The sequence below is a fragment of the Phyllobates terribilis genome, unplaced genomic scaffold (genome assembly GCF_046119375.1).
Source record: "Phyllobates terribilis strain yellow unplaced genomic scaffold, ASM4611937v1 Scaffold_235__1_contigs__length_3068650, whole genome shotgun sequence".
In the NCBI taxonomy this organism is placed as follows: domain Eukaryota; kingdom Metazoa; phylum Chordata; class Amphibia; order Anura; family Dendrobatidae; genus Phyllobates; species Phyllobates terribilis.
Genome location: NW_027362995.1, coordinates 502976 through 575064, shown reverse-complemented (window position 1 = coordinate 575064; position 72089 = coordinate 502976). Strand labels below are relative to the sequence as shown.

At 45.5% G+C, this 72089-nt stretch overlaps 1 pseudogene; it reads left to right on the top strand.

The window, feature by feature from the left end:
- The first annotated feature begins 12125 nt into the window (after nt 1-12125).
- On the top strand, nt 12126-68867 carry LOC141215260 (uncharacterized; annotated as a pseudogene).
- Nucleotides 68868-72089: the final 3222 nt, after the last annotated feature.

Genomic DNA, 72089 nt, shown 5'->3' with positions numbered 1-72089 from the left:
GTCTGCAATCTCCATGGCTAGTACAGCCCCACAGAGCTCAAGTCTGGGTATGGTGTGCTCGGGTTTAGGAGCCAATTTAGCCTTTCCAAATAGAAATCCAACATGGGCTTCATTGTTAGAGTCTATAACCTTCAAATAGGCAACAGCTGCAATAGCTTCAGTAGAGGCATCAGAGAATATATGGATCTCTTTCCTTTGACTCATAGCAAGAGATGCTGGAGTGTAACAACGTGGTATGTGGATTTTATCCAAGGCGCAAAGAGATTCCCTCCATGACTTCCACTTTAGTTGTTTGGCAGCAGGGAGTGGTGCTTCCCAGTCCTTAATAGACTCTGAAAGTTGCTTTAACAGAAGCTTGCTTTGTATAGTCAGGGGTGCAACAAACCTGAGTGGATCGTATAGACTGTTCACCACTGACAGAACTCCACGCTTAGTAAATGGTTTTTCTGTACCACTAACCTGAAAACTGAAGGAGTCCTTTAGTAAGTTCCATCTCAAGCCCAGACTTCTCTGTACTGGTGGGTTGTCTGAACCTAGATTCAAGTCTCTGAATTCTGAAGCATGATCATTAGAGTGAAAGGCCTTCATGACAACAGCACTATTGGAGGCAATTTTATGCAATCTTAAATGAGCTTTAGAAAGCATACCTTGTGTCCATTTGAGCAGATCTATGTCTTCGTCCGCTGTGGGCAGGGATTTGAGACCGTTGTCCACGTAGAAGTCCTTTTCAACAAACTGTTGGGCGTCCTTCCCGAATTCTGCTTCACCATCAGAGGCGGTCCTACGTAGGCCGTATGTAGCAACTGCAGGAGGACTGTTTCCAAACACGTGCACCTTCATGCAGTATTCAACTATTTCCTTGCTGGTGTCATTGTCTCGGTGCCATAGAAAACAGAGATAATTTCTGTGATCTTGTCGCACGATCAAACAATGGAACATTTGTTCAATGTCAGCAGTAATGGCGACTGGCTCTTTTCTGAATCTCATGAGCACTCCCACCAGGTTATTAGTCAGGTTGAGACCAGTGAGGAGAACATCGTTCAGAGATACACCATCAAGTTTGGCGCTTGAATCGAACACCACTCTGATTTGTTTAGGCTTTCTTGGATGGTATGCTCCAAAGGAAGGTAGATACCAGCATTCTTCATTGGCTTGCAAGGGTGGAGCTGGCTCTGCGTGGTCATTGCGAAATATCTTCTCCATCAATGCTACAAAATGGTCCTTCATTTCAGCCTTATTTCGCAATGTTCTCTGCAGTGAGGTGAACCTTGATAAGGCCTGTTCTTGGTTGTTAGCAAGCATGGCCCTTGTACCCTTGAAGGGTAAGGGAGCGACCCAATGGTCAGATTTGTTCTTGAAGAATCCACTGTCCATTATTTTAATAAATTCCTTGTCTTCTATGGATAAGGCGACCTTGTTGTCATCTTGTGTTGTGCGAAACACTGTTCTCCCTAAGTCGTCACCATAGGGAGTGGGAATGATGTCAGGCTCTTGGATGAAGTCAGAGAACCTTTCTTTCACCTCGTAGTGATGAGAGCATGGTTTGAAGTGAGTTGTGCAACCATTTTGAAGTACATACGTTTTAAAGGAGTTGACTTCGGATGCCTTGTGACTCTTATCCAGACATACATTGCCCACGATTACCAAGCCTAGATCAAGTATTTGGGCGTATGGAGCATCATCTGGGCCATTGCATTGTTGGCGCACTTTGTGGACCCTTAGAATGTCTCTCCCCAGTAGGATTAGAATATCAGCATTCGTGTCCAGAGGAGGAATTTCGTTAGTTAAGTGCCTCAAGTGGGGATGATGAAGCGTGGGAATTTCTTCCATGTTATCAGGTATCTGGTCACATTCAATTAAAGTTGGCAAGGGTATGTGCATGTTCCCCTTGATTGAAGAGATAATGTACCCAGAGGCTCTCCTACCAGAAGTCTCAATATGACCAGAACAGGTGATGAGGGGTTACGGAGCCGTTTGTCCTTTTATATTGAAGATCTCAAAGGGTTTTGGCTTTGCTAGAGACCTGTTACTTTGCTCATCTATTATGGCATACATTTTGGCATACATTTTAGAGGCCTTGTCGGGTTGTCCTTCTGGATAGACCTTGACCAGACATACTTTAGCGCAGCATTTAGGACCAGTCCCTTCTCCACATACTTCCATATATGAGGAGGAAACAGCAGTTGCAGCTGGATCAGAAACTTGTGGCTCCCCGCCATGATTTTGAGCAGGATTGGGTGCTGCATTGTGAATTGTGTGGAGCTGGTGTGGGATGCATAGATGTAACGTGTTTGTCACTACTGCATTCAGTGCACTTAATGACAGCCTTACAGTCCTTAGCAAGGTGGTCTGAGGAGGTGCAACACTTGTAACATATCCCTAGCTCCTTGAGAGTATCTCTGCATTCCTGCAAAGTCTTTGCCCTGAATCCACGGCATTCCTTAAGTGGGTGATAGTTTTAGGAGCAACAGCGTTTGTTTTGTTAAAAGAGGGTGCAGTAAGGGGAACGTCAGTCTTTCTCACAGATACTGTGCTCCTTATCTCTTTACGTTTGGTGATATTGTTATCATACCTTGTAGATCATGATGATGATGAAGCTGGTGGAGTAGGTTCAGTGAAGTCAAAGCTGGGATCATTCTTCTTCCAAGCTTGATCACTGACGAACCTGGAAAAATATGAAAAGGGAGGAAAAGACACATTATGCTGTCCTTTATACCGTGAGCCATGGTCTGCCCATTTATCCTGCATGCATTTTGGCAACTTGAGGCTATGTGCCCACGATGCAGAAATGAAGCAGAAAATTTCTGCAGCATTTCTGCATCTCCCTGGCAGAAAAAAACGCATGCAGATTGTACATGTGTTTTTCCTGCCAGGGACAAGCGGAAATGAAGCGTTCTTCACATGCATTTCCGCATGCGGGTGTCGAGCGCTTTCCAAGCGATTTTAGCATCACTTGGAAAGTGCTTGACAACTTGGTCACACTATATAAATGCATGCAACCGGCATGGATTTATATAGTGTGACCTGAGAGAATGGTAAAAAATAAATATTATACTTACCTTCTGACAGTCCCCGGTGTCTTGCTTCGCTCCGTTCTGGCTGCTGGGAGATCGCCGTACACTGAAAGACCTGCCGTCACATGACTATGACGTCAGCGCAGGTCCTTCAGTCCTTCGCGATTTGCTGACAAAGGAGAACAAGCGCTGCGGGGGCCGCCAGAAGGTAAATATAATCTTTATTTTTTATTTTATTCTTTTTTTTCCAGGTACAATGGTACCCAGGTCTGGATGAGAGTCTCCTCTCCTCCAGACCTGGGTACCATCCGCACATTGAACCATGTGATATCCGCTTGTGGAGATGCTGTGATGCGGATATGACGCGGTCCAATGCAAGTCAATGGCGGCGATTATGCTGCGTGTTCACAAAATTAATGGACATGCTGCAGATTTTTGAGCGCAGCATAAACGCTGCGGAAAAATCCGCAGCATGGACATTAACAGTGCGGCTTGTCATGGGGGACCATGGGGGGCGGATTACCAAGTGTTTCCCAAGCGTTTATGCCGCGGAAATTCCGCAGCATAAATGCTTGAAAAACGCATAGTGGGCACACAGCCTGAGAATTACTGGAGTCACGCCATGAGCAGTATCAAGGTAGCTCAGTCCTGAAAGACGTGGGTCTAATTTTGCCAATTCTATTTCCTTTAGCAGGTCACTCAGGTTTTGAAGTTTTCGATTGTCCTTGTTAGTTATTTTTGCGAAGGCTTGCAGTTTCTTAAATAAGGCATACTCTATGGCTTCTGAGCTGCCGTGGGTTTGCTCCAGTCTCTCCTATGCTGCAATAAGACCTGCATCTGAATAGTCCACATGAACTACCCTTATTGTCTCGATGCGCTCCGCTGATTCAGGGCCTAACCAGTTGACAAGCAAATCAAGTTGTTCCTTGCCGGTGAGATTAAGGTCTTGGATTACTGCTTGAAAGGTTGATTTCCAGGCTCTATAATTTTCGGCACAATCATCAAACTTTGAGAGACTGATGTTTATTAACTACCTGCGAATCATATATCTGGCGAATTCAGACATGTCCGACCTCCCAGTCATAGTTGCAGGATTAACTTGTGGTATCCCTGGGGAATGTAAATTCTCTGGCTTATATGACTGAGACAGGTCAGGACGGAATGATGTGGCATGAGGGTTAAGTTGTGGTTTAGTCTCTATAGGATCTGCTGGCTGCGGCCTAAATTGTGGGATAGTGCTGGAAGTTACCTTGTCGGCAGTAGGTGGCAACATTTCTTGGCTTACGGGTGCATCCGTGTGGTGGATTGGAGGTGGCATTGGTACAGATGGTAAATGTTTTAGCACATAGTCTGTAGTGCGATCAGCTGGGTCCTCCATTTCTCCTGGAATAAAGCAGTCCATATTAGCATCTTGAACTAGTGCTTGTTCAAGGACCTTCAGTTTAGCGAGGGCTGCTGCTTCTTCCGTTTCTGCTTGGCGTATTTTTAATTGAGTTTCCATCTCAGCTTCCTGCTTTTTCAATTGGGCTTCTACTTCAGCCTCCTTCCTAGCAAAGGAGCTTCTTACTCTAGCTTCCTCTGCAGATGCACGTATTTCCAGTATCTTGTCAGACAATGTTGACTTCCTGGACTGAGATGATCTGGAAGACCGAGATGTGATTTTGGTCAAGGCTGTACGATGTGATCTAACCTCTTGGAGGTGTGCGATGCGGAGTTCTGCCTTATCCTGGGCATCTCACACTAATACGGTCTTTTCTTGGAGAAGAGTCTCCATTTCAGCTCTGCTGGGGCATCATCCATATCACAGTTACTCGGGAATGCAATGTACTTAACAGACAGTCTCTGGTAGCGATCATAGGCGGCAGATAAACTCTTCAATTTGGCGGTTAAATCTGCTGCGTCATTGTTAGCACGTGGAAGAGCTGCTAAATAGTGCTCAACTCTGCCCCGTAAATAATCTATGTTATCATGGAGCTCATCTCTGGTTGTCTCCAGGTTCTCTATGACCTTTTGTGTTGGCTTGGTTACTCGTTGTGGTCGTACATCCTGCTCTGCAGTAAGTGTGGACTCTGCTCCTGGAGCATCTGTGGTGTCAGGAACATGATGTGCTTCTCCCACAGATGGATCCACTGTGCCTTTTGTAGACATGCTTTAGCTAAGATGGTAGACTTGCTAGCAGACATGCATATGCACACAGATACTGAAGACTTAGGTGTCTTGTTACTATTTTGCCACCGATGTACGTGGGGCGAGATGTGTATGAGGGATGTGACACAGATCTCTGTATAAGCAATGGCAGATAGCGTCAACTCACTGATCTGCGGTTCTGTTCCTCATGACCTGCACGTGGTAATCCAGAATGATGATGCAGTGATGAATTCAGCAGATTTATTTACAGTTCTTGATGAGGTGAGATGAGGGAAAGTGAAGGATGAGGAAAGATTAGGAATTGTAGGTATTAGAAGCGCTAGGTAAAGTGGTAACAAGAGAATCCTTTCTCCAGTCCTGCAGCATGTGTAGTCAAGATGGATGTGAAGAAGAAGGAAGTGAGGAGCAGGAGGTAGGAGGAGTTACAGACCGAAAGGTGTTGTGGGTAAAACACAGGAATAATACATGTTATAACAATGGCCAGTAGATGGCAGCAAAGCACAACAATACAATAATCATTAGGTAATGCCCAAAATGGCTGAAAGTCTTTTTAAACAAAGAGCTGAACAGCACACCCTCAGATGACTTCCCTGATGGGTACAGTGTCCAAAATGGGGTCACTTTAGGGGGTTGTATGTTGTTCACACCTCGGGGGCTTTGCTATTGGCCCCCACAAGCGAGGACCAGGGCTGTGGAGTCGGTAAGCCAAACCTTCGACTCCGACTAATCAATTTCCATGACACCGACTCCACGACTCCCTCATACATGGCTCATGTTTAAGTGATAAATTTACGGTAGGACACATTTTTTCAGCTAAAAGTCTAGACCCTTAGATCAGGAATAGGACAGGCATTTATAAGACATTTCATAACTTTCCCAAATTCTTATATAAAAATATTCCTCACAAACTGCAATGAATTACTGTACCCAACTTATTATATACACTGCTAAAAAAAATAAAGGTAACACTCAAATAACACATCCTAGATCTGAATGAATGAAATATTCTCATTGAATACTTTGTTCTGTACAAAGTTGAATGTGCTGAAAGTCACACAAAAATCATCAATGGAAATCACATTTATTAACCAATGGAGGCCTGGATTTGGAGTCACCCCCAAAATGAATGTGGAAAAACACACTACAGGCTGATCAAACTTTGATGTAATGTCCTTAAAACAAGTCAAAATGAGGCTCAGTATTGTGTGTGGCCTCCACGTACCTGTATGACCTCCCTACAACACCTGGGCATGCTCCTGATGAGGTTGCGGATGGTCTCCTGTGGGATCTCCTCCCAGACCTGGACTAAAGCATCCGCCAACTCCTGGACAGTCTATGGTGCAACGTGACGTTGGTGGATGGGGCGAGACATGATGTCCCAGATGTGCTCAATCGGATTCAGGTCTGTGGAACGGGCGTGCCAGTCCATAGCTTCAATGACTTCATCTTGCAGGAACTGCTGACACACTCCAGCCACATGAGGTCTGGCATTGTCCTGCATTAGAAGGAACCCAGGGCCAACCACACCAGCATATGGTCTCAAAAGGGGTCTGAGGATCTCATCTCGGTACGTAATGGCAGTCAGGCTACCTCTGGTGAGCACATGGAGGGCTGTGCGGCCCTCCAAAGAAATGCCACCCCACACCATTACTGACCCACTGCCAAACCGGTCATGCTAAAGGATGTTGCAGGCAGCAGATTGCTCTTCACGGGGTCTCCAGACGCTGTCACGTCTGTCACGTGCTCAGTGTGAACCTGCTTTCATCTGTGAAGAGCTTAGGGCACCAGTGGCGACTTTGCCAATCCTAGTGTTGTGGCAAATGGCAAGCGTCCTGCACGGTGTTGGGCTGTGAGCACAACCCCCATCTGTGGACGTCGGGCCCTCATACCACCCTCATGGAGTCGGTTTCTAACCGTTTGTGCAGAAATATGCACATTTGTGGCCTGCTGGAAGTCATTTTGCAGGGCTCTGGCATTGCTCCTCCTGTTCCTCCTTGCATAATGGCGGAGGTAGCGGTCCTGCTGCTGGGTTTTTGTCCTACGGCCCCCTCCACGTCTCCTGGTAGTGTCTCCTGCCTCTGGACCCTACGCTGACAGACACAGCAAACCTTTTTACCACAGCTCGCATTGATGTGACATCCTGGATGAGCTGCACTACCTGAGCAACTTCTATGGGTTGTAGAGTCCGTCTCATGCTATCACGAGTGTGAAAGCACAACCAACATTCAAAAGTGACCAAAACATCAGCCAGAAAGCATTGGTACTGAGATGTGGTCTGTGGTCCCCACCTGCAGAACCACTCCTTTATTGAGGGTGTCTTGATAATTGCCAATAATTTCCATCTATTGTCTATTCCATTTGCACAACAGCATGAGAAATTGACTGTCAATCAGTGTTGCTTCCTAAGTGGACAGTTTGATTTCACCGAAGTCTGATTTACTTGTAGTTATATTCTGTTGTTTAAGTGTCCCCTTTATTTTTTTGAGCAGTGTATTTTAGGAGTCGGAGTCGGTCCATTTTATACCAATTTCAACTCCGACTCCACCAAAATGTGCTCCGACTCCACAGCCCTGGCGAGGACTGCCAAACACACACGGCTCTGCTCCGTACGCCTCTTATACGCGCTGCTCCGCTCCGTACGCCTCGTACACACATGGCTCTGCTTGGAACGCCTAGTACACATGCTGCTACGCTCGGTACGCCGCGTACACTCGCTGCTCCGCTCCGTACGCCTCGTACACACGCGGCTCCGCTCCATACGCCTCGTACACACGCGGCTCCGCTCCGTACGCCTCGTATACGCGCGGCTCCGCTCCGTACGCCTCGTACACGCGCGGCTCCGCTCCGTATACCTCGTACACGTGCGGCTCCGCTCCGTACACCTCGTACACACGCGGCTCCGCTCCATACACCTCGTACACACGCGGCTCCACTCCGTACACCTCGTACATTCGCGGCTCCGCTCCGTACACCTCGTACACACGCTTCTCAGCTCCATACACCTCGTACACACCCGGCTCAGCTCCGTACACCTCGTACACACACGGCTCTGCTCCGTACACCTCGTACACACGCTGCTCTGCTCCGTACACCTCGTACACACGCTGCTCTGCTCCGTACACCTCGTACACACACAGCTCTGCTCCGTACACCTCGTACACACGCGGCTCTGCTACATCCACACTGTAAACCCCTCCTGACCCCACACATAAACTTCAGTTCATCCAGCACCATGACAACCAGCACAGCAGAGTCCTGCATCCACTGGGGCCCCTGATCATGTGACCCCGACTCCTCCCCTCCTGTGACCTCATCACAGCCATATATGTGGTGGCGGCTCTGCAGGTCGAGGTATGTGGAGATTTCCCATTAGGCTCTATTATTTCTTCCTCTTCCTTCTATGTCGCCTCCATACTCCGTAGCGCTGTACACAAATTATTATCACTGTCCCCATCAGGCCTCACTCTCTCCTTAGTCTTTCTTCACACCTGTTCACATTTGCCGCCTTCGCAATCTGTGTAAATGACTCGTCCCCTGGGCCGAGGGGTACCCGGAACCGGGCTTCTGGGGGTTGTAGGGTCCATGGCGGTGACCCGGTCCCGTGGCTCAGGGTGGTCAGGCCAATGGCGGTATTTTGTGTTTTTTTTTGTGGTTTAATGTCCGACTACGCCACCCGTGGAGTGCGGTCAGTGCGGACCGCCGCTGCAAGGCAGACCGCTGGGGCTGATGGTATATGCAGCTTAGGTAGTGTGACTCCCCACGAGAAGAGTGCAGCCCCAGGGCACTGTAGTTGATGGTGAGGGTGATGGTGCACGGGAGTCCCAGTACTAGTAGTGCTGGTGCGGCGCTGAAGCAGGAACGACTCAGAGTCTTTGCAGTGCAGTTCAGGGTCTTTACTGGTGATATTAAGGCAGACCCTCCCGGGAGTACTGGCTAGCATAAGGGGCCTGGTCAGTCTGCGAGCAAACAGGAGTTCCCCTGGCCAGGTGGAGTTGTAGGCCTCCCCATCTATCTGCACTCTTTCTGGCTACCTTGCCGTAAGCGGGTTGAAGTAGCCCACGTCCCTGAGTATACCGTGTGGTGCTCACCCGTATGGCTGGTGACTTGGGGCCTTCTGTTAGCCTCCGCTCCTGGATGGCGGTGCTGGTCCCTTCCTTGTGACTGAGCCTCCGGGCTTCTATGGCCAGAGGACCTGGAATCCCCTGCCGGCTGGTTTCTGCTGCTGGGTGGATATCCGTCCCCACAGCCTCGGACTCCGGTGTCCGGTTATTAGGTTCTAATGCCAGGGCGAGCTATATCTCTGCTCAGCTCCAGCCCCTGGTCTTCAGCTACTGCTCCTACAGAGCTCCTGCTGTAACTCTCCCTGTGTCTGGAACTGTCTCCAGGCTCTGACTAACTAATCCCGCCCCAGACCCAGTTTATAAGGGCTGATTCCTCCCCTCCCAGGTCTGGGCGGGCGGTGTTGCATGTTTGAGGGCTCCTGACCAGAGAAACCTCCCACTTGCTCTCAGTAATATTTCTATTACTGTGGCAACCAGACCCCTGGGGTGCCACATAATGATGTTTTCATCCATTTTTAGGAATATTTAACCCCTTGGCATCAGGCGATTTAAAATTTTTGTGCTTTAGAACTAAATTCACTTTAAAATGCACTGAAAAAAAAGAAAAAAAAACATCATTAAATGTCCGGTGTGAATGAGCGGCGATGTCATCCTCCCGGTCGGTGCGATACCAAAATTAAGAAGAATTTATTATTTAGTGGTTAAAATAAAATTCTGAATTTGAGGAAGGAGAAGGATTTAAGTGTTTATTGTTTTTAATATATAATATATATATGATCGAGAGGAGATGAGTTTAATGACAAACATATGAAAACATTATGTCTGCATAACCTGTGATTTCTTACATCATAAGACACAATACGTATATCCACATCATTGGTTTTTCCTTTAAAAAAATTGATTGTTCCTTATAAAGCATGTAATTGACAAAGTTATATCTTTTTTTGAAGTAGAGAGACCTTATCCATACGTACACCCACATATAGACAGGCTTACAGTATATGTAACCACACAGAGGGTCAGCACTTGTGAGGGAGCCAACACAGATTCCCCCCTGCCCAGGCCAGCCCTGCGGTAATAGTAATACACCCCCCTCCCCCAATTGCCATAGACAATAATGATGCACAACTTTATTCCCCTCCACAGTTATTGTGCTCAACAATACTAAGGGCTCATTTAGATGTCTGTGCAATGTATGGACTGGCCGTGGGTCTCCTGACCTGAGCATGACGGCTTCATAGAAGTATATGCAGCTCCATGATGAAGTCCTGGTGATAAGAAACAGGGAAGGGTCGATGGAATCTTCCCACCTGGTGGAGTTGAGCCGGTCAGGCACAACTGTGCAAAGAGAAGTAGCACAATGGTATTCCTCGTATAGACTGCTTCCCCACTGTTGAAGTCAACAGAAGGAGGCAAAAAATGAGGAAAAAAGGCTTTATGATGGCCCTAGGAAGATGTCAGATCGATTTTGTAACACATTGCTATCTTTTAATATGTTTTTTGTTTTTCTACACCTTCTCATCTTTGTCTTCAGCACGACAGCGCCCACCATAAAGCTTCTTTTCTCATTTTTTACCTCACAATTATATAAATATATGAGGCTGTCATCCCACTCCGGTCAGGAGACTCGCGGCCAGCCCATGCATTGTAGTCTCACTTGGACATGTGAATGACCCGTAACGAGGTTGTTTTTATCCTCTTTGCTGTAATCTATAGCAGGGTTCCCCAACTCCAGTCCTCAAGGCCCACCAACAGGTCATGTTTTCAGGATTTCCTTAGTATTGCACAGGTGATGTAACTATTGCCTGTGCTGATGATGGAATTATCACCTGTGCAATACTAAGGAAATCCTGAAAACATGACCTGTTGGTGGGCCTTGAGGACTGGAGTTGGGGAACCCTGATCTATAGGACACAGTTCAGACCGAGCTTTCATCAGTCCTCATAGAGCAGAGACGCTCAGCACGTGATACCAGTAGAGCCCACAGTATTAGAAATATTTATTTTTTCTCCCACCACATATTCAAAAAACCTCACGGAAAAAAGGCGGCCATATTTACCAAAACCAAGATGCTGTGACCCTGAATCACTTCTCACGGACAAGCCGTGAGTCAGGATAGTCAAGGAGTTTGAGGTCAATAGCCAGGTTGGTACATTATAAAAAGAGGGAAGAGACAAAGACCTAGTCAGGTCACAGTCCAGAGTCAGAATTCCAAGGTCAGCGTGTGTCAAGGCAAAAGGGGTAATACAAACTGGTAGTCAATAGGGAAAGCCAGGGTCCGGCAAAAGAAGATCAGAATGTCTGAATTCAGAGCATAAAGCACAGCGGGAACAAACCACATAGAGCTGAAAGCTACGACCGGCAGCTATCGGGGACTTACAGCTCAGCTAAGTAGCTGGGTAATCACTAGGAACAGGGAACACCTGAAGGAAACTCAGCACCTCCCAGTCTCAGATTGGACGTGCTGAGCTGTCAATCAAAGTACCGCCAGCTCAGCACGTCCCTGCACTAGATTAGATGACTGAGCTGTCTGTCACTGCGTCTAAGACACACTGAGCGGAGGAATCGTGACAGACACAATATCAAATACACTGCAGGACACAACAGTCCCCATGATAAAGGCGGAGGCAGCACAGGTGCAAAATAGATGAAACAACCACTAATACCGATGGTTCATGGAAGGGCGGCTGCGTAGTATTATCTGTGTGACTGGCACCCTATATCGGCCTTATCCATCTGCACTTAAAAGTGTGGTACATAGTGTCTGGCCTATAACCTAATAGAGACGCTCACCACACACTAAACACTTATACAGGCTCCATCCTGCAGGGTACAGCAGAGTCCTGCATCCACTGAGGCCACTGATCATGTGACCCCTGACTCCTCCCCTCCTGTGACCTCTTCACAGGTCCTGTGCGCACAGAACAGCCATATATGTGATGGCGGCTCTGCACTTGGAGGTATGTGGAGATTCCCCATTATTCTTTATATCGCCTCCATACTCCGCAGCGCTGTACACACATTAATATCACCATCCCCATTGGGGCTCACACTCTCTATAGACTTTATTCACACATTGCAATTGCATTTTGCAGCTACAAAAATAATTAGATTTTTACATTTGTGTGACCTCCCAACTGTCAGGGAATATAAAGAGGGATAAATTGTACATCATGATGACATCTTAGGCCACGTCCATAACCATTCCTCTAACCCTTAACACCACCCATTGCCATTTAATTCTACCCTGAACACATAAAGTAAATGGACAACCCCTTTACACTTAGGCCGTATCCTCAGTGTTCCTTTCTATCCTCAGACCATCTCCTCTGCATTTCTTGTTAGTCTCCTCAGCGCTCTTCTTTATTCTCGGGCCATCTCCTCAGCGCTCCTCTTTACGCTCAGGCCATCTCCTCGGCGCTCCTCTTTACTCTCAGGCCATCTCCTCAGCGCTCCTCTTTACTCTCAGGCCATCTCCTCAGCGCTCCTCTTTACTCTCAGGCCATCTCCTCGGCTCTCCTCTTTCCTCTCAGGCCATCTCCTCAGCGCTCCTCTTTACTCAGGCCATCTCCTCAGCGCTCCTCTTTACTCTCAGGCCATCTCCTCAGCGCTCCTCTTTACTCTCAGGCCATCTCCTCAGCGCTCCTCTTTACTCTCAGGCCATCTCCTCAGCGCTCCTCTTTACTCTCAGGCCATCTCCTCAGCGCTCCTCTTTACTCTCAGGCCATCTCCTCGGCGCTCCTCTTTACTCTCAGGCCATCTCCTCAGCGCTCCTCTTTACTCAGGCCATCTCCTCAGTGCTCCTCTTTACTCTCAGGCCATCTCCTCAGCGCTCCTCTTTACTCTCAGGCCATCTCCTCAGCGCTCCTCTTTACTCTCAGGCCATCTCCTCAGCGCTCCTCTTTACTCTCAGGCCATCTCCTCAGCGCTCCTCTTTACTCTCAGGCCATCTCCTCAGCGCTCCTCTTTACTCTCAGGCCATCTCCTCAGCGCTCATCTTTACTCTCAGGCCATCTCCTCGGCGCTCCTCTTTACTATCAGGCCATCTCCTTAGCACTCCTCTTTACTCAGGCCATCTCCTCAGCGCTCTCCTTTACTCTCAGGCCATCTCCTCAGCGCTCCTCTTTACGCTCAGGCCATCTCCTCGGCGCTCCTCTTTACGCTCAGGCCATCTCCTCGGCGCTCCTCTTTACTATCAGGTCATCTCCTTAGCGTTCCTCTTTACTCAGGCCATCTCCTCAGCGCTCCTCTTTACGCTCAGGCCATCTCCTCAGCGCTCCTCTTTACTCTCAGGCCATCTCCTCAGCGCTCCTCTTTACTCAGGCCATCTCCTCAGCGCTCCTCTTTATTCTCAGGCCATCTCCTCAGCGCTCCTCTTTACTCTCAGGCCATCTTCTCAGCGCTCCTCTTTACTCTCAGGCCATCTCCTCAGCGCTCCTCTTTACTCTCAGGCCATCTCGTCAGCGCTCCTCTTTACTCAGGCCATCTCCTCAGCGCTCCTCTTTACTCTCAGGCCATCTCGTCAGCGCTCCTCTTTACTCAGGCCATCTCCTCAGTGCTCCTCTTTACTCTCAGGCCATCTCCTCAGCGCTCATCTTTACTCTCAGGCCATCTCCTCGGCGCCCCTCTTTACTATCAGGCCATCTCCTTAGCACTCCTCTTTACTCAGGCCATCTCCTCAGCGCTCTCCTTTACTCTCAGGCCATCTCCTCAGCGCTCCTCTTTACTCAGGCCATCTCCTCGGCGCTCCTCTTTACGCTCAGGCCATCTCCTCGGCGCTCCTCTTTACTATCAGGTCATCTCCTTAGCGTTCCTCTTTACTCAGGCCATCTCCTCAGCGCTCCTCTTTACTCTCAGGCCATCTCCTCAGCGCTCCTCTTTACTCTCAGGCGATCTCCTCAGCGCTCCTCTTTACTCTCAGGCGATCTCCTCAGCGCTCCTCTTTACTCTCAGGCCATCTCCTCGGCGCTCCTCTTTACTCTCAGGCCATCTCCTCGGCGCTCCTCTTTACTCTCAGGCCATCTCCTCAGCGCTCCTCTTTACTCAGGCCATCTCCTCAGCGCTCCTCTTTACTCTCAGGCCATCTCCTCAGCGCTCCTCTTTACTCTCAGGCCATCTCCTCAGCGCTCCTCTTTACTCTCAGGCCATCTCCTCAGCGCTCCTCTTTACTCTCAGGCCATCTCCTCAGCGCTCCTCTTTACTCTCAGGCCATCTCCTCAGCGCTCATCTTTACTCTCAGGCCATCTCCTCGGCGCTCCTCTTTACTATCAGGCCATCTCCTTAGCGCTCCTCTTTACTCAGGCCATCTCCTCAGCGCTCCTCTTTACTCAGGCCATCTCCTCGGCGCTCCTCTTTACGCTCAGGCCATCTCCTCGGCGCTCCTCTTTACGCTCAGGCCATCTCCTCGGCGCTCCTCTTTACTATCAGGTCATCTCCTTAGCGTTCCTCTTTACTCAGGCCATCTCCTCAGCGCTCTCCTTTACTCTCAGGCCATCTCCTCAGCGCTCCTCTTTGCTGAGGCCATCTCCTCAGCGCTCCTCTTTACGCTCAGGCCATCTCCTCGGCGCTCCTCTTTACTCTCAGGCCATCTCCTCAGCGCTCCTCTTTACTCAGGCCATCTCCTCAGCACTCCTCTTTACTCTCAGGCCATCTCCTCAGCGCTCCTCTTTACTCTCAGGCCATCTCCTCAGCGCTCCTCTTTACTCTCAGGCCATCTCCTCAGCGCTCCTCTTTACTCTCAGGCCATCTCCTCAGCGCTCCTCTTTACTCTCAGGCCATCTCCTCAGCGCTCATCTTTACTCTCAGGCCATCTCCTCGGCGCTCCTCTTTACTATCAGGCCATCTCCTTAGCGCTCCTCTTTACTCAGGCCATCTCCTCAGCGCTCCTCTTTACTCAGGCCATCTCCTCAGCGCTCCTCTTTACTCAGGCCATCTCCTCAGCACTCCTCTTTACTCTCAGGCCATCTCCTCAGCGCTCCTCTTTACTCTCAGGCCATCTCCTCAGCGCTCCTCTTTACTCTCAGGCCATCTCCTCAGCGCTCCTCTTTACTCTCAGGCCATCTCCTCAGCGCTCATCTTTACTCTCAGGCCATCTCCTCGGCGCTCCTCTTTACTATCAGGCCATCTCCTTAGCACTCCTCTTTACTCAGGCCATCTCCTCGGCGCTCCTCTTTACTCAGGCCATCTCCTCAGCGCTCCTCTTTACTCTCAGGCCATCTCGTCAGCGCTCCTCTTTACTCAGGCCATCTCCTCAGTGCTCCTCTTTACTCTCAGGCCATCTCCTCAGCGCTCATCTTTACTCTCAGGCCATCTCCTCGGCGCTCCTCTTTACTATCAGGCCATCTCCTTAGCACTCCTCTTTACTCAGGCCATCTCCTCAGCGTTCTCCTTTACTCTCAGGCCATCTCCTCAGCGCTCCTCTTTACTCAGGCCATCTCCTCGGCGCTCCTCTTTACGCTCAGGCCATCTCCTCGGCGCTCCTCTTTACTATCAGGTCATCTCCTTAGCGTTCCTCTTTGCTCTCAGGCCATCTCCTCAGCACTCCTCTTTACTCTCAGGCCATCTCCTCAGCGCTCCTCTTTACTCTCAGGCCATCTCCTCAGCGCTCCTCTTTACTCTCAGGCCATCTCCTCAGCGCTCCTCTTTACTCTCAGGCCATCTCCTCAGCGCTCCTCTTTACTCTCAGGCCATCTCCTCAGCGCTCCTCTTTACTCTCAGGCCATCTCCTCAGCGCTCCTCTTTACTCTCAGGCCATCTCCTCAACGCTCCTGTTTACTCTCAGGCCATCTCCTCAGCACTCCTCTTTACTCTCAGGCCATCTCCTCAGCACTTTCCTTTACTCTCAGGCCATCTCCTCAGCGCTCCTCTTTACTCTCAGGCCACCTCCTCAGCGCTCCCCTTTACTCTCAGGCCATCTCCTCAGTGCTTTCCTTTACTCTCAGGCCATCTCCTCAGTGCTCCTCTTTACTCTCAGGCCATCTCCTCAGTGCTTTCCTTTACTCTCAGGCCATCTCCTCAGTGCTCCTCTTTACTCTCAGGCCATCTCCTCAGCACTCCTCTTTACTCTCAGGCCGTCTCCTCGGTGCTCCTCTTTACTCTCAGGCCATCTCCTTAGCACTCCTCTTTACTCTCAGGCCATCTCCTCAGCGCTCCTCTTTACTCTCAGGCCATCTCCTTAGCACTCCTCTTTACTCTCAGGCCATCTCCTCAGCGCTCCTCTTTACTATCAGGCCATCTCCTTAGCGCTCCTGTTTACTATCAGGCCATCTCCTTAGCGTTCCTCTTTACTCAGGACATCTCCTCAGCGATCTCCTTTACTCTCAGGCCATCTCCTCAGCGCTCCTCTTTACTCAGGCCATCTCCTCAGCGCTCCTCTTTACTCTCAGGCCATCTCCTCGGGACTCCTCTCTGCCCTCAGTCTGTCTCCTCATCGCTTTTCTATGCTCCCAGGCAGTCTCCTCAGTGCTTCTCTCTACACATAGGCTGTCTCCTCAGTGTTCCTCTCTGCTCTCAAGCGGCCTCCTTTGCACTCATCTCTAACCTCAGGCTGTCTCCTTACCACTCATCTCTTCCTTCAGGCTGTCTCCTGAGTGCTTCTCTCTATCCTCAGGCTGTCTCCTCAGCGCTCCTCTTTACCCTCAGGTCATCTCCTCAGCGCTCCTTTCTACCCTCAGGCTGTCTCCTCAGAGCTCCTCTTTACGCTCAGTCTCTCTCCTCAGCGCTCCTTTCTACCCTCAGGTCATCTCTTCAGCGCTCCTCTCTGCTTTCAGAACCTCTACTCAGTGCTCTGCTCTCAGGCCGTCTCCTCTTTGCTCCTCTCTGTATTCTGGCCATCTCCTTTCTTCTCTGCTCTCTGGATACCTCACTGGTGCTCACAGGGGTGGATTAAGAGTAGCAAGGGCCCCGGGCAGTTTAGAAGGCGCGCCCCCCCCCCCAGACACCCCCCCTCAACACACACCTGATTTATCACGTGACATGTCACATGATCCCCTGTGATAGTTCACGTGAAATTAATTTGCCACAATATTAATTATATTTTTTTTTTAGGCTGTGTGCCCACTATGCGTTTCTTAAGCGTTTCCGCAGCGGCAATTGCGCTACGGAAATGCTTAAAAAACGCTTGGTAAAAGGCCTGCCATGTTCCCCAATGATAATCCCCATGTGCTGTGCACATGCTGCGGAAATTTCCGCTGCGGATTATCATTGCGGAAAAATCCGCAGCATTACCAATTATTTTGCGGAAGCGCGGCGTTTTCGCCGCCATTGACTTGCATTAGAACGCATGGAATCTGCATCCCTGCATCTGTAGATGCCGAATCCAAGCGTTTCAATGTGCGGATGGTACCCGGGTGTGGAGGACAGGAGACTCTCCTCCGGACCCGGGTACCATAGAACCTGTAAAAAAAGAATAAAATAAAAAAAAAATATTATACTTACCTTCTGATGGCCCCCGGTGTCTTTATCCCATGTGTCCTGGCTTGCCGGCAGCTCGCGATGGTCTGAAAAGGACCTGCTGTGACGTCATTTAGTCATGTGACGGGTCATGCGACCGCTGACGTCGGCAGGCCATCAGAAGGTAAGTATATATTTTTTATTTTTTACCATTCTTTTACGGTCACACTATATAAATCCATGCTGGTTGCCGGTTGCATGGATTTATATAGTGTGACCAAGTTGTCAAGCACTTTCTAAGTTATGCTAAAATCGCTTGTCAACCCGCATGCAGAAATGCTTGTGAAGAACGCTTCACATCCGCATGTCCCCAGCAGAAAAAACGAATGTACAATCCGCATGTACAATCCGCATCTAAAATCCGCATGCGTTTTTTCTGCCAGGGAGATGCAGAAACGCTAAAAAAAAAATCCGGAACATTTCTGTATCGTGGGCACATAGCCTTACATTAATTGTGTGACTCAATATTGAGAACACGTAGCCATCTATACACAGCGGGAGGCCGCACGGCCCCCCCCCCAGAGACAGCAGGAGACCGCACGGCGCCCCCCCAGAGACAGCAGGAGACCGCACGGCGCCATCTATACTCAGCAGGAGGCCGCACGTAGCCATCTATACACAGCAGGAGGCCGCACGTAGCCATCTATACACAGCAGGAGGCCGCACGTAGCCATCTATACACAGCAGGAGGCCGCACGGCGCCATCTATACACAGCAGGAGGCGCACGGCACCATCTATACACAGCAGGAGTCCGCACGGCGCCATTTATACACAGCAGGAGGCCGCACGGCGCCATTTATACACAGCAGGAGGCCGTACGGCGCCATCTATACACAGCAGGAGGCCGTACGGCGCCATCTATACACAGCAGGGGGCCGCACGGCGCCATCTATACACAGCAGGGGGCCGCACGGCGTCATCTATACACAGCGGGAGGCCGCACGGCGCCATCTATACACAGCAGGAGGCCGCACGGCGCCATCTATACACAGCAGGAGGCGCACGGCGCCATCTATACACAGCAGGAGGCCGCACGGCGCCATCTATACACAGCAGGAGGCCGCACGGCGCCATCTATACACAGCAGGGGGCCGCACGGCGCCATCTATACACAGCAGGGGGCCGCACGGCGCCATCTATACACAGCAGGGGGCCGCACGGCGCCATCTATACACAGCAGGGGGCCGCACGGTGCCATCTATACACAGTGGGAGGCCGCACGGTACCCCCCCCCAGAAACAGCAGGAGGCCACACGGCGCCATCTATACTCAGCAGGAGGCCGCACGCAGTCGCACACACACACAAACATATACAGATATACATACACGCATAAACACATTTGAAACACAAAAATACATATAAGCAGACATCACACAATGATATCTGCCTGCACATACACACACACACATATATACACATATACACACACACACACATACATATACACACACACATACATACATACATATACACACATACATATACACACATACACGCATACATACATATACACATACATACATACATATACACACACACACATACATACATATACACACACACACATACATACATATACACATACATACACACACATACATATACACATACATACATACACACACACACACACATATATATACATACACACACACTTATAGACTGGGACAAAGTTCTTAATCAAGGAAATACGAATAGTAAATGGGAAACCTTCAAAAGAATTCTGAATACTCAGTGCGAGAGGTATATACCGTATGGGAATAAAAGGGCCAGAAATAAGAGGAAACCAATATGGTTGAATAAGAACGTAAAAGGGGCGTTAAATAGCAAAAAAGAGGCATTCAAGAGATTAAAACAGGAAAACAGTAAGGAGGCACTAATGTGTTACAAGGAAAAAACGAGAACCTGTAAAAAACAAATAAAAATAGCGAAGGAGGAAACAGAGAGACGTATTGCTAGGGAAAGTAGATCAAATCCCAAACTGTTCTTTACGTATATAAATAGTAAAAGGATTAAATCGGATAATATTGGACCGATAAAAAGTGATGAAGGCAAAATCATAGAGAAAGATGAGGATAAAGCTAATCTATTAAATAAATTTTTTTCGTCAACTTTCACAAAGGAAAAAGAACTAACAGGCGAAATGAGAAGTGACAAACTTAATCCTCCACTAAGTATGACAAATCTAACCCAAGCTGGGGTACAGAAACGCCTCAGTAACATTAAAATAAACAAATCACCAGGACCTGATGGCATACACCCACGGGTACTAAGGGAACTAAGTAATGTGATAGACAGACCGTTATATCTTATATTTAAGGACTCTGTTGAGACTGGGTCTGTACCACTTGATTGGCGACAGGCGAATGTAGTGGCAATATTCAAAAAGGGAGCAAAAAGTAACACCGGAAACTATCGGCCGGTGAGTCTGACGTCCGTTGTGGGCAAAATTTTTGAAGGCTTTATTAATGAGGCAATCATGGAGCATCTTGATGCTAATAATCTATTAACCCCGAACCAACATGGATTCATGAGGAATCGCTCCTGCCAAACAAACCTGATTGACTTCTACGAGGAGGTTAGCTCTCGAGTAGATCAGGGGGAACCAGTGGATGTCGTGTATCTCGACTTCTCAAAAGCGTTCGATAGCGTGCCACATAATAGGTTGGTATACAAAATGAGAATGAAGGGGCTGGGGGAAAATGTCTGCAAGTGGGTAGCTAACTGGCTAAAGGATAGAAGGCAGAGGGTGGTTATAAATGGAATATACTCAGATTGGGTAAGCGTCACTAGTGGGGTACCACAGGGGTCTGTACTAGGCCCAATGTTATTTAATATCTTTATTAACGACATAGTCAACGGGATAAATAGTAATATATCAATATTTGCAGATGACACAAAGTTATGTAAAACAATTAATACAAAAGAGGATAGTGAAGACCTACAGAGGGATTTGGATAAGCTGGGTAGGTGGAGCATTAAATGGCAAATGAGGTTTAACGAGGAGAAATGTAAGGTCATACATATGGGAAGGAAAAATGGAAGTCACCAGTACTCATTGAATGGGAAATCATTGGGGAATTCAGAGATGGAGAAGGACTTGGGCATCTTGATTGATAGCAAACTAAATTGGAGTGCCCAAAGTCAGGCCGCTGCTGTAAGGGCAAACAGGGTAATGGGATGTATCAGAAGAGGTATAGCTGCAAAGGATGAGAACATTGTTCTTCCACTGTACAAAGCACTGGTCAGACCACACTTGGAATACTGTGCTCAGTTATGGGCCCCAATATATAGAAAGGATATAAATGAGCTTGAAAAGGTACAAAGGAGGGCAACAAAATTAATAAGGGGAATGGAGGGACTGCAATACCCAGAGAGGTTGGCAAAACTAGGACTATTCAGCCTGGAAAAGAGAAGGTTGAGGGGGGACATAATAAATGTATACAAATATGTTAGGGGACAGTATAGAGACCTTGCCCGGGATTTGTTCAAAAGGAGGGATATTACGGTAACAAGAGGGCATTCACTAAGACTGGAAGAGAAAAGGTTTCAGCACCAGCATAGGAAGGGGTTCTTTACGGTAAGAGCAGTGAGAATATGGAATTCACTGAGTGAGGAGACGGTAATGTCGGATTCACTAAACCAGTTCAAGCGGGGACTGGATGCTTTTCTAGATACCAGGCAGATTTCTGCATATACTTAACAATAGAATAAAATAGTAGGTTGATACAGGGATTTATTCTGACTGCTGGTTTCAGAGTCGGGAGGGAATTTTTCCTCAGGTGAAGATTGGCTAAATCATTTGGGGTTTTTGCCCTCCTCTGGATCAACTGTAGCAATTACAGAACTAACAGGTCGAACTTGATGGACGCAAGTCTTTATTCGGCTTTACTAACTATGTAACTATGTAACATACATACATATATACACATACATACACACACACACACACACACACACACACACACATATATATACATACACACACACACATATATATATATATATACATACACACACACACACACACACATACATACATATACACACACATACATACATATATATATATATACACACACACACACACACACACACACACATACATACATAAATACACATACATACATACATACATACATATACACACACACACACACACACACACACACACACATACATACATATATACATACATATATACACACACACACACACACAGACTCACCATCTCCCGGCTCGGCTCCAGTCCTCAGGCTCTCCGGTGGTAAGTAGCAGTGCAGGCCGGGGCGCACTGCATGACGTCACAGCTAGGAGACACGGCCGCGCACAGGGCCGTGTCTACTAGCAGTGACGCGGCCGGGCCAGCACAGGGAAGTTAACTGCTGCAGTGCTGGCCCGGCCGATCAAGAAATAGCGGCCGTGCGCCGCTGCTGGGGGAGCGGTCCGGGCCCCCCCTCCCGCCACTGATGCCGGTATGTGCCACGGCGGCGGCCCGCACATATAATGAGGGCAATCCGGACATAGACACCCCGCCCGGAGCCACGGGCCCTCTGGAGGCTCGGGGCCCCGGGCAGTCGCCCGGATTGCCCTCATTATAATCCGCCTATGGGTGCTCATATCTAACCTCAGGCCATCCCCTCAACACTCTTCTCCACTTTCCGGCTGTCTCCTCAGCGCTCCTCTCTTCCCTCAGACCATCTCCTCAGCATTCCTCTCTTCCCTCAGACCTTCTCCTCAGCGTTCCTCTCTGCTCTCAGGCCATCTCATCATTATTCCTGTCTGTCCTCAGACTAAGGCTCATTACAACTTTGAACATCACAATGTGCCCTGGACCAACAGCAGAGAGGAGTATCATAGAAGAGGATTCCCCTTTCAGTGTTCTGTATACAATCTACGAGCCTGTGTAACAAATACTGTAATCAGCATTACTCACCTTCCCCTGCTCCAGTGCCGGCTCTCTGCTGCTGCTCGGGTCTTCTTTATAGGCTGCAGTTGTGATGTCATGTCTTTAGCGTGTGTGATAACTGCAGCCAGTCAGCGGTCTAATGCGCTACATGTATGATGTCACCAGGGCTGAAAATTTAGTATCTAACAATTTTTCCGTGTCGCCATTTTCTGAGACCCGTAACTATTTTCATTCTTCCATCGATGGACCGGAATCAATGATTATTTCTTGTTTTCTTCTTTTTGTTGATACAATTTTGGAGGAAATATGACATTTTAATAGCTTTTTATTACATTTTTATGTGGAATTGTGGTGGCCAAAAACATTATTCCTAGTTTTTCGATTTGTACCATATACAAAAAAATATTTCAAAATGTTATTAATTCAGGAAGTTATGTACATGGCAATACCGAATATTTTTTTAATGTACTGGGCAGCATGGTGACTCAGTGGTTAGCACTGCAGCCTTGCAGCGCTGGGGTCCTGGGTTCAAATCCCACCAAGTACAACATTTGCAAGGAGTTTGTATGTTCTCTCCGTGTTTGCATGGGTTTCCTCCGGGTTCTACAGTTTCCTCCCACACTCCAAAGACAAACTGATAGGGAATTGAGATTGTGAGCCCTGATGGGGACAGCAATAATTATGTATGTAAAGAGCTGCGGAATATGTTAGCGCTATATAAAAGTAAAGATTATTATTATTATTATGTATTACATTTTGCTATTTACTTTGGGGGGGGGGGAGCGGAATCATATAAACATTTATTGTTTGTGTTTTTTTATATTTTGTCTTATACAGTACAGACCAAAAGTTTGGACACACCTTCTCATTTAAAGATTTTTCTGTATTTTCATGACTGAAAATTGTACATTCACACTGAAGGCATCAAAACTATGAATTAACACATGTGGAATTATATACTTAACAAAAAAGTGTGAAACAACTGAAAATATGTCTTATAATCTAGGTTCTTCAAAGTAGCCACCTTTTGCTTTGATGACTGCTTTGCACACTCTTGGCATTCTCTTTATGAGCTTCAAGAGGTAGTCACCGGAAATGGTCTTCCAACAATCTTGAAGGAGTTCCCAGAGATGCTTAGCACTTGTTGGCCCTTTTGCCTTCACTCTGCGGTCCAGCTCACCCCAAACCATCTCGATTGGGTTCAGGTCTGGTGACTGTGGAGGCCAGGTCATCTGGCGTAGCACCCCATCACTCTCCTGCTTGGTCAAATAGCCCTTACACAGCCTGGAGGTGTGTTTGAGGTCATTGTCCTGTTGAAAAATAAATGATGGTCCAGCTAAACGCAAACCGGATGGAATAGCGTGCCGCTGCAAGATGCTGTGGTAGCCATGCTGGTTCAGTATGCCTTCAATTTTGAATAAATCCCCAACAGTGTCACCAGCAAAGCACCCCCACACCATCACACTTCTTCCTCCATGCTCCACTGTGGGAACCAGGCATGTACAGTCCATCTGTTCACCTCTTCTGCGTCGCACAAAGACACGGTGGTTGGAACCAAAGATCTCAAATTTGGACTCATCACCGTGTCTTTGTGCGAAGCAGAAAATGTGAACGGATGGACTCTACATGCCTGGTTCCCACCGTGAAGCATGGATGAGGAGGTGTGATAGTGTGGGGGTGCTTTGCTGGTGACACTGTTGGGGATTTATTCAAAATTGAAGGCATACTGAACCAGCATGTCTACCACAGCATCTTGCTGCAGCATGCTATTCCATCCGGTTTGCGTTTAGTTGGACCATCATTTATTTTTCAACAGGACAATGACCCCAAACACACCTCCAGGCTGTGTAAGGGCTATTTGACCAAGAAGGAGAGTGATGGGGTGCTACGCCAGATGACCTGGCCTCCACAGTCACCAGACCTAAACCCAATCGAGATGGTTTGGGGTGAGCTGGACCGCAGAGTGAAGGCAAAAGGTCCAACAAGTGCTAAGCATCTCTGGGAACTCCTTCAAGATTGTTGGAAGACCATTTCCGGTGACTACCTCTTGAAGCTCATCAAGAGAATGCCAAGAGTGTGCAAAGCAGTCATCAAAGCAAAAGGCGGCTACTTTGAAGAACCTAGAATATAAGACATATTTTCAGTTGTTTCACACTTTTTTGTTAAGTATATAATTCCACATGTGTTAATTCATAGTTTTGATGCCTTCAGTGTGAATGTACAATTTTCATAGTCATGAAAATACAGAAAAATCTTTAAATGAGAAGGTGTGTCCAAACTTTTGGTCTGTACTGCATATATATATATATGTATGTGTGTGTGTGTGTGTATGTATATATATATATATGGGCAGAGGAAGTGGGGGGGTAGGTAAGGTTGCAGCTGGACACGTTGTGGATGAGGGGAGGTATGTGTCCCCGAGGTACCAAGCTTCGGTGATGTAGGACCCGGAGAAGCAGGCTCCAGCACACATAGTGCTGAGAGGGAGTTAATGGGCCCGGATTAAAGGGCTGGGTTTTATGAGCAGCTGAAAGAGCTGGGGGGGGATCAGCTGCTCACTTACCTCCAGTCCAGGTCTTGGAAGGCCTGATTTAAGACAGCTGCGCCTGTCTCAGTGTGCTGTTTGCTGTGCAAGGTGAGCAGACCTTGCATGTGCTGCTCAGAGTCTGCTGGAGGCAGAGAAAAGCATCTGCATTTAAACGGCTGAGGCCGTGCTCTATATGGAACTGCTATTTTATGTTTTGTTCTGTTATACCTTTTCGGAACCTGAAAGAGGCTGTGATATTTTTGTCTCCTGCCTGGTTTATGGACATTTAATAAACCACCAGTTTGTTTGAACCTACGGACTGCATCCCTGTGTGAACCAGCGCCTACCGTAGAGCTGACCCCTCACAATAAATATATATATATATATATATATTTTTTTTTTTTTTTTCCATTACTCTCCTTAGGTGTCCTGCCTATTTTTCCCCACTTCCACATAGTGCTATAACCATCTATAGTGTCCTATAAAGTATTAGCCCCCCCCCCCCTCATTGCCATATATGACTCGCCCCCTGGGCCGTGGGGCACTCGGATCCGGGCAATAGGGAAACGGTGGGAGTAGTAGTGGCAACCCGGTTCCGTGGCTCAGGGTGGTCAGGCCAGTGGTAGTCCGTTATGTGCTGATGTTTATGTCTGACTATGCCACCCGTGGATTGCGGTTATTAGTAACCGCCGCTGCATGCAGACCGCTGGGGCTGATGAGGTGTGCAGCTAGGGTAGTGTGACTCCCCACGGGAAGAGTGCGGCCCCAGGGCAGTATAGTGGATGGTGGGAGTGATGGTAGTGAGAGTCCCAGTGCTGGTAGCGCTGGAGGAGCAAGGAGCACACAGACAACAGGTTGCAGTCCAGGGTCTTTACTAGAACAGGTAAACTGACCCACAAACAGTCCCGGCTAGGAGGGGACCTGGATGTCTGAGAGCAACGGGGAAATTGGCCCTGGTCAGGGTGAGGGTGTAGGCCTACCGTGCTTTCTGCGCTCCTTCTGGCTATCTCCTCCTTATAGAGTAACAGCCCACGTTTCTGAGCTTTCCGTGTATTCTCGCCTGTATGGCCTGCGACGTGGGTTCCTTTCTGCTCCCAGCCTTGTACGGCTTTACTGGTCCCTTCGGTTGTGGCAGGGCCTCCAGGCTTCTTAGGCCAAGGAATATACAGTCCCTTGCGGACTGGTTCTCTGCTGGGGGATGTGGAATCCTTCCAGCCTCAGACACCAAAGTCTGGTAAACTAAGTCCGTTTCTGCCAAGACAGGCTCTCTTCGCCTCTTGTCTCTGGCTTGTGGCTCTCCTCCTGCCACACTTCCTCTTAGGTGCAATCAACTTTCTGTCCCTGCTCCACTCTGGGACACGTCTCAGTGCTGAGACAGGCCATCCAGTTCTCTCTAACCCTGCCCCCAGTACCAGCTTTTATAGGGGCAGCCAGCTCCCCCTACTGGTCTGAGACAGGAGGCATTGCATACTAATGTTCGCCTGACTAGAGAACCTCCCCCTTGCTCTCAGACACAGCTTTAATACATTTTGTGGCATCCAGGCCAGGGTGACACATATACAGTAATGTTCCTCATCTTTGTTACCCCCATAGTTTTAGTGCCCCACACCACTAATAGGGTTCTTCTCCTCTTTTGCTGTATTCTACAGGATATGGTTGTAATCATTTATTTTTTGTAACACCTGAGCATACACTGCACCCTGCTAGGTGCAACCATGCCAGTGTTTCTTTTTGTATTACCATAAAAAAAACAGTGCACCCCTAATACACATTGAAAGAACTGAGAGATTTAAACTTGCTTATAACATATCATAATCACAATGGAGACAAGCTTCATATTATTACCCAACTATTTTCACTTTTTGGCTTTGTCAGGGGTGAGATGTGGAATCCACGTTCTATGGATTGAAGGATGATTCCTGAACATTGCACCCATAGCTTGTAGCAGGTGAGAATAAAAAATAGGTTTCTTGATCACTTTGAAGCATACACTGTGTGCGCAATTATTAGGCTAGTGAATATTCTGACCATATCATCATTTTTATGTAGATTTTCCAAATACAAGCTGTATAAACTTAAATGTTTAGTGGATGAAGTAGATCAGCTGATGTGTATTTTGTAATGAGGGGTGTGTGGCCTATGGATATTGAAACCCTTTATCAGTGGGGTACAATTATTAGGCAGCTTGTTTTTCTCTGGCAAAATGGGCCAAAAACAGTTTTTACTGACTATAAAAACTCAAAAATGGTTAAGTCTTACAGAGGGATGCAGCACTCCTTAAATTGTTCAGATATTGGGTGTGATCACAGAACCTTCAAAAGTGTATATGATCACAAAAGAAAAAAAAGAATAGCATTAACTGCAAAAGATTTCAGAAGACTCAAATGTGAAGCATCCAGGAAGATATTATCCTCTTGTGCTGTCCTATTCCAGAACTACAGCCTTCCTGGAGGCCAGAAGTACAAAGTGTTCCGTGCTCAGAGACAAGGCTGAGGCTGAATACCGACCACCACTGAACAAGATACAACAAAAGACTTGTCCAAGAAATATTTAAAGACAGATTTTTCAAAGGTTTTATGGACTGATGAGAGTGATTCTTGACGGACCAGATGGATGGGCCCGTGGCTGGATCAGTAATGTGCACAGACCTCGATTTCGACTCCGACGTTAGCGAGGTGGAGGTGGGGACTGCTATAGGCTGGTATTATTACACATGAGCTAGTTGGACCTTTTCAAATTGAAGATAGATGCAAAATCAACTCCCAAACCTTCTGCCAGTTTTTAGAAGACACTTTCTTTAACCCCTTTACAGCCCATGACGTATTAATACGCGTCTGTGCCCTGGGCTTTAAGAGCCCGACCAGTATTAGTACATCATCGCGATCCTGCGCGCACACAGGCTGTGCGGGCGCGATCGCCGCCGGGTGTCAGCTGATTGTCACAAGTGGATTGAACATGTCAACAAGTGGATTGACTCACATCTGCAACCTCTGGTTGAATGTCTGCCCTCCTTCCTCAAGGATACTGGGGACCTTTTGAGGAAGGTAGGTGGTCTCTATGTTGAGGAGGATGCCATTCTGGTGACTGCAGATGTTGAGTCACTATACACAAATATAAGGCACTCTGATGGTCTCTCCGCAGTCAAATTCTTTCTTGATACGTCATCATTACCTATACCTCTGAGGAGCCTGATTCTTGAGCTGTTGGAGTTCACCTTGAACCATATTTTTTTCATTTTCAAGGGGTCCTATTTTCTGCAGCTCCAAGGGACAGCCATGGGCGCGGCCTTTGTGTCCGCTTATGCTAATCTGTTCCTGGGGCTGTGGGAAAGGGACCTCTGCCTGTCAGATTGTGTCCTTTTTTGGACGCACTACATCGATGACGTCCTTATAATCTGGCAGGGCTCACCCACTTCTCTTGAAAATTTTATGAATGAATTAAATTGTAATAACTATAATATCCACTTAACATATCAATTTGATCCCTATCGAGTGGAGTTTTTGGATGTCTCCCTGAGAAGGGATACATCTAATTGCCTACAAACCTCTGTGTTCCGTAAACCAACGTCAACAAACATGCTTTTGCATGCTAAATCTTCTCATCCTCGGCACATGATCCAGGCGGTACCTGTGGGGCAGTTCCTCCATATTCGGAGGATCTGCTCCACGGACACGGAATTTGAGAGACAGGCTGTGGAATTAAAGGAGAGATTCTATGCGAGACGATATAGCCGGCGAATGATTAAGCAGGCATATAGAAGGGCAAAGTCCTCCTCAAGACATGATTTGGTCTATGGGAGCCAGGCTAATAGAAATAAGAAGGAACAAGTACGTTTTGTTACCAACTTTAATTGCCAATTTCCTCGTTTGAGGAATATTTTGGCCCGTTCTTGGCACATCCTTAAAGCTATTTCTATTAGACTTTCGAGGAACCTTCGAGATCATTTGGTACATTCACACTATGAGAATGCGGCAGGTATTACCACTTTTTTGGATGGACAACCCAGGAGGAGTGGGTGTGTACCGTGTCGTCGATGTGTAGCATGCCCTAACGTGGAACGGAGTGATACATTTTCTAAAGTAGATGGATCTAAGGTATATAGGATTAATAAATTCATCACGTGTACTACCAAATATGTGATCTATTTTGCGACATGCCCATGTGGTTTTATCTATGTGGGCATGACCACCCGCCAATTTAAGGTAAGGGTCCGGGAACATGTGTTGGCCATTTTTGCCGCAGTCGACCACATGGACACATCCACCGTGAAGACAATTCCACGCCATTTTAAGACCTACCACAATTGTGATGCCTCCCTATTTAAGGTAAGAGGTATAGACTGCATTATACCAGGTATACGGGGTGGAAAACTGGGTCTTAGATTGGCCCAGATGGTGTCCAGATGGATCTGGACTCTGAATACCTTATATCCAAACGGATTGAATGAAAGCATCAGTTATTCCCCCTTTCTCTGACCGGTCATCGGATAACCGGGTGTCTATGCGCGAGTGCGTCTATAAGGCATTCGCTCATGGTTACCCAGGAATATAATTATGGGATTCAGTGGATTACACTTTAGTTTTAGATGTTTTGTGTATGTTTTTATCATGTGATTTACTTTTGTTTTTTATTAAATTTTTATAGATTCATGTTGTGCTTTTGGGGTATTCTTCTCCCCTTTGTCACTGTGGACACTTTCTTATGGATATGTGAGAGGATTTCTTCTTGGATGACCAAAGACCAAATACCACTGCGAATTTTGAAAAGGAATAATCGGATATGGACATCTCTTGCTTTTTCATTGAATTTTATACCCGATTGTATGGAGGATTGCCCTGCATGATATGCTATGTTGGGGGTATAATGATATGTGACTAATTAACAATAGTTTGGGGTCAAATAAGCTGTGCGGGTATTAATTAATAATCTTGGGACCTCCTCTTGGATGTTTCCCGTTTTACACCATTGTTTATTTATTTTTTACCCTTTGAATATGATCAATTGTTCTATGCCAGGATCCCTATGACATTGTTTCCCTCATTAACATACCTTATGATTAGTGTTGAGCCACCCCCGTAGTGTTCGAGTTCGGTTCGGTTCGTCGAACACCCGTGTGTTCGCCGAACTGTTCGTCGAACTGTTCGTCGAACACCTTCGAACACCGTTAAAACCAATGGCAGGCAAAGAAAAACACATAGAAACACATAGAAAACACCTTCAAAGGTGTCCAAAAGCTGACAAACTGCTCAGAAGACATAACTAACACATGGAAAAGTGACAAGTACATATAGTCATGCGAAAATAAAAGAGGTGGAGGAGTAAAAGGAGGGGGAGACACAGATATAGGCATGTCATGCCCTTCTAAAATCCAAAAAGTGAGAAGCCGACACGGCCAGTCCGCTCCTGCCCGTGCCACCTCCGTGTCGCCGGGTTTGCGCCAGAGCCGCGGTGAACCCTGACGGCCAGCCCCCCTCTCCCAATACTGGTGCCTGTCCGCTGGTGGGTCGAGCGAGCCCCCCTGTGGTGGAGGCAGCTCTAAGCTTTTTAATTTAAATTGTCTCTCTAATTTGAATGAATACACTTTAAATCCATTTACAAGGATCTATTGGAGGGCAAGTCTCATGCCAGCAGCCGCGGTAATTCCAGCTCCAGTAGCGTCCACTAAAGCTGCTGCAGTTAAAAAGCTTTTATAAGGATCGAGCTCGGCTGTCCACCGCAAGGCATCCTACTGCCAGTCCCAGCCCCTATGCCTTGGGGTGCCTCCTGATGCTCTTCACTAAGTATCCCATGGTCCCGAAGCATTTCCTTTGAAAAAATTAAGTGTCTAAACTACAGGTGGTGCAGCTTGCTTAACAGCCGGGATAATCCGCTTACTAGCAGACACTGCTACTAGGCACAAAGTATTTCCTGGGCTAGATGCAGTTAAAAATTTGTAATTATATACTCTCGTTGGATGCTGAGAAAGCATTCCATAGAGTCTCCTGGCACGCCATATATGATTCTCTTAAAAAGCTTGGGGTAGGGGTCTAGGGGACCCTTTTATAGCCAAAATCACGGCCCTGTATCGCAATACGTCACCTAGGCTGAAGATAAATGGAACTGTAGCACCCTGAGGGCTCGGTTGCTAAAGACGTATTGCACCTCACCCAGAGGTGTGATATCTCACTCTCAGGTAAGGATGGAGTGTGGATCAGGACCCGACACCTGCATGCATTACACCACATTGCCGTGGGGCAGGGCGACCAATATGCCCCTGAGATGGGCACGACAGTCCCTGTCCCTGGCTGGAGTGGGGGGAGGGAACACTGAGGAAGGGGAACCCTGTAGTGCAGGAGCAGGGAGGAAGCAGTTCCTGGGTGCATTGAGAAGGGAGTATAAAAGGTGGGCACCATCTTAGTTCAGTGCAGAGAAGTCTGAGCAGAAGTGGCAGGGAGCAGGGGCTCTGCATGAGCTCTGCTCCGGAGGCGGGCCTAGTAACAGAGGCCCAGGCCTGGAAGAGGGAGAAGGAAGGAAGAGGAGCGGAGAAGGCTCCAGGAACGAGGAATGAAGGGATCCCAGGGGTGCGGACGGGCGAGTCGCCACCGCACGCCCGAATCCACCTGCGTGGAGGGGTCAGGCCAAAGGGGGAGACTGGTCCCCGAACTAGTGGAGGCAGGAAACAACCCTCAGCTAGAAACCGGAGGCTCTGACATTTTATGTGGCGCAGCCCCTCGCTACACCCGCTAGGAAGGCACCACATAGGGTCAGGGAAACTGGCGCCAAGTTTACCAAGAGGATGCCCGAGGCAGCCGGACAGAAGTGTTGGTAAGAAAGGCCAGACAAAGGACACACAAAGGGGGTCCTGTGAAGTGCTCCAAAGTTATCTGGGAGTTGTCTGAGCCCCTCACCTGGTGAGCACAGTACGACGTGGGCAGCCGTTACCTGCAGACGTGGTCTGGATAATAAGAACTGTGAGTAAAGGCCCTGAACTGCATCACTGACTCCGTGTCGTTACTGCTACTGCCCTGCACCATCACCCCCATCCTCCGCATACACTGCCCTGAGGCTATACTCCTCCCGTGGGGAGTTATGCTACGCTCTGCTGCACCCACAACACCAGCCTCAGTGGTCTGCCCTGTAGCGGCGGTTCACTCTGACCGCAATCCACGGGTGGCGTAGTCGGACATTTAAACATGAAAACCACATAAATAGTTCCGCCACTGGTTTGACCGCCCTGAGCCACGGAACTGGGTCGCCGCCACGAAAACTACAACCACCAGCATCCACCAAAAAGGGTCCGGCTCCGGGTGTCCCAAGGCCCAGGGGGTGCGTCAGAACATTTTCATCACCTTTCACAATCACCAATGGGACAAGGCAGTGATGTCCTCTGTCCCCTCTCTTATACATCCTAGTGACGGAGCACCTGCTCTCATCAATTCGCCATAACCCCAATATTAGGTGGATTGAGGTGGGAGGCACCGAGTACAAATGCTCTCTATTTGCTGATGATGTCCTAGTATATATCACTCAATCACATATATCCATCCATGCTGTTATGGCTGAAATAGATCACTTTGTTACATGGTAAAATTTTAAAATCAATGCAGCGAAGTCTGAGGCCCTCGATGTCTCCCTCCCCAAATCCATATAGGATTCCATCCAGTCCAACTTTCCCTTTGCCTGGCACTCACAGGGTATCAAATACTTAGGAATTCCTATTCATAGAGACCTCTCCCATCTATGTTATCTTAATTTTGGGCCCTTTATTGAACAACTCCATACAGACCACGGTTGGCAAGTTAGAACTGTAAGATTCACTACGTGAACCACTGGTGTTTTGTGGAAAAGCACATGTACACTGCGTTCCAAATTATTATACAAAAAGTGTTTAGGAGTGATAAGGGAAGAATTTGTTTGTTTGTCAGTTAAACTCATTGATGGTGATGTGTGTCAGGGCTCTTTATATCACTGTAAGCAATTGCAGACACCTGTGCTAATTAGTTTGGCAGGTGTGTCCAATGAAAGGCAAGACTACTTAAGAAGGCTCTCTCACATTATTAAGCAGCCTACATTTTCTGCCAAAATGGGAAAGAAAAAGGATGTGTCGGCTGCTGAGAAGCAACAAATTGTGGAGTGTTTAGGTCAAGGCATGACTACAATCAACATTGTGCGATGATCAGGATGAAGTGTCCTGGCAATCAAGAAGTATGTAGCTGATTCACAGTACACACGTGTGCGTGCTGATAAGGGCAAATTGAGGACTCTTTCCTACAGGCAATTACGTCAGGTTGAAAGAGCAGCGGCAAAAAAGCCTTGTCATAGCAGCAGACAAGTTATTGAAGCTGCTTGTGCCTCCAACGTCCCCCGAACAACAAGATGCAGGGTCCTTCAGAGGTTTGCAGCTGTGCATGCGCCATCCTGTCGACCTCCTCTATCCACTTCACACAAGCAGAAACGGCTCCAGTGGGCCAAACATTACATGAAGACTGATTTCAAAACTGTTTTGTTCACGGATGAGTGCCGTGCAGCGCTCGATGGTCCAGATGGATGGAGTGGAGGATGGCTGGTTGATGGACACCCCACGCAAACACGGCTACAGCGCCAACAAGGAGGAGGTGGAGTAATGTTTTGGGCTGGAATCATGGGGAGAGAGATTGTCGGCCCCTTTAGGATCCCTGAAGGCGCTAAAGATGAACTCCATAATGTATGTGGATTTTCTCAAACAGCACTTCCTGCCATGGTTCAAGAAGAAGAACCGTGTATTTCACAGCAAGATCATTTTTCTGCATGATAATGCACCATCTCATGCTGCACATAAAACATCTGCATCTCTGGCTGATATGGGCATAAAAGGGGACAAACTTATGGTGTGACCCCCATGCTCCCCTGACCTTTACCCCATTCAGAACCTTTGGAGCATCATTAAAAGGAGTGTCTATGATGGCGGGAGGCAGTTCACATCTAAGCAACAGCTCTGGGAGGGTATTCTGTCCTCATGCAAAACAATTGAAGCAGAAACCATCCAAAACCTGACAAATTCAATGGACGAGAGAGTTCAGAAGCTCCTTTCGAACAAGGGGTCCTATGTGAAAATGTAACATCACCTAGAATAAAGTTTTGAGTTGAAAACTGTTTGATTTCAGTTTCTAACAACCTGCTAATGCTTATAATTTCAAAAATGACCATTTTTTTGGTCTTTATTAAAATGAAAAGGTTGATCGAAAAGTTTGGGGGATCTAAGAGTGTGGCAACCCAGTAGTCATGATTACTTCGAATTCTGACAATATGAGGGTCATGCTGCAGGTAGTGCAGCAAGAAGGCACTTATGTGCCTTGCGCATCTCGGAGCCCCAAAATTATTTTCCGGGCTAGATGCAGCTAAAAATTATTTTTAATTTTAAATCTGGTGAAGCTTTAGTATAGATGGCCTAATAGGATCAGTGCTGCACACTGCTACAAAGCCCAAATTATTTTCCAGTCAAGATACAGATAAACATGATTAGTAATTTGAAAGCTTAAAACGGTTGGTAGGGTGATTTTAACCAATCATCAAGCTTTTACTCTCCCCAGGATGACACAGGGGTAGAAAAGTCGTTTCGGATCCATGATTTGTTCATCTTTATGAACGTGAGTCTGTCTACATTATCAGTGGAGAGCCGCGTGCGCTTATCTGTCAGCACACCACCAGCAGCGCTGAACACACGTTCAGACAGAACGCTGGCTGCGGGGCATGACAAGATCTCCAAGGCGTAAGTGGCTAGCTCCGGCCATTTATCCAGATTGGAAGCCCAAAAAGAGCAAGGGTCCAGTGACACAGTCGTGGCTTCAATGTTTACTTGGAGATACTCCTGTACCATCGTCTCTAGGCGTTGACTATGTGTCAGACTTCTTGTCTCCTGTGGCCTTGCAAAGGATGGGCTAAAAAAGTGGTGAAATGATTCCGCAAAATTGATGTTACCAGCAGATACTGTGGTTCTGTCACGGTTTGAGTGCTGAACACTTGACGGTCCCACGGTTGGCAAGTTGGAACTGTGAGATTCACTCCGTGCACCACTGGTATTTTGTGAAAAAGCACATGTAAGATTCTGCAACAGTCTCTGCTGATACTCCTGCATGCGTGCATCCCTTTCTATGGCAGGAATAATTTCTGCAAATTTACTTTTGTACCGGGGATCTAACAGTGTGGCAACCCAGTAGTCAGGATTATTTCTAATTCTCACAATTCGAGGGTCATGTTGCAGGTAGTGCAGCAAGAAGGCACTCATGTGTGTTGCGCATCCAGGAGCACCAAGTCCCTGTTGTGTTGGTGGCGAGGTAACAATCATGCTTCCTTCCTCTGTCCTCTCCCCCCAACCTCGCACAACAGAAATGTAATCAAGGTCTCCCTCATCTGATGAGTCTTCCATCAGTTCGTCCTCCACTTCTTCCTGGGCTCCTGCACCTTCCTCGCTAGTTTGGCTGCTACCATGCGCCCTGGTAAAACCATCTCCCCCACCCTCACATGCCTGCCGCCTTGGTGCTGCCGACCGTCTGGACCTTGCAGATGTTAGCCCTTCCGCATACAACTCCTCCTCCTCTACTTCCTCCACCTCCTCTTGTGCCACCACCTGACTCTGAATTCTGTTTAACATGTGCTCCAGCATGTAAATCACCGGAATAGTCATGCTGATAATGGCATCGTCAGCACTAAACATCTTCGTCGCCATTTCAAAACTGTGCAGAAGGGTGCATAGGTCCCTGATCTGAGACCACTCCTCCAGCGTGATTTGCCCCACCTCTGAATCTCGTTGGCCCAGGCTATACGTCAGAACGTATTGCACCAGGGCTTGTCGGTGCTGCCACAGTCGCTGCAACATGTGCAGAGTTGAATTCCACCGGGTAGGCACATCGCATTTTAGCCGGTGAAGTGGCAGGCCCAACGACTTCTGTAGAGATGTAAGTCGCTGAGCTGCGGGATGCGAACGGCGGAAGTGAGCACACAGCGACCGTGCCCTCTGCAGAAGGCCATCTAGTCTGGGATAGTGGGCTAAAAATTGCTGGACAACCAGGTTCAACACGTGAGCCATACAAGGCACGTGTGTGACATTGCCCCGGCGAAGGGCCGCACCCAGGTTTGCAGCATTGTCGCACACGGCCTTCCCTGGTTTCAGGTCCAGTGGAGACAACCATTCATGAAATTGGTTCTCCAGAGCTGACCACAACTCCTCAGCTGTGTGACTCACATTTCCCAGACATTTCAATGTAAAAACCGCCTGATGACGTTGAGCCCTACTGCCAGCATAGTAAGGAGGTGTGCAGGATCCCTTCTGCGCAGTTAGAAAGCTTGTGGCATGACCAGACAGGCTTTGGGTGCAGGTGGAAGACCGAGAGGAGGTTGAGGAGGCAGAAGCAGTGGAGGAACTTTGACATAAAGAGGATTGACGCACAACTCGTGGGGACGGCAAGACTTGGACAGCAGCCCCTTGTCCTGCTGTCACCATAGTTACCCAGTGCCCAGTCAGCGACATGTAACGCCCCTGTCCATGCCTACTCGTCCAAGTGTCTGTGGTGAAATGCACCCTGTCACACACAGAGTTTCTCAAAGAAGCGGTGATGTTGTGTGCGACATGCTGGTGGAGCGCAGGCACACCTTTCTTTGAGAAGTAGTGCCGACTGGGCATCTGGTACTGGGGCACTGCGACGGACATAAGGTCTCGAAAATCCTCTGTGTCCACCAGGCGGAAAGGCAGCATTTCTGTAGCCAAGAGCTTGCAGATGGTGAAATTCAACCTCTTAGCTTTCTCATGGCTAGGAGGAAATGGTCTTTTACTTGTCCACATCTGAGGGACCGAGGGCTGGCTATTGTGCTTAGACGGGGTTGATAAGGGTGTCCCCGGCAAACTGCCGGTCTGTGAGGAAGATGCAGGCGGACATGTTAGGTTGCCTTGATCCAAAGGTGGTGCTATCGATGTCGGACAGCGCTCAACACCAGCTGGTGTTACCACCTCCAAAGAAAATGATGACCTGCCAATCACGCTGGCTGTTGCGGGTAAAGAGGTGGCAGGTCTGCGCCCCAAAACAGGTGTGACTGCTGTCCCCCCAGTCACAGAGGATGAAGAGGCCGCGGATGCACAAGATATGGCAGACGGTGATTGGCCCGGCCGGCTAGGCCGCATTGTAGCACACTGAGCTTCCCACTGCAACTTATGCTTCATGTCCATGTGCCGGTTCATGCATGAAGTACTCAAACTATGTATTTTTTGGCCTCTACTTAGCTTTTGCTGACAAATGTTACAGATAACACGAGTTGGGTCATCTTTATCGATCTGAAAAAATGCCCAGGCTATGCAAGGCTTAGCACCCATGCGACCTGAAGAGCCACCACGACTTGTGGTGAGAGGCAGAGTTGTGTTTGAGGATGCAGTTGTTGACGTGCTTCCAGTACTACGTCTCTGTCCAGGAAGGCGCAACCTGACCTCGTCGTCACTAGCATCTTCCTCCACCTCCTCTGCTGACCTCATCTCTTGGCTGACTGTGGGTTGACAGTAAGTGGGATCTCCGACCTCATCATCATCACCCTGTGCGTTATCACACCCGTCGTCCTCAGAGCCAACCTGTTCCTGCCCTGACAAAAAACTAAAGTTGTCGCTCCAATCAGGTATTTGAGTCTTATCATCGTCTTCCTCATTGTCTCCACCAACAGGAGTTACAGTTTGGGAATGAGGGTCTACATTATGGTCAGAACCTTCTGCGTCTGGTCCTGGATCCGACTCATAAAGATTCTGGGCATCAGTGCAGATCATTTCCTCGTCTGGATTCACAGAAGCGCTGGAGTCGACCTCTGATTCCCAGGCTATAGTATGAGTAAACAGCTCTGCAGACTCAACCATCTGTTCTACCTCACACTCAGACGGGCAGCTGGAGATTTGGGAGCTGTGAGGAAGCAAGTGCGATTTGGGTGACACCTTTGAGGACTGGAGTATTTGTGATGTTGAAGTTGATGTGGAGGAGAGCCCACTTAAAGGAGCACTTGATATCCGTTGAAACACCTGCTGTTTTTGTGCCTCATCTGGAATTTGTAGCGATTGGCGTGGCCGTAAGAAAGGGATCTTATCACATTGTCCGCTAAAAGAAGTAGACATTTTAGTTTGGCTGGAAGATGGTCTTTCTTCTGCACCTACCCCACGGACACAACCTTTTTTCCCCTTCCCAACACGCCTATTCCCCTTTCCACCAGCAGCAGGCCTTTTTCCACTCATTTTGGTGGTTAACTAATTCACAACTCTGGAGTTGTTTGCACAAAAAAACAATGGATGGTAACCGAGCAGAGCTGAGTGGCCAAACTGTGGTATTAGGCCAAAACTATTGGCTGGGTTAGATGCAGAAAAAAATTATTTTTAATTTGCAACCTGATGGAGGTCAGTATAGATGGACTAATAGACCAAGTCCCACACACCGCTAGAAGCCCAAATATTTTTTCAGAGCTAGATGCAGAAAATTTTTTTATTCAATTTGCAACCTGATGGAGGTCAGTATAGATGGACTAATAGACCAAGTCCCACACACTGCTAGAAGCCCAAATATTTTTTCAGAGCTAGATGCAGAAAAAAATTATTTTTAATTTGCAACCTGATGGAGGTCAGTATAGATGGACTAATAGACCAAGTCCCACACACTGCTAGAAGCCCAAATATTTTTTCAGAGCTAGATGCAGAAAAAAATTATTTTTAATTTGCAACCTGATGGAGGTCAGTATAGATGGACTAATAGAACAAGTCCCACACGCTGCTAGAAGCCCAAATATTTTTTCAGAGATAAATGAAGAAAAAAATTATTTTTAATTTGCAACCTGATGGAGGTCAGTATAGATGGACTAATAGACCAAGTCCCACACACTGCTAGAAGCCCAAATATTTTTTCAGAGCTAGATGCAGAAAAAAATTATTTTTAATTTGCAACCTGATGGAGGTCAGTATAGATGGACTAATAGACCAAGTCCCACACACCGCTAGAAGCCCAAATATTTTTTCAGAGCTAGATGCAGAAAAAAATTATTTTTAATTTGCAACCTGATGTAGGTCAGTATAGATGGACTAATAGACCAAGTCCCACACACCGCTAGAAGCCCAAATATTTTTTCAGAGCTAGATGCAGAAAAAAATTATTTTTAATTTGCAACCTGATGTAGGTCAGTATAGATGGACTAATAGACCAAGTCCCACACACTGCTAGAAGCCCAAATATTTTTTCAGAGCTAGATGCAGAAAAAAATTATTTTTAATTTGCAACCTGATGGAGGTCAGTATAGATGGACTAATAGACCAAGTCCCACACACCGCTAGAAGCCTAAATATTTTTTCAGAGCTAGATGCAGAAAAAAATTATTTTTAATTTGCAACCTGATGGAGGTCAGTATAGATGGACTAATAGACCAAGTCCCACACACTGCTAGAAGCCCAAATATTTTTTCAGAGCTAGATGCAGAAAAAAATTATTTTTAATTTGCAACCTGATGGAGGTCAGTATAGATGGACTAATAGACCAAGTCCCACACACTGCTAGAAGCCCAAATATTTTTTCAGAGCTAGATGCAGAAAAAAATTATTTTTAATTTGCAACCTGATGGAGGTCAGTATAGATGGACTAATAGACCAAGTCCCACACACCGCTAGAAGCCCAAATATTTTTTCAGAGCTAGATGCAGAAAAAAAATATTTTTAATTTGCAACCTGATGGAGGTCAGTATAGATGGACTAATAGACCAAGTCCCACACACCGCTAGAAGCCCAAATATTTTTTCAGAGCTAGATGCAGAAAAAAATTATTTTTAATTTGCAACCTGATGGAGGTCAGTATAGATGGACTAATAGACCAAGTCCCACACACTGCTAGAAGCCCAAATATTTTTTCAGAGGTAGATGCAGAAAAAAATTATTTTTAATTTGCAACCTGATGGAGGTCAGTATAGATGGACTAATAGACCAAGTCCCACACACCGCTAGAAGCCCAAATATTTTTTCAGAGCTAGATGCAGAAAAAAATTATATTCAGTTTGCAACCTGATGGAGGTCAGTATAGATGGACTAATAGAATGATGCTATGCCCAAAAGATTTTACTTCACTAGGTGCAGTAAAAAAATTGGTATTCTATACACAGGTGTTATATCTTGCAACACAGATAGGCTACTCCACTGACTAACACACTCTGCAATAGGCCAAAAAGGATTAGCTTTGCTAGATTCAGCCAAATGCTGTGAAAAAAACTTGCACAGCACTGGCACAGACCTGCCTGGCAAAAACTGATAGGAACTCATGTAACCTAGTCCTGAAAAGGACTCCAATTACAATTAGTCTTTACTCCCACAACCTATCTATTTAAGAGCACAGACCTCCCTGATAAAAGTCGTAGGAAATGCTGTAACCTAGTCCTTAAAAGGACTGCAATCACAACTATTCCCTACTCCCAAGCTATCTGTATATTTGTGCGAAAATTGGCTTGAAATTAACAAGGTATAGCACACACAGCAACAGCGGTGCCGTCTAACACGCAGCTGCAGCAGTGAGAAAATGGTGGCGACGGGGAAAATGGCTTGGTCTTATAGGGCAAGGACATGTGACATACACTGCCAATCACACATGCCCTTGCTTGTGTGAAAAAAAGCACTTCGCTCCGTGTGTGCGCTGCTGATAGGCTGACAGATTGCACCTCCCCACTGCAAATGCGGGAAAGAGAAAAAAAAATGGAGATCTTCATTGTTCCTGCAGAGATCCATCCCCTGCCCCTCCCCCCGCCCCGCTGTACACTCAAACTGCGTATTAACATTAATTTTCATCATTACTGAGAAAAAATCCAGTTATGATTTTGGTGCACGAACAGTTATCGAACATAACCTCGAACAGCCGAATTTTTCTCAAATTGTTCGAAAACAGCTCGAATTTGAGATTGGCGAACAGTTCGAGTAGAACAACGCTCATCTCTACTTATGATGTCCGCCTCACACTTTTCTTCCCTTCTCCTCGTTTTCCTTTCTCTCCTTCCTTTCCACCCCTCCTTCCTTCCCCCCCCCCTTTTTTTCTTTTCCTCTCTTTTCTTTTTCCATGTCCACGTTCACTATGGGTGTTTTTATTCACCTCTCACAGTCATGCCTTGAAGTTTATATGCACAATATAGAAGGTAACATTGTAGCCAAGTACGCATGCGCGTCGCGGTGCCCTGGGTGCCCGCCGGCTCTCTGTATCTATAATGACGCTTGGCAATGCATTGCTTGCCGGGGGTCATGTGACGCGGAGGCTGGCCGGCGTCTTGGTCTCCGTGGTGACGCATGCGTCACATCCGGCTCCACGCGAGTGCCGTACAGCGTTGCCTGTCTCCAAGGTGATGGCAGCACTATTTCCGGCATGGAGCGCCGGCTGGCGCCTATATAAACCTGTCGCTCCATTTATCTTCATGCCCCCTGAAGAAGGGAGTGTGAAACGCACGTCGGGGCATTTCACTGCACTTGTGTGCTCTCCCCACGGGTCCCCCTGTCTCAAGCTTCCTGGATAGAACTCCGTGACTTGAAATCCCTGGTATGTATTAGCAATCAATACTTATCTGTACTCACTAGCATTTACTACAGGGATTGCTCATTGAAGGGAGTTGATGAGTAATTCCCTCTCATTTTACTCTTTATATATTATAGAGGTGATTTACTTAACTACCATGCATATATATATTTATTGACTTTGATTATTAACCACTGTTGCTATGACAACAACAGTTTGGTGTATTCTTTTTAAGCCTGAGTCATATGATTGTAATAGTTGGTATATGTGGGGTCCTTTGGGGTAGTGACTGTGTTTGTGAGAAGCTTTTTTATGCTACCACTGTTCTCAAGTTCACTTTTTCCCCCTTTTTTCCCCCTTTTTTGTGCCTTATATTTATAATAATTAATTTTTTAATAATAAACTTTATATGAATTTCTAAAGATAAATCTTTGGTAGTCCCTCTTTCGTTGTTTTCTTTGGTCTTCTTATTAAAATTTAACGATGGGATTCAATTAGTCCTTCCATGGATATATATATCATTGATGAATATTATTTACGATAAACCCCATTTGGGGCATATGCACTATCGTGTCCTATGAATTGTTATGGTTATGTGCAGGGAGCGGTCCCGCACCGCTCCCAGCACATTAACCCCCGCAATGCTGCGATCGAAGTCGATCGCAACATTGCGGTGGCAAGGGGAGGTGATCGGTATACTCAACTCCTCTTCCGGCCTCCAGCGCTGTCTGATGGAGCTTCCCGGGTGTTGCCATGACGACCCGATGTCATCATAACATCCGGGTCACCAGGCAGCAGGAACATTGTTTGGTCTTGCGCAGTGCACGACCACACAATGTTCTCACTGTGCAGCGCTGACTGCCTGCATGGCACAGGGATGGTGCTCCATCCCTATGCTGAGGAGGCGATCAGAATAAAATAAGTGAAAGTCCCATAGTGGGACAAAGTAAAAAAGTGTAAAAACTCTCAGAAAGTGGAAAAAAATTTTTTAAAAAAATTGTAAAAATATTTAAAAAAAAAATAATCCACCAAAAATAAAAATATAATGTACCCATCAATAAATATTATTATGAAAAAAAAGCAAACAAACAATAAAAGTACACATATTTGGTATCGCCGCGTCCAGAACGACGTGACCTATAAAACTGTCCCACTAGTTAACCCCTTCATTGAACACGGTAAAATAAATAAATAAAAAACAAAGCAAAAAACAATGCTTTATCATCATACCACCAAACAAAAAATGGAATAACATGCGATCAAAAAGACGAATATAAATAAAAATGGTACCGCTGAAAACGTCATCTTGTCCCGCAAAAAACAAGCTGCCATACGGCTCCATCATCCAAAAAATCTAAAAGCAATGCAAAATAATATTTTTTTCTATAAAATAGCTTTTATTGTGTAAAAGCGCCAAAACATAGAAAAACGATATAAATGTGGTACCGCTGTAAACGTACTGACCCGAAGAATAAAGCTACCTTATCAATTTTACCACACGCGGAACAGAATTTAAAAAAAACAAAAAAACAATTCATGAATTGTTGGTTTTTGTTTATTCTGCCTCCCAAAAATCGGAATAGAAAGCGATCAAAAAATGTCACGTGCCTGAAAATGGCACCAATAAAAACGTCAAGTCATCCCACAAAAAACAAGCCATCACATGACTCTGTCGGCCAAAATATGGAAAAATTATAGCTCTCAAAATATGGCGATGCAAAAACTAGATTTTACAAAAAATGCGTCTTTTAGTGTGTGACAGCTGTCAATCATAAAAACCCCATATGATTCTGGTATAACTGTATTCGCACCACCCGAAGAATAAAGTCATCTAATCACTTATACCACAAGAGGAACGGCGTAAAAAATAAACTCTCGGGTTAGGGTTGTGCTAGGTTTAGGGTTGTGCTCTTTCAAAAGTAAGAAAAAAAGATGGCGATATGGCGACTAGTGTTGAGTGCAAGTGCTCGCTACTTGAGTTTGCATTGGGTGCTCTGGTATGCATTGAGTATCGTGGGTATTTCAGTGACATGCTCGAGTCTCCGCCCCATATGCTTCGCGGCCAAAAAAACGTTGCGGAGATTGCCTGCCTTGCCTGTTTAGACACACAGGGGCTCTACAAATACGACATGGTTCCAATTTGTTAGCGGACACCATGTCACGTTTGGAGAGCCCCTGTGTGCCTAAACATTGGAGCTCCCCCACAAATGACCCCATTTTGGAAACTAGACCCCGCAAGGCACCTATCTAGATGCATAGTGAGCACTTGGAACCCCCAGGTGCTTCACAAATTGATTCGTAAGAATGAAAAAGTGGGAAAAAAAACACTTTTTTATTTTTACGGATTAATTTGTGAAGCACCTGGGGGTTCAAAATGCTCACCACCCATCTAGATAAGTTCCCAGGGGGGGGTATAGTTTCCAAAATGGGGTCACTTATGGGGGGTTTCCACTGTTTAGGCACATCAGGGGCTCTCCAAACGCAACATGGCGTCCGCTAATTATTCAAGCAAATTTTACAATCGAAAATTCAAATGGCAGTCCTTCCCTTCCGAGCCCTGCCGTGCGCCCAAACAGTGGTTTTTCCCCACATATGGGGTAAGTGCGTGCCCAGGGGAAATTGCACAACAAATTTTGGGGTCCATTTTTTCCTGTTACCCCTGCGAAAATAAAAAAAATTTGGTCTAAAGTAACTTTTTTGTAAAAAAAAGTTAAATGTTCATTTTTTTCTTCCACATTCAAAAAATTCCTGTGAAGCACCTGAAGGGTTAATAAAGTTGTTGAATGTGGTTTTGAGTACCTTGAGGGGTGCAGTTTTAGAATGGTGTCACTTTTGGGTATTTTCTGTCATAAAGACCTCTCAAAGTGACTTCAAATGTGATGTGGTCCCTAGAAAAATGGTTTTGTACATTTTGTTGGAAAAATGAGAAATCGCTGGTCAACTTTTAACCCTTATAGCTCCATAACAAAAAAAATTTTGGTTCCAAAATTGTGCTGATGTAAAGTAGACATATGGGAAATGTTATTTATTAACTATTTTGTGTGACATATCTCTCTGATTTAAGGGCATAAAAATTCAAATTTTGAAAATTGCAAAATTTTCGCCAAATTTCCATTTTTTTCACAAATAAACGCAAGTGATATCGAAGAAATTTTACCACAATCCTGAAGTTCAATATGTCACGAAAAAACAGTCTCAGAATCAGTGGGATCTGTTGAAGCGTTCCAGAGTAATTACCTCATAAAGTGACAGTGGTCAGAATTGTAAAAATTGGCCTGGTCATTAATGTGCAAACCACCTTGGGTTGTAAAGGGGTTAAGCAGAGGTACAGAAAAAATCTACATCTTTAAAAAAACAGGATTGTTCTGCGGGACAATGCTCAATCACAGCATTGAAGTCTTCATTGCTCAGTGCCCGGAAATATTTTAAAGATGAAAGACTAATGACATGACTTTTTCCTCACTGGACCTAGACCTTACTGAGAACTTTTGAGCTTTTCTTAAACTCGAGATTTATGGTGAAGGAGAACAGTCCCCTCTCTGATCAGTGTCTGGGACTATGGTTGGTGCTCCCCACAAAGATGAACGTCAACAGAGTAAGAAATGAATGGACTCCATGGATGAATGGCTTATCACTGGTGTTGAGAAGAATGGTGGCTATATTGGTCACTGATATATATTTATTAAATGTCAGAAATGTATTCTATAACAGATGAAAATAAATAATTAAGATGGAAAATTTTCATTTTTCATATAGTTGCATAATAATTCTGGACAGAGATATTCTGCTAAGACAACATCTCACGTTTACTTTGTTAAATATTCAGGTTTCAGGTTTATTACCCTTTGGATTGACCGACAGCACTGGAGATGTGAAATAATAAAAGTAATCATCAAAAATACAAATTATCTAATAATTGTGCACACAGTGTAGAGAAGGTGGTGGAGTTAGAAGAACTTATCTTGGAGTGGTGAGATATAAACAAATAAACCATTAACATATTTTATTGGCTGTACAAAGACTGCTGTTTCTTTATATTGTTAAATTACCTGAATTATTTTATAACTTCCGTAATCCCAACTGATAGCACATAGGTATCTCTGTCTGACCTGAAGATGTATGAAGTGCTCTACCACATTATTGCTTCATACCGGCATCACAATGCTGTTAATTTTTTTTTATTACACAGAATTTTATATATTTTACACCAACTCATCTTCAATTCACTCAGATTCACACAATATGAGATACTAATAATTTATCTATATAATTTTCCTATAGAAGAATGGATAGAGACAGAAGGAAGATGGTGGAGAGGATATTACACCTCACCCCAGAGATCCTCTTCCGGCTTACTGGAGAGGTGAGAGATTCTGATGACGTCACATTACATCATTCTTATATATGGGAATAACAGATGGACAGAACTGGAGAGGTGAGGACTCTGGAAATGTCTGGAGTGAGATTTATTAATGTGTCTCTCCATAACCAGGATTACACAGTAGTGAAGAAGACCTCTAGTGAGCGCTGTCAGGACCCTGTGTCTGAAGGATGGGGAAGACCCCTGAGCCCAATCACTGGACCTCCACCTCACCCCTTGATACATGAGGACATCAATGACCAGAAGATCCTAGAACTCACCTACAAGATGATTGAGCTGCTGACTGGAGAGGTGACACTGCTGGGAATGCTGGGACATTATACAATAACGCTATGAAGGGATTGGGGAATGACGATATCATTGTATGTGTCAGGTTCCTATCAGGTGTCAGGATGTCGCTGTCTATTTCTCCATGGAGGAGTGGGAGTATTTAGAAGGACACAAAGATCTGTACAAGTTCGTCATGATGGAGGTTCCCCAGCCCCTCACATCACCAGGTAATAGACAGGACTAAATACACATGGCCTATAATTATCTGTATGTAAAGAATGAATTCAGTCCCTGTATGTGTTTCCTCCAGATCTATCCAGTAAGAGGTCAACACCAGAGAGATGTCACCGTCCTCTTCTTCCACAGGACTGTAAACAAGAAGATCCCAATGTTCCTCAAGATCATCAGGTAGATGGAGAGAAGGTGTCATGAGCTCTCCCCTGTGATGTGTAGATGACTGTGAAGGTCTTGTGCTCAGTCTTGTTTTATCCACCAGTATTATATGTTTTATACTTGTGTAATGAGAACGGTGGAGATGGCAGGATTAGAGCTGATCATAGATGTGACTTCTCCATCTGTCTGTGACTTTTACAATATTTGTTTCAGGGTGAAGATCTGACCCATATTAATACTACAGAGACATATGTGAGGGATGATGATCGGTGTAAGGAGGAGATTCCTACATATGACTACCCAGGTGAGTAGTAACCACTAAATGCAAAGAAGCCACAGATTCTTCTCAAGTACCGGCTGTGGCTGCTTTATCAGTGGTGTAGTGCTGTTGTGTCACAATTGTGTGATCACTATTTTACCTCTAGACCACAACATTTTCCTCCATCCAAAAATGTTCACATTACTTTTTGTAATTGTGAAAGACCTTTTCTGTAGGACTTACAAACTTGAGGATCCACCTACCCCCTGGGATTAGAAGACACTGACCCTTACCTGCCCAGATCTGTAAACTACAAAGCCAAATGACAGCGTACTTGGAATGTGCTGACAAGTGAGAAAATCAGTTGAAGAGAAAGTGGAGGGTAATGATGCTGTTGGCTTCCTAGAACCCTGATATCTTATTGGATGAATCTACCTTCTCTCCCTTCTGTGCTGCTAAATGTCCTCATATGGTCCCTACAAGACCAGGTCCAGTCTCCCTGACCTAACTTAACTTTTATGATCGACAACATTAAATGTGCAGTGAGGCCAAGTGTGAATTTCTGTACAATAACAACAGAGTTTCCCTTTATCCTGACTTTTCAATATCTTTTAAAACTAACTAACTTCAAACAGGATTGTGATAAACTATACAGAAAACATTACACCTGTGCCATGATATATCTCTAAGCTGTGCGTGGCTGATGGCTGTAATATACAATTATTCACGCCTGCAGGAGATGTGTTGGCTCCAGCCCTGGTTTGATGGATTCACTCCACGTCATAAATTACATTATGTTTTCAGTCCTAAGGAATTCAGATTACTGCTCAATCTCTCCTGAAATGGGGGCGCTAATACTTTCTCTACTCTTCTGCTCAGGACTTATAGTAGCTCCAATGGTCCACCATAAATGAGTGCAACTCCGATTTAGTGTTGGAGCTCTCCCCTCTTACATATGTTGTTGTTTGGGATGTAACATATCTTTTATTCTGTCTTTTTTTTACAGGTTCATTCTGTATGATAGCTTTATTGTGGTGGGATCAGTCAGTAAATGAGCCGGGGTCACAACAGGAAACAAATACACAAGCCGGGAGCTGAGCACAGAGGACTGAACCAGAGGAGAACAAGGCTGTATCTGGCAGCTTCCGGCAATATGCTTCCAGCTTTAGTAGGGTGCGGTGCTTTCCAAATGGCTGAAGCAGGGAGCAGATTACTCCAGCTGGACAGCACACACACCCATACTGGCAGACTGGATGGTACTACTGGTCCCAGTCACCCTAATCTTAGTGGCTGGACAGAGCCTGCGCCGCCCAGAGCTTCTGATTCTGACGTCTCCTCCATCACCAGCGCCACCTGCAGGATGAATAAGGCGGCTCCTGGTGAGAGAAGCAGACGTCGCAGGAGCAGATCCCAGAGGAGATGGGACCCACCATTTGCAGAAGCCCTAATGTGACCAAATTGCAGAAAACCAGAGCAGTAGAAATCCCCATAAAGTGACTCCATTTTGGAAATTATAACCCTCAGTGATATAATCTATAGGAGTAGTGACTATTTTGACTCCACAGGCACTTTCCGGAAATTAGCACGCAGTGGATGATGGAGAGTGAAAATTACAAATATATAATTTCATTACCCAACACATAGTGCCCAGATTGTGCTCCAGGAGACACACACCATAAATTAAGTGGGTTCTTCTCACTATAGTAATGTCAAATACATGGATGATAAATGTGGTTTGGGCGCAAGGCTCAGTAGCGGAGGGGAGATTTGATTTTGGCAGAGCGGATATTGCTGGATCGGTTTATTGATGAGTAGAAGCTTTTATTGGTATAATTTTCACGTACATAACATTTTTTGATGGCTTCTTATTCCATATTTTGGAGGCTGAATGAATAAACAGTTGAACACTACGCTCCACTGGTTTATTCTTTGAGGTTTTTAATTAGACTGTGAACTGTCATTCTGTCAATAACTTGTCATTTCTACAGACATTTTAAGAAGAAATGTTCAAAAATATAAATTGAAGGATATTTTATTCAAAGTTAATAATTGTTTTTTTTTCTTGGCAGATGACTGTACCAGGAGATCAGAGGGACAGGAGATTTTTAAATCGGATGATCTTGAGATCCCACAGGATACAATTGAAGTGAATATGATTACTCCAGATATACCATCATCCATTCACAGCAAAGATCTGTCATCTGATCCTTTGAAACAGGTCCTGTCTTCTGATTCATTACTGACTACTAAGGAAAGTCAAAATAAAAAAATAAGCATTAAAAAACAAACTGCTCATAAAGGAAAGAAGTCATTTTCACTTTCAGAAAATGAAAATAGTTTTACCCTCGAAAAGTCTATTCTTAAACATCAAAAAATTCACACAGTGGACAAGAGATTTTTTTGTTCCAAATGTGGGAGATGTTTTAACCAGAAATCAGATTTTGTGAAGCACCAGAGAACTCACACAGGGAAGAAGCCTTTTTCATGTTCAGAATGTGGGAAATGTTTTAACCAGAAATCAGATTTTGTGAAGCACCAGAGAATCCACATAGGGGAAAAACCTTTTTCATGTTCAGAATGTGGGAAATGTTTTAACCAGAAATCAGCTGTTGTTATACACCTGAGAACCCACACAGGGGAGAAGCCTTTTTCATGTTCAGAATGTGGGAAATGTTTTAGACATAAATCAGTTTTGGTTAACCACCAGATAGCCCACACAGGGGAGAAGCCTTTTTCTTGTTCAGAATGTGGGAAATGTTTTAGCCATAAATCAGTTTTGGTTAACCACAAGAGAACCCACACAGGGGAGAAGCCTTTTTCATGTTCAGAATGTGGGAAATGTTGTAACCAGAAATCAGATTTGATTAACCACCAGAGAACCCACACAGGGGAGAAGCCTTTTTCATGTTCAGAATGTGAGAAATGTTTTAACCAGAAATCAGATATTGTTGTACACCTGAGAACCCACACAGGAGAGAAGCCTTTTTCATGTTCAGAATGTGGGAAATGTTTTAGCCATAAATCAGTTTTGGTTAACCACCAGAGAACCCACACAGGGGAGAAGCCTTTTTCTTGTTCAGAATGTGGGAAATGTTTTAACAATCAATCGGTTTTGATTAATCACCAGAGAACCCACACAGGGGAGAAGCCTTTTTCATGTTCAGAATGTGGGAAATGTTGTAGCCAGAAATCAGATTTGATTAACCACCAGAGAACCCACACTGGGGAGAAGCCTTTTTCATGTTCAGAATGTGAGAAATGTTTTAACCAGAAATCAGATTTTGTTAAGCACCAGAGAACTCACACAGGGGAGAAGCCTTTTTCATGTTCAGAATGTGGAAAATATTTTGATCGTAAAATTATTCTTGATGGCCACAAGAGAACTCACACAGGGGAGAAGCCCTTTTCCTGTTCAGAATGTGGGAAATGTTTTAACCATAAATCAGCTTTGGTTAATCACCAGAGAACTCACACAGGGGAGAAGCCTTTTTCATGTTCAGAATGTGGAAAATGTTTTAATCGTAAAATGATTCTTGATAACCACAAGAGAACTCACACAGGGGAGAAACCTTTCTCATGTTCAGAATGTGGGAAATGTTTTAACCAGAAATCAGATTTGATTAAGCACCAGAGAACTCACACAGGGGAGAAGCCTTTTTCATGTTCAGAATGTGGAAAATGTTTTAATCATAAAATTATTCTTGATAATCACAAGAGAACTCACACAGGGGAGAAACCTTTTTCATGTTCAGAATGTGGGAAATGTTTTAACCAGAAGTCAGATTTGATTAATCACCAGAGAACTCACACAGGGGAGAAGCCTTTTTCATGTTTAGAATGTGGAAAATGTTTTAATCGTAAAATGATTCTTGATAACCACAAGAGAACCCACACAGGGGAGAAGCCCTTTTCATGTTCAGAATGTGGGAAATGTTTTAACCAGAAATCAGCTTTGGTTAAGCACCAGAGAACTCACACAGGGGAGAAGCCTTTTTCATGTTCAGAATGTGGGAAATGTTTTAACCAGAAAGCGCATCTTAATAGCCACCAGAGAACTCACACAGGGGAGAAGCCTTTTTCATGTTGAGAATGTGGGAAATGTTTTAATTGTAAAATGATTCTTAAGAGACACAAGAGAACCCACACAGGGGAGAAGCCTTTTTCCTATTCTTTTTTTTTTAATCCAAGACATTTTTATTGAGATTTTTTCATTAGTTTTTTTTTACAAAACAATAAACCAGTACATACAATAATAAAATAACATACCATAGGGATGAGATACATGCATCTCTCCTATATATCCTTATAGCTTGCCCATTACCGTCTGATAACTTGCAGTTACTATATCTAACAATTAACATTCTACATTCTTGAAATCTCTTATATAACCATAATATTGTAATAAACATTATAATCCTATACACATATAGGTGTGCTATATTACCCATACCACATGTTAGAGAATTCCAATACACATTACAATGAAACATTAGACCTCGCCAATACCCCCCTTCCCCCATAAGTCATTGTCTCTCCTACAATATCCCCCTTGATGGCATTCCAGGTGTTTCCAACCATAAGCCCCATATTTTCTCATATGTATTCATTGAGTTTTGTTTTTTATATACCCCTTTTTCTAATCTGATAATATTATTTATCCTATTTTTGCGTTCACTAATTTCTGGAGGTGAGGGGTTAATCCATTTGGATGCAATATGTCTCCTAGCTTGAAATAAAATATGTGAAATCGCTATTGAAATTGGGTTAAATTCCATATCATCCTCTAATATACCTAATAGGCATTTTTTGGGGTCTGGTTGAATATCTATTTTATATACCCTCTTTATAATAGACAGAACGCCTTTCCAGTATTTACCTATCTCCCGGCATTCCCATAGCGTATGTAATAGGCCCGCAGCATCCATGTTACATCCTGGACATTCAGCAGCAGTCCGGTATCCTATGTTACATAGGAATCTAGGCGTCTTATATTTCCTATGTATTAATATGATCTGGGAAAATCTCTGAGCCTCATTTAAAGATAATTGGGGAACCAGTTCTAATACCGCTCTCCATTGATCCTCAGAAATTGGACCTATATCTCCATCCATTTTTGTCTAGCTGGAGAAGGAAATATTTTTAAATAATTATCAAGAAGGACTCAGTAAATATCAGAAATACGACCCTTAGGATTTCCCTTCTCTAATACCAACTTAACAAAAGTATTATTTTCTACCCAAAAGGGCGTCCATCTTGATTGTGCATTAAATGAATGCCGAAACTATAGATATTTATACAATTGTTTATTTGTCATCGCAAATCCCCCCTTTAATTGATCAAAGGACTTAAGTATCCCTTCAGACAATATGTTTTATATCATATATATGTGTTATATTGTATATATTCCTTTATCCACTCAAATCCGGAATCCCTCTAATTTATAGACCTCTGCATATTTATTATTAAACCATATAGGTGTAGATTCATTGCAGTCTCCTATTTCCATTATATCTTTACCCCTATCCCAGACCTTGTAGAGTAGAGCAAGTGTAGGGTATATTGATTTCTTGTGTGCGAGGTCATTCAGTTCCACTATATGAATAGGAATATTCCACGGTGTCCTGAGGTAATTAACCCCTTAATACTATTTGGGTTTGCAGCGCTTTGCCACCCACCCAAATGTTGCAATTGCGCTGCCATATAATACTGTGGGGCAAGAAATTCTTTAGTCAGCCACCAATTATGTAAGTTCTCCCACTTAAAAAGATGAGGTCGGCCTGTAATTGACATCATAAGTCAACCTCAACTATGAGAGACAAAATGAGAAAACAAATCCTGAAAATCACATTGTCTGATTTGGAAAGAATTTTTTTTCAAATTTTGGTGGAAAATAAGTATTTGGTCAATTACAAAAGTTCATCTCAATACTTTGTTATATATCCTTTGTTGGCAATGCCAGAGGTCAAACATTTTCTGTAAGTCTTCACAAGGTTGGCACACACTGTTGTTGGTATGTTGGCCCATTCCTCCATGCAGATCTCCTGTAGAACAGTGATGTTTTGGGGCTGTCGCTGGGCAATACAGACTTTCAACTCCCTCCAAAGGTTTTCTATAGGGTTTAGATCTGAAGACTGGCTAGGCCACTCCAGGACCTTGAAATGCTTCTTACGAAGCCACTCCTTTGTTGCCCTGGCGGTGAGCTTGGGATCATTGTCATGCTGAAAGACCCAGCCACGTTTCATCTTCAATGCCCTTGCTGATGGAAGGAGGTTTGCACTCAAAATTTCACGATACATGGCCCCATTCATTCTTTCATATACACGGATCAGTCATCCTGGTCCCTTGGCAGAGACACAGCCCCAAAGCATGATGTTGCCACCCCCATGCTTCACAGTAGGTATGGTGTTCTTTGAATGCAACTCCGCATTCTTTCTCCTCCAAACACGCCGAGTTGTGTTTCTACCAAACAGTTCTACTTTGGTTTTATCTGACCATATGACATTCTCCCAAAACTCTTCTGGATCATCCAAATGCTCTTTAGCAAACTTCAGATGGGCCCGGACATGTAATAGCTTACGCAGAAGGACACGTCTGGCACTGCAGGATCTGAGTCCCTGGTGGCGTAGTGTGTTACTGATGGTAGCCTGTGTAACGTTGGTCCCAGCTCTCTGAAGGTCATTCACTAGGTTCCCCCTGTGTGGTTCTGGGATTTTTGCTCACCTTTCTTGAGATCATTTTGACCCAACGGGGTGAAATCTTGTGTGGAGCCCCAGATCGAGGGAGATTATCAGTGGTCTTGTATGTCTTCCATTTTCTAATTATTGCTCCCATAGTTGATTTCTTCACATCAAGCTGCTTGCCTATTGAAGATTCAGTCTTCCCAGCCTGGTGCAGGGCTACAATTTTGTTTCTGGTGTCCTTCGACAGCTCTTTGGTCTTCACCATAGTGGAGTTTGGAGTGTGACTGTTTGAGGTTGCGGACAGATGTTTTTAATACTGATAACAAGTTCAAACAGGTGCCAGTACAACAGGTAATGAGCGGAGGACAGAGGAGCCTCTTAAAGAAGTTACAGGTCTGTGAGAGCCAGAAATCTTGTTTGTTTGTAATTGACCAAATACTTATCTTCCACCAAAATTTGAAAAACAATTCTTTCCAAATCAGACGATGTGATTTTCAGGATTTGTTTTCTCATTTTGTCTCTCATAGTTGAGGTCGACCTATGATGTCAATTACAGGCCTCTCTCATCTTTTTAAGTGAGAAAACTTGCACAATTGGTGGCTGACTAAATACTTTTTCTCCCCACTATATATTAGTGCATTAAAAATCGCCAAAACACCAGATTCCTTGTCACTTTGTAGTTATTCACATTTTATCCTAGCCGATTTCTTTTTCCATATAAGAGAATGAAACTTGCTATGAATTTTTTGAAAATGGGAATTATGGATCCAAATAGGGGCATTATGCAGAATGTATAAGAGTTGGGGCATCAATATAATTTTTAATAAGTTCCCTCTTCCTACAGCTGATAATGGTAATCTCCATCACGCATCGATTTTCTTTTTATACTTTTCCAGAAGAAGATATACAGTACAGACCAAAAGTTTGGACACACCTTCTCATTTAAAGATTTTTCTGTATTTTCATGACTATGAAAATTGTACATTCAAACTGAATGCATCAAAACTATGAATTAACACATGTGGAATTATATACTTAACAAAAAAGTGTAAAACAACTGAAAATATGTCTTATATTCTAGGTTCTTCAAAGTAGCCACCTTTTGCTTTGATGACTGCTTTGCACACTCTTGGCATTCTCTTGATGAGCTTCAAGAGGTAGTCACTGGAAATGGTTTTCACTTCACAGGTGTGTCCTTTCAGGTTTAATAAGTGGGATTTCTTGCCTTATAAATGGGGTTGGGACCATCAGTTGTGTTGTGCAGAAGTCAGGTGGATACACAGCTGATAGTCCTACTGAATAGACTGTTAGAATTTGTATTATGGCAAGAAAAAAGCAGCTAAGTAAAGAAAAACGAGTGGCCATCATTACTTTAAGAAATGAAGGTCAGTCAGTGCGAAAAATTGGGAAAACTTTGAAAGTGTCCCCAAGTGCAGTTGCAAAAACCATCAAGCGCTACAAAGAAACTGGCTCACATGAGGACCGCCCCAGAAAAGGAAGACCACGAGTCACCTCTGCTTCTGAGGATAAGTTTATCCGAGTCACCAGTCTCAGAAATCGCAGGTCAACAGCAGCTCAGATTAGAGACCAGGTCAATGCCACACAGAGTTCTAGCAGCAGACCCATCTCTTCAACAACTGTTAAGAGGAGACTTTCTGCAGCAGGCCTTCATGGTAAAATAGCTGCTTGGAAACCACTGCAAAGGACAGGCAACAAGCAGAAGAGACTTGTTTGGGCTAAAGAACACAAGGAATGGACATTAGACCAGTGCAAATCTGTGCTTTGGTCTGATGAGTCCAAATTTGAGATCTTTGGTTCACAACCACCGTGTCTTTGTGCGACGCAGAAAAGGTGGACGGATGGACTCTACATGCCTGGTTCCCACCGTGAAGCATGGAGGAGGAGGTGTAATGGTGTGGGGGTGCTTTGCTGTTGGGGATTTATTCAAATTGAAGACATACTGAACCAGCATGGCTACCACAGCATCTTGCAGCAGCATGGTATTCCATCCGGTTTGCGTTTAGTTGGACCATCATTTATTTTTCAACAGGACAATGACCCCAAACACACCTCCAGGCTGTGTAAGGGCTATTTGACAAAGAAGGAGAGTGATGGGGTGCTACGCCAGATGACCTGGCCTCCACAGTCACCAGACCTGAACCCAATCGAGATGGTTTGGGGTGAGTTGGACCGCAGAGTGAAGGCAAAAGGGCCAACAAGTGCTAAGCATCTCTGGGAACTCCTTCAAGATTGTTGGAAGGCCATTTCCGGTGACTACCTCTTGAAGCTCATCAAGAGAATGCCAAGAGTGTACAAAGCAGTCATCACAGCAAAAGGTGGCTACTTTGAAGAACCTAGAATATAAGACATATTTTAAGTTGTTCACACTTTTTTTATTAAGTATATAATTCCACATGTGTTAATTCATAGTTTTGATGCCTTCAGTGTGAATGTACAATTTTCATAGTCATGAAAATACAGAAAAAATTTTAAATGAGAAGGTGTGTCCAAACTTTTGGTCTGTACTGTATATTCAGTGCAATGTAATCCGGAGATCTTTTTGTTATACTTATACTTGGTATTAGAATTTCTCAACCATTTGTATTTGTGTATGTTCTAATATGCTTGAATCAGGGATATCCTCAAATGGTAGAATAACCGACTTATCCCGATTAATGGACAGTCCTGACCATTCACCAAACTCTCCAATAATGTTCAGAATAGGATCAATAGTCTTCTGGATATCACCTACTGTACATATAACGGTTTGTGTATTATACAATCACTGTATTTTATGTAGTGTGGGCCCCCGCTTCTGCAGTGCCACCATGTAACCAATTGCTTGTGAAATAAAGGTTTTTGACCAAACTAGTGTTTGGTGTTTCTGCTTTGGGTTTCTGATTATTCCCAAATGGTCTGCCATTCATATCCTAGCATAGATATATCACCATCCTATTGGTACTAGACAATTGTCTGATACGTAGATACTTTCCTTTGGTTTGATATATATTACTTGCTTCGTTCAATTTTTATTTTTGTTGTGTTAACTCCTTTACCCCCTAACGTGATTTGCACGTTAATGACCAGGCCAATTTTTACAATTCTGACCACTGTCACTTTATGATGTAATAACATTGGAACGCATCAACGGATCTCACTGATTCTGAGATTATTTTTTTGTGACATATTGCACTTCATGATAGTGTTAAAATTTCTTCGATGTGACTTGCGTTACTTTGTGAAAAAATCTGAAATTTGGCGAAATTTTAATTTTCATGCCCTTAAATCAGAGATTTATGTCACACAAAATAGTTAATAAATAACATTTCCCACATGTCTATTTTACATCAGCACAAGTTTTGAACCCAAATTTTTTTTTTTGTTAAGTTATAAGGTGTAATTCAGCGGCTTGTTGCATTGCTAAAATGTCCAGGGGGTGTGTTCTGGCTAACCATTTTACCTCCCCCCTCAGGTGACTGATCAAATGACTGTGACATAATCACAGGTCCTGTGTGTACAAAAGGATATATAAATCCTGGTGGGTTTTTTTAATTAGTAGAGAGAGAGGGAGGCCTGGTGAGGCAAGAAGCCTGGTCCCTGTAACTGGGACACCATTAGCCTGGAAGGCAGAGGAGGGATCCCTGTGTCTGGGATACCAGTAGCCTTGGAAGGCAAGATGCCTGGTCCCTGTGTCTGGGACTCCATTAGCCTGGAAGGCAGAGGCTGGATCCCTGTGTCTGGGATACCAGTAGCCTTGGAAGGCACGTGGCCTACAGACTACGTCTGGGAAGCCTTAAAGCCACAGCTGTGGCAGAACCAAGCTGATAGAAGCAGTTGAGACCCGTCAAAGGTAAATCGGCGCTTTAAGTGAATATTGTTGCTGTACCTTGCTGAAGTCTGTATTTGAAGCCAAGCGGGCATAGCTGCCACTGAAAAGGCTCTAGGATACATGTGTAACATTCCCGCGAGCCACTGAGATGGACTATGTTATGATGTGTAATAAACTGCTGGTCTTCATATTACCGGAAAATGTTGCATGTGTGCTTTAATTGATCCGGTGAAGCGAGTACCCCCAGCGTGATGAATAGCGCTACCCTACAAAGAGTTAAAAGATGACCAGCGATTTCTCATATTTCCTACATAATTTAAAAAAACCTTTTTTTTAGGGACCACATCACATTAGAAGTGACTTCGAGGAGCCATTATGACAGAAAATACCCAGAAGTGACACCTTTCAGGTGCTTCACAGGAAGTTTTGGAATGCGGAAGAAAACAATGAACATTTAACTTTTTTTCACAAAAATGTTACTTTAGAAACATTTTTTTTTATTTTTGCAAGAATAACAGGAAAAAATAGACCTCAAAATTTGTAGTGCGATTTCTCCAGAGCACACCGATACCCCATATGTGGGGGAAAAACACTGTTTGGGCATATGGCAGGGTTCGGAAGGGAAGGAGCGCCATTTGACTTTTTGAATGTAAAATTTGTTTGAATAATTAGCGGATGCTATGTCATGTTCTGGGAGCCCCTGCTGTGCCTAAACAGTGAAAACTCCCCATAAGTGACACCATTTTGGAAACTAGACCCCACAGGGAACTTATCTAGATGTGCGGTGAGCACCTTGAACCCCCAGGTGCTTCGCAGAAGTTTATAACATTGAGCCATAAAAATAAAATTTTCTCATTTTTCCCACAAAAATGTTTTTCATCCCCCAATTTTGCATTTTCGTAAAGGTAACAGGAGAAATTGCACAATACCATTTGTTGTGCAATGTCTCCTGAGTAAGCCGATACCCCATATGTGGGGCAAAACCACGGATTGAGTGCATGGCAGGGTTCGGAAGGGAAGGAGCACCATTTGACTTTCTGAATTTAAAATTTGCTTGAATAATTAGCTGATGCAATGTCGTGTTTGGGGAACCACTAATGTATCTAAACAGTGGCAACCACCCAATTTTGGAAACTAGACCCCTCAAGGATCTTATCTAGATGTATGGTAAGCACCCTGAACCCCTTGGTGCTTCACAGAAGTTTATAACGTAGAGCCGTGAAAATAAACAAAACTTTTTCCACAAAAATTATCTTTTAGCCCCAAATTTTTTATTTTCACAAGGGGAAGAGGAGAAAATGGACCGCAAAAACTGTTGTGCAATTTCTTCTGAGTACACCAATACCCCAAATGTGGGGAAAAAACACTGTTTGGACGCACGGCAGGTTCAGAAAGGAAGGAGCACTGTGTGACTTTATGAACGCAAAATTGGCTGGAATCGAGAGCTGACGCCGTTTGGAGAGCTCTTGATGTGCCTAAACAGCGGAAACCCCCCACAAGTGACCCCATTTTGGAAACTATACCCCTCAAGGATTTTATCAAGGGATATAGTGAACATTTTGAACCCAGATGTACGACACAGAATTTTGATAGCACTAGGTCATCATATTGAACAAGTTGTCATTAGTCTTGAGCGCAAGTGCTTGCTACTAGAGTTTGCACTGGGTACTCAGGTATGCACCAAGTATCGTGGGTTCTCGAGTGACATGCTTGAGTCCTCGCCCCGCATGTTTCACGGTTGTTAAACACCCAAAAAAACATGCGGGGATTGCTCGTGTATGTGTAAGGTGCCCCAGCGAGGTAGTTGTGGGCGAGCTGTAGCCCCCTCTCGCTATGGCACCCTACAGACAATACGTGTCCTCCCTCTGAAGTGTGGCTGTGTATGTAGTGCTCTTCACTTACTTCAAGCCATCCGATCGCGGCTGTCTCCAGGCAATTTCTTCTGGGACCAGGGCAGCAATAATTTCAGAGGACACGAGGTTCTTAACCAGAACTTGGACTTTACTTGGGGAAGAGGAATATATACAATATTTACAGTCGGATATAATGGATAAGGCCCGACAGGCAATCATCTCTCTCACAGGCGCTGTTAACTGCTTCAGCCCTGGTTCCCTCTTTAAGCGGAGCATCTCTGTGGCTATAATTCCTGGCCCAAGAGACTCCTCTGTATTGACAGTGACCGGATCCGATATCTCTCCCCCACGTCTTAGCTTGGAGTCCTATTTAGCTTCCTCTGCTTCCTGCAGACTAGAAGTGCCCCGTGTCCTCACTACGCTTTGATGAGTTTCTCTGGCGAGCGAACAGGACTCGTGCTCTTGTGTGGGGAGAATTGCGCACTGGGATCTCACCGTCTGAGGGTTCGGAGCTCCCGTCTACCCTAGCAGCCACTATAGTCAGGCTGTCTGATCAACTTGCAATCTCAACTCGTACTGAAGAATCACTTCCTGATTCTGGAAACTAAACAGAGACTTTCCTAATATGCCCACCCTCAGTGAGCTGTCATCACAGAACTTTAACCCATCACTGTCTATAACTTTGCTGGCAGACTCAACCTGACATCTGCACACAGAACAGTGGCATCTTGTGGCTGTTTTCAGGTACTACAGCCCAGAAGGAATTATGCCAGGAACAAGCTCTATATCTCTCTAGGCTTGCTAAGGGCACAAAGTTCCCCCTCTACTCTACTAACTGGACCGCTAAAGCTAACCCCCTTAGCTTGGTCTACCACAGTTAGGGAGGTCTGACCTCAGGGACACTTCCTTTAACTATCTCAGTACCAAGGGAAGGCTACGCCCTTCCCCACTATTACATTCCCCGACACTTTAATGTTGGTCGTCCCTGACCACACTAAGCAATAAACATCAATCAACAGCTATAAAATTATGTTACATAACTAAATTTTACTAAAACATTTTTAGTAAACGACTGGTCCTGAGGTCATCTTCTTGGATGGAAGACCGGCCCTTCTCGGTTAAGGGCCCTGGAACAGCAATTCAGGACAGTCCATTATCAACTTTTTCAGAGGCACCGGTCCTTCTTGGTAAGGACCCTGGAAACGACGTGTCCACAGTTTTAAGTCAGGTCAACACCTCAATAGCCCCCAATCCCCTCCTGGGGCTACATTCTGAGGCACACAGTCACAGGTAACACCCTGTGAGTCTCTTTCTTCTTGGCCCTAGCGGGGGTCACCGGTTCTTCCCGCTAGGCCGCAAGTCTCTTAGATTTGGAGGATATCCATCCTCAAGGTGTGCCTCAGCGCTTTAAATTCCAGCAGAAAAAGGCGCAACAAGCGCAACAAAAAGAAAACAAAAGTAAAAACAAAAAGAGCAGCTCTCCTGGGCACGCAACTTTTGGGTGCTGCCTAAGGCCTTCCTGGCCTGGGAGGTAAGGGAACAGTCCTCCATTTTTTAATTTAACTCGTTATGGGGCATTCCGCCCCCATTGGGTAACAGTCCCAAAAGGAACACAGGACCACCGCTGATGGGTCCTAAAAAGGGAAAGTAAAAGACCAACGGACCTTTCAGCTCACCACCTCATTTCTTCCGGGCCCCCTTCTGCTCCTTCATGAAGGCGGCCCATGCTGCAGATGAAGGCGGCTTCCTCCACTTCCATGGCTGATCGGGGTATCTGCTAGGCCCGGGGTCCTCGTCCGAGGATGTAGCACTGCCACAACCGACTTGGGTAGGGCCGTAGCTGGTAACAGAGAAATGATGGACCTCCTGACTGGCACCAGCCTGAGTCCCTCTGGCAGTCCCTGGCTCAACCGCCTCAGCCCCTCCTGGGTGTTGTGGTGCCAACCCCTTCTCTGGCACCTCACTAAGGAAATCAGCCTCCTTGTCGCTTGCGACATCCTCCTCCTCGTCGCTCACAATATCTCCCCACTGCCGCCTCCTCGGCTCCTCTGGTGGAGTACTGGCCTTAGGTGGGGACAGAAAGCCTTTAGGGGCTTCCCTAGCCCAGCGCTGCTTAGCATCCCTTTTGGCCCTCCTCTGGAAGACCTGCCGGTCCTTCTCTAGGACGTCTTCCCACTTGTATGGGCGGGTGACCGCAGCCGCATACCACCCGTTTTGGCACTCACATTTTACAAAGTGCACGATGTCCCCCACGTGCAGGTTGTGTAAACGGTCAGGCAGATAGTCCCGCTTTACCGCTTCGCGGGACACGAACACCTCGTGCCCGGTCCATTCCTCTTCCAGAAACCCGCACCCCTCACGGATACGGAATTCTATGACCCGCCCCCGGGTCTGAGCTTCCTCCACTGACTCCCTTCTTGCCGCATTGGACCCCTCCAGCCAGCCTCTCAGGAAGGTATCGGTACATCACCGCTGTTCTCGCGTGGTCATCGGGGGGTCCCGGGTAGCCCACTTAGGACTCCCGGGCTCGGCGTACTGCTCTGCCGAGGGGGAATGTAGGGCCTCCAAGGCCAACGACCAGAAATTCTCCCGCGGGGCCTTTCTTTTAGGGGGCTTCCCTTCCGCACCGTCCCCTGAAGGCCTGGGGGCCTCTGTTGCCACAGAAGCTACTGGGGCTTGTACCGCAGGCGCGACCGGCCGCTGGGGCATGGACCGCTCACCTTCTGTAAGCTTCGCTGCAGCTATTGCTCTGGCCCCACCTGGATGTTCTCCTCCCTCAGCCGAGGGGGACGTTTCCTCCGGCATCCGGCTCCAGCACCACATGCGAAGCTCGTGGACTAGCAGGCCCAGCTCCGGATCAGGCCTAGTGGCCCACTGGACAGCCACTGGGGGTAAGGGCAACGGTTCACGGGCAGCGCCCGCCGGCGAACGACTTCCAGTCGCGGCCCCTGGGGTGGTGATCTCCAGGGGTTCCTCCTCACTGCTTGTCTCGCGCACGTTGTCAGGCTCTGGGGCTGCCATCCTCTCAGGACGTCCGCTGCCGTACCTCCTTACGTGCCGGACAGAAAATGGCGCCGGTCGCTTACCGGTGACGCGCGTCCTGCGCGTCCAGCTCCGCCTCTTCTTGGGCCGGACCTCTGATGCGACCACCGCGTCACTCATCACTCTTGGCCGCTCCGCCTTCAGCCGCGCCCCCTCTCTGTGCGCGCTGATACTCACGGGGCCGGGCTTCACCTTACGCCACACCCTCTTCCTCTCTGAACGTCCCATCCTGGAACGCATCTTCACCGCTGGGCCCATCCCTCTTCGGGTCGGAACTCGTAGGGGCTGGATATCTTTTCGCGCTCTCCAGCGCCATCCACTCCCACGATGGGCGGTTCTTCTCCCAGACTTTACCGCCGTCGTCACCATCTTGGAATCCATGCTTCGGGCCACCATCTTGGGCCGCATGCCTTCCAACACTTTCTCCTCAGTGTTCTGTGTCGGCTCTTCCCCGTTTTCTTCATGCGAGGAGCTCGCATCTTGCCGACTACGCCAAATGTAAGGTGCCCCAGCGAGGTAGTCGTGGGCGAGCTGTAGCCCCCTCTCGCTATGGCACCCTACATACAATACGTGTCCTCCCTCTGAAGTGTGGCTGTGTATGTAGTGCTCTTCACTTACTTCAAGCCATCCGATCGCGGCTGTCTCCAGGCAATTTTCTTCTGGGACCAGGGCAGCAATAATTTCAGAGGACACGAGGTTCTTAACCAGAACTTGGACTTTACTTGGGGAAGAGGAATATATACAATATTTACAGTCAGATATAATGGATAAGACCTGACAGGCAATCATCTCTCTCACAGGCGCTGTTAACTGCTTCAGCCCTGGTTCCCTCTTTAAGCGGAGCATCTCTGTGGCTATAATTCCTGGCCCAAGAGACTCCTCTGTATTGACAGTGACCGGATCCGATATCTCTCCCCCACGTCTTAGCTTGGAGTCCTATTTAGCTTCCTCTGCTTCCTGCAGACTAGAAGTGCCCCGTGTCCTCACTACGCTTTGATGAGTTTCTCTGGCGAGCGAACAGGACTCGTGCTCTTGTGTGGGGAGAATTGCGCACTGGGATCTCACTGTCTGAGGGTTCGGAGCTCCCGTCTACCCTAGCAGCCACTATAGTCAGGCTGTCTGATCAACTTGCAATCTCAACTCGTACTGAAGAATCACTTCCTGATTCTGGAAACTAAACAGAGACTTTCCTAATATGCCCACCCTCAGTGAGCTGTCATCACAGAACTTTAACCCATCACTGTCTATAACTTTGCTGGCAGACTCAACCTGACATCTACACCCAGAACAGTGGCATCTTGTGGCTGTTTTCAGGTACTACAGCCCAGAAGGAATTATACCAGGAACAAGCTCTATATCTCTCTAGGCTTGCTAAGGGCACAAAGTTCCCCCTCTACTCTACTAACTGGACCGCTAAAGCTAACCCCCTTAGCTTGGTCTACCACAGTTAGGGAGGTCTGACCTCAGGGACACTTCCTTTAACTATCTCAGTACCAAGGGAAGGCTACGCCCTTCCCCACTATTACATATGGCCGGCAATCCCCAAGTGTTTTTTTTTTGCTGTATAACAGCCGTGAAACATGCAGGGTGGAGACTTGAGTATGTCACCACAGTACCCACGATACTCAGAGCATACCCAAGCACCTGATGCAAACTCAAGTAGCGAGCACTTGCGCTCAACACTAGTCGCCATATCCTCATTTTTTTTCTTTTACTTTTGAAAAAATCCCAACCCTAACCTTAACACAACCCTAATCCTAACCGTAATCCTAACCCCAATCCTAACCCCAACCCTAACACAACCCTAACCCTATGCAGAGGGATCCATTCACTATAAAGAGGCAGCAGAGTTACTCTGAACTCTATCTGGCCTTTGTTTAGCTGTGTCCTTTTTTTCAGAGGTTCACAAAACTGTGGCTAACGGCACTTTTATGCACATCTAATTAAAAGACAGACTCCGTGGGATCACAGGCCAGACTGCATCCACGGTGCCTCCATCTGACTCATTACAGGGAGTCTTCCGCCGGGGGTTCCGTCTGAATCACGTATTTCAGAGATTTACACAGAAACCCCGGTGTAAGAACTCAGTGCGGAAAGCAGGATAAATGTGAGCCGAGCCTTACTTCGATCTTTGGGAAGCAGAATGAACAAATGGCAGCAGGTGAAGAATTGATTTTATTTATTTTTTATGCCGTTCCTCATGTGGTATAAGTGATTAGATTACTTTATTCTTTGGGTCGGTGCGATTACAGTGATACCAGATTTATATCGGGTTTTTATGTTTGGCTGCTGTCACAAACTAAAATACACTTATTTTTGCAAAGACTAGTTTTTGCATCGCCATATTTTGATAGCTATAATTTTTCCATATTTCGACCGACAAAGTCATGTAAAGGTTTGTTTTTTGCAGGACTACTTGACGTTTTTATTGGTGCCATTTTCGGGCATATGACATTGTTTGATCGCTTTCTATTCCAATTTTTGAGAGGCAGAATAAACAAAAACCAACAGTTCAGGAATTGTTTTTTTTTATGCTGTTCCACATGTAGGGTGACAGCACTGGACTTTTTTTGATATATGAATTATTTCTGTCGTTACAGAGTGTCCAAGTTAAAAAATGTTTGATTAAATTCAAAATAGATCGAAGGCTATAGAAATATTTAAAAAATGTAGTACATGTGGTTTTAGTGACACCTCCACCTCAAATAAAGAAACCATACGTCAATACAAAAATCTATTATTCAAGAAAACCAAACTTTGGTGGACCAAAACTTCACTTGAGAATTATCTAGATCAAAAATTAATTCCTGGGAGTCTGAGAATCCAGCTTTTTCCCACTTTTGAACTTGAAGATGAAATCCTTGTTAGTAAATGGATCACAGTAGCAACTACATGCTCCATGTTGTTCATTAAGATCAAAGTGGACAAAAATACCTCCTTATTGGTGGAAATAGATAATGAGATTTAAAAAATAGAAAAAGTCATGCATAAAGATATGTCAACTGAGAATCTTGAAAAATGCCATAAAGATATTGAGAAGGACTTGGAAAAAATGGGTACATAATATGAGTCAAGGCAAATTGAATAAATTCACCAGACATCAGGCGGATTATGAATCCAATAAAGTATACAGATGTCAATTCAAGAAATTGAATAGAAAAACATCCTTGACGCGAAGTATATCCTCAAATTCGCTGTCATCCGCAGCAGAAAGCACATCATCCAATAGGGACCAGGATGGACCGGATGGTGCCAATTATAGTGGTCAGAAAATGAGATAGTTTGATAAGAAAAAGACATTTGGAGCCCCTACTCATGGAGGAGGTAGAAACCAAAGGAATGATAAACTTAAGGTGATTAATCTCTTGACCAATATTCTCACTGAGGCACAAATAAATGTGTTAGAAAAATGATTAACCTTTTCTCCATCTCAACCCTTAGACCCATTTCTAGCAATCAAAGATGTTCATTTGTTCACCAGAAAACTTATATTGAAAAAACTTCATCATAAAACCAACAATGAAGAAATTTTTACCACTAAAGAAGAAATTGAGGCTTTACAGATCTTGGAATCACTAGCAGTAGAAAACATGACTATTGCAGCAGAGGTAAGTACTTTCCCCATACAACTTTTCAATAAATCCAAAACATTTTCGGCTCTAAATTTATGTCCAGCAGTAGACATTTTCACCAAACTTGTATCAGCAGAAATTGAGCAACTTAACACTAAAAAAACTTACTCAAATTTGAGCAAAGCAGAAGGAACAGCATTAAAAGAAATGCAAGATTGGAAAGATGTTGTATTTAAGGGACAGATAAAGGTGGTAATTTAGTTACCTGGCCTAATACTGTGCATGAAAAACAGGCATATAAATTGTTGAATGATACCAACTGTTAGAGGAAATTACCAGCTAATCCTATGTCGGCCTTTCAGATGGAATTAATCAACATTCTAGAGAGAGCTCACCAAGAAGGAATTATCCCTAAAAAAATGGTCGATGTGATCAAAGAACTAAATCCCAGATTGCCAACTCTATATCTAATTCCGAAAATTCATAAGGATCTAATGGATCCCCCTGGAAGACCCATTGCAGCGGGCATTGGAGGCCTTTGTGAGGTAATTGGGCAAACCATTGATTATTTTTTAAAACCTCTGGTAACCACTTTACCGTCTTATATTAAAGACACCACAGCGGCTTTACGGAAATTAGACCACATGCATCTGGCTGAGAACATGATTATGGTAACAGCAGATATTGAATCTCTGTATACCTCCATTAGGCATACCGAGGGGCTAACTGCAGTTGCGTGGTTTCTGAGAGAGGTTAACATTGAATATGACATGGCGGAACTGTGGCGCCCCTGCGGGTCCAGTTGCCACAGAGGTACTGCATCTCACCCAGAGGTGTGGTACCCCACTCTCAGGTAAGGACGGAATACTACCCCGGATCCACACACCCACATCCAATACACTCCACTTCAGGAGGGAAGTGCGAGATTGCTCCTAAGGGAGAGCACAGTCCCTGGTCCCTAGCTGGAGGGTGGAACTAGGTAGAGGAGGTGGGTGGAGGAATAAGATCAGTGGAGCACAGACAGAAAGGGTATAAAAGACAGGGAGAAATATCTAGAAGGGTTCAGAGGCTCAGAGGAGAGACAGTTGGGAGTGGGAGCTCAGGAGAAACTCCGTTCAGGAGAGCAAGGAAGGAGAGAGAGGAGTCGGGCCTAGTAAGACAGGCCCAGGAGGAGAGTGAGAGAGGACAGGGGCAGAGTTAAAGGCTCCAGTGGGACAGAAGGTATCCCAGGGGCACGGTGAGTGCAGGAAGCCACCCGTGCGCCCGAATTCACACTTACGTGGAGGGATCAGGCCGCAGAAGGCGATCGGCCCCAAACTAGTGGAGAACCACCAGGCTCAGCTAGCCAACCGGAGGCTGCAGCATTTTCAAGGTGTTGCAACCAAAACCCACAATTATATCGCTGAAAAGGTGGCCACATAGGGTCCAGGGGATTGCAAGTCGCCCGACAAGGCCCGAGGCCATTGGCTTGTGACACTGATTTTGAGGCGCGGGGCAGGAGGGTGAGAGCCAGCGCAGTGAGACGACCAGGAAAGGTACATAGAACGGGGTGCCGTCCAAGTGCTCCTGAGATACCTGAGAGTTTGCTGGATCACTACCCCGGAGGACACAGGATGACGGGGGCAGTTGCACACCAGTGACTGTAACCTGAGGAACTTAACAACTGTGAGTAAAACCTGAAGATTGCACCCCACTGTGTCCTTGAATAATTGCTGCGCCATCACCTGCACTACACTGCACCAACAACATCTACCTCATAAAATCACCATCTACTGCCCTGGAGCTAGGCACTGCCTGTGGAGAGCTGAACCAACTCTGCTATGTCACCATCAGCTCCAGTGGATCTGCACCGCAGCGGTGGCCCCATATAGCCGCATACCACAGGTGGCGTCACAAACATTATCTCTAAAACTTTATTCCCCTTTTACTTTTCCTTCAATTATTTGACCGCCCGGGGCCAAGGACCGGGTCACTGCCACCTTGACATCCCTAGCACCGACCGGCCTGGCTAACGAGTACCCCACGGCCCCAGGGGGCGCGTCAGAACTAATCTTGATTCTCCTCGATTTTGTTTTAACCCATAACTGTTTAATTTTTAATAATAAAGTGCATTTAAAACTACAAGGTACAGCTACGGGGGCCACATGTGCCCCTTCATACGTGAACTTATTTTTAGGGGCATGGGAGCGAGAGATTTTTTTGGACGACTTGATACCAGGCATAGAAAATATACATCACTGGATGCGTTTTATTGACGATGTGTGGTTTATTTGGGAAGGGTCATTGTCCGCCCTGAATAAAGTAATGTCCAGACTCAACCATAACAAATTAAATTCAAAACTTTACTTATAAAACAGGTCGAGATGTTGAGTTTCTGGACATCAAAATCCACACTGAATCAGATGGAAATTTGTCAACGGAAGATTACAGAAAGAGTACTGCTAAACATTCATTACTTCATGCCAGTTCATCTCATCCTAGTTCTACCATTAGGGGAATCCCAGTAGGCCAGTTTTTACGGATTAAAAGAATTTGTCCTGAAGAGAAAGCCTTTGAGGAAAAATCAAGAGATCTACGATGTAGATTCCTGGTGAGAGGTTATAGTCGGAGAAAAATTAACCAAGGCTATTTAAGAGCTAAGAAAATCTCTAGAAACTAACTATTTCACCAAAATCAGAAAGTTAAGGATAGTGACATGGACAAAAAACAGGTACAATTGATTGCTAACTATAGTAACCAATGGTTTGAATTTGTAGTAATTATTAAAAAACATTGGCGAGTACTACAAGTTGATCCCGTTCTGAAGAATTACTTACCTGCAAACCCTGCAATAACAGCACGACGTTCCAAGAACTTGAGAGACCTACTAGTACACAGCCATTATGAGGGGGATCAGAGGAAAAAGAGTGAGACATGGTTGGCAACCAAAGGCTTTTTCCTTGTGGCAGATGCAAAGCCTGTCCAATATGGTTAAAACTTAACAATTCCAAAATGCCGATGGCACTAGGGTATATGATATTCAGCACCATCTCACATGTACAGTACAGACCAAAAGTTTGGACACACCTCATTTAAAGATTTTTCTGTATTTTCATGACTATGAAAATTGTACATTCACACTGAAGGCATCAAAACTATGAATTAACACATGTGGAATTATATACTTAACAAAAAAGGGTGAAACAACTGAAAATATGTCTTATATTCTAGGTTCTTCAAAGTAGCCACCTTTTGCTTTGATGACTGCTTTGTACACTCTTGGCATTCTCTTGATGAGCTTCAAGAGGTAGTCACCGGAAATGGTCTTCCAACAATCTTGAAGGAGTTCCCAGAGATGCTTAGCACTTGTTGCCCCTTTTGCCTTCACTCTGCGGTCCAGCTCACCCCAAACCATCTCGATATGGTTCAGGTCTGGTGACTGTGGAGGCCAGGTCATCTGGCATAGCACCCCATCACTCTCCTTCTTGATCAAATAGCCCTTACACAGCCTGGAGGTGTGTTTGAGGTCATTGTCCTGTTGAAAAATAAATGATGGTCCAACTAAACGCAAACCGGATGGAATAGCATGCTGCTGCAAGATGCTGTGGTAGCCATGCTGGTTCAGTATGCCTTCAATTTTGAATTAATCCCCAACAGAGTCACCAGCAAAGCACCCCCACACCATCACACCTCCTCCTCCATGCTTCATGGTGGGAACCAGGCATGTAGAGTCCATCCGTTCACCTTTTCTGCGTCTCACAAAGACACGGTGGTTGGAATCAAAGATCTCAAATTTGGACTCATCAGACCAAAGCACAGATTTCAACTGGTCTAATGTCCATTCCTTGTGTTCTTTAGCCCAAACAAGTCTCTTCTGCTTGTTGCCTGTCCTTTGCAGTGGTTTCCTAGCAGCTATTTTACCATGAAGGCCTGCTGCACAAAGTCTCCTCTTAACAGTTGTTGTAGATATATGTCTGCTGCTAGAACTCTGTGTGGCATTGACCCGGTCTCTAATCTGAGCAGCTGTTAACCTGCGATATCTGAGGCTGGTGACTCGGATAAACTTATCCTCAGAAGCAGAGGTGACTCTTGGTCTTCCTTTCCTGGGGCGGTCCTCATGTGAGCCAGTTTCTTTGTAGCGCTTGATGCTTTTCGCAACTGCACTTGGGGACACTTTCAAAGTTTCCAAATTTTTCGGACTGACTGACCTTCATTTCTTAAAGTAATGATGGCCAGTCGTTTTTCTTTACTTAGCTGCTTTTTACTTGCCATAATACAAATTCTAACAGTCTATTCAGTAGGACTATTAGCTGTGTATCCACCAGACTTCTGCACAACACAACTGATGGCCCCAACCCCATTTATAAGGTTAGAAATTCCACTTATTAAACCTGACAGGGCACACCTGTGAAGTGAAAACCATTTCCGGTGGCTACCTCTTGAAGCTCATCAAGAGAATGCCAAGAGTGTGCAAAGCAGTCATCAAAGCGAAAGGTGGCTACTTTGAAGAACCTAGAATATAAGACATATTTTCAGTTGTTTCACACTTTTTTGTTAAGTATATAATTCCACATGTGTTAATTCATAGTTTTGATGCCATCAGTGTGAATGTACAATTTTCATAGTCATGAAAATACAGAAAAATCTTTAAATGAGAAGGTGTGTCCAAACTTTTGGTCTGTACTGTAGTTCTAAAGGGGTAATCTACCATGCTCTCTGTCCCTGCGGAAACATTTTTATAGGCCTCACTGCGAGAGAACTTCGAACATGTATCAGAGAGCATATAAGAGATATAGAAAAATCGAATATGGAAGGAGACATTGAGAATTTAAAGACATTACCCAAACACTTCCGCATGTGTCATAACGGGGATGCCAGTTTACTAAAAGTTAAAGGCATTGATCAGGTACATCTGGGTTCGAGAGGGGGCAATATTAAGAGGATACCGGCCAAGTAGAAAGTAAGTGGATTTTTCGACTAGAGACCTTGGCACCATCTGGGTTAAACGAAAGTTTTGATTTTGGTTCATTTTTGTAAGGGTTGAGGCACTGTAACTTAATGATGTTATTTTTAAGGTTTTTAATATGTTTTTAATCATGATTTTAATTACATCTTTTTTCTATACTATAATAGAATAATAATAATAATAATTCTTACCTGTCTCCCTGTGCCTCCTCCCTTCTATTCACATCTGCTTTCTTTCATGTGTAATTAGCTAAGAGGTATAAATTTAGACGGCCTGGTCTCTGACCATGCATGGTCTCTGAGCAGTTATCCTAAGTAGCAGTTTCCAAAGTAGCTGACGGAAATATGCCCGAAATGGGACCAGAAGTGACCAGAAGGTACGAGTAACTATTTATTAAATGTGCTTAGTTTCTCCTTCTCATTCACACTTAAACCTTCATTATGCTTACATTTGCCCTTGCTGTCTTTGCACCACTAATCCTTACTCTCCTTCGCTATCCCTAAACCCCAGCACCCTCTAACCAAACAATCATCTCTCCTTCCCTCTTACCTCCCCACATGACCTCATCCGTAGACATGCTCCTCAACCTCAGATCTATCCTACCAAAACACAAAACAAGCCGGACACTCTACTTCTCCCACCTGCTCTCCCTCTCTCTGCTTCTCCTCACTGCTAGTGACATATCTCCCAATCCTGGACCCCCATAACTTGCAACTCCCACCAATTCCACCTCGTATTGCTTCCAACCAACTGCAAACTAACGCAACCTCTCCTACGTAAAACCCGTGCCCCTGATGGCCACCCCCATGCTCCCTCTCTCTGGAGCACTCTGGAACGCCCACTCTATCTGCAACAAGCTCCATTTTGTCCACGACCTGCAATATGTTTGTCAAGCGTTTTTGCATGCATTTCTGCATGCGGGTTATCAAGCGCTTTTCCAAGCGATTTTAGCATCACTTGGAAAGTTCTTGACAACTTGGTCACACTATATAAATCCATGCAACCGGCATGGATTTATATAGTGTGACCAAGTAATAGTTAAAAAAAAGAATAAGAATGGTAAAAAATAAATATTATACTCACCTTCCGATGGTCCCCAGTGTTTTCTCCAGTGCGTCCGGTGTTTTGTACTGCTCGCGGTGGTCTAAAAGGACCTGCGGTGACGTCATTTAGTCATGTGACAGGTCACACGAGCGCTGACGTCGGCAGTCGTGTGACCTGTCACATGACTAAATGACGTCTTCGCAGGTC